Source organism: Dermacentor variabilis, chromosome 4, assembly GCF_050947875.1.
Source record: "Dermacentor variabilis isolate Ectoservices chromosome 4, ASM5094787v1, whole genome shotgun sequence".
In the NCBI taxonomy this organism is placed as follows: domain Eukaryota; kingdom Metazoa; phylum Arthropoda; class Arachnida; order Ixodida; family Ixodidae; genus Dermacentor; species Dermacentor variabilis.
In genome coordinates, this window is record NC_134571.1 from 112,275,627 (window position 1) to 112,347,715 (window position 72,089).

At 44.5% G+C, this 72,089-nt stretch overlaps 1 long non-coding RNA gene across 2 annotated transcripts; it reads right to left on the minus strand.

Annotated features, from left to right (window-relative positions):
- Positions 1 to 20,234: 20,234 nt before the first annotated feature.
- On the minus strand, positions 20,235 to 50,785 carry LOC142577880 (uncharacterized). Of its 2 annotated transcripts, none has more exons than XR_012827088.1 (4): positions 50,738 to 50,785; positions 50,566 to 50,669; positions 34,974 to 35,124; positions 20,235 to 20,316 (listed from the first exon to the last, which is right to left on the minus strand). It is a non-coding gene; the product is annotated as an uncharacterized LOC142577880 (long non-coding RNA). The 2 variants fall into 2 exon arrangements; XR_012827089.1 differs by lacking the exon at positions 20,235 to 20,316 and adding an exon at positions 24,690 to 24,909.
- Between the last annotated feature and the right edge of the window lie 21,304 nt (positions 50,786 to 72,089).

Here is a 72,089-nt window from a genome sequence, read left to right on the forward strand (position 1 = left end):
TGCTTCTTGTTGTAGTGTTTTGAGTATTGTTCGTGGATTGCGCTTTCGGTGCTTACAGCATTTACCGTGTAGTTCTGCCCGACGGTGTGGCAGGTTTAGTTACTAGCGGAAAACTCTTAGTGAATAATAGAGAAAGGCTGGTATTTTGGTATACCATTTTGTTCGATAGAGGAGTTAATTGGTAAGCGTGTCGTAAAGCCGCCTGAAGCGTCTTTCAATTTTCGGGAAAAAGGGGGCAAAAATTAGGAAAACGGCATGAAAATCTCTAAGCCTCTCTGTCTTTACTTTCCATTTCACGCTTACGATTACTATCGCTGCGATTTGGCCAAGAAGTAGGCCAGCATGCAGCATACGAGTGCATACAGGAAACTACTCTGCTTCCGCTCTGCCACACTCGCCCTTCACAACATTCCAACCCGTTTATTGGCGTTGGTTGACGAATGTGACCAAAACACTGTTCGTTGAAATGGAGGAGTTCAGTTGTTCAGTTATTACAGATAACCCCTTCGAAAGCTTTACCAACGCCACAATACACACGGAAGGTACTCGTGGTATACTGGTTGAAACACCGTGCATGCAGGACAATGCTAGAGAAAGAAGCCGCTAAGACAATAATACACTTCATATATTTTGCCATCCTGCGCATGAAATTTAGATTGTGTCTTTCTCATTTGGCCCTGGTGAACCCAAACAAACACGCTAAATTATATGCTTCCAGACATTTTAACTGTGCGCTAGAAGGTTAATGTGGTCCTACTTTGGGCCATTAGGCGATGCTTTATATTACTAAGCTTCTGCGGATGTTCACTTGTGATTAGCAGCTCCCCTGGCGTGAAACAGCAGAAACAATTACAATAAAAGATGCATGCGCTTTCATTGCGGTGCGCTTGCATAGGAACGCTTCCGTCTTACAACAAAATGCACCCCTGTGGCTCTCCGCTTGGAAGTACCCTTGGTGGAGCACGGTGTTATACCATGTGCTGATATATCGGTTTAATCAGCAAAGGAAAACTCAATGGCTCTAAAATATATTGGTGTCATCTACGAATTCCCAGCAATAACTCGTAATGTACTTCCGCTTTGGGACTTATTTCTCTTCAAACATGAGAGCTAGAATGATTTTTGAAAGAAATTCTGAGCATCATGCCCATACCCCTGGCCACGCCTGCTTGTATACGCTAACTCGGGTCAATTGCTTATCATCGCTCAGCCTTCACACGCTCTCGTCATCTCGTATGCGAGCGCGGCAACTCTGCTGCGCTTTACACCCCTCCTTTTCCCGCATATTGTCACTCTAAGGGCACCACTGGCGCACAACTCGCCATGTTCATCTAACACTGATCCTCATTGATGCCCGAAATAATCCCAGGCGGTCATTATCCCGCAAGCGACGATGATGACGTCACGCAGGCGACATTAACAAAGCAAATTTATCAGCTTCCACTCCCGATTCCACGCGCGGTGCCTTAAACACTACCCTCAGAAACACGACCACGCGCAGCGCCCGTGTATATAGCGCACTTCGCCTTCCGCGGTATAGCGGTGGTGTGAAAGCCGCGAAGGCTCCAATCAATTTCGCACAGAAACGTTCCTTAAAAAATATATGTATATATATTTCATAAAATTATAACTGACAAGTTCATGCACCTCTTGAAAAACAACTGTTCATTGTCGGTGTTTCGGCCGGAGACCGACCTTTCTACGTACTAGATATAAGCGATCATTCAAACGCTGATATGAATCTCACCATTTTTTAAAGAGAATTTTATCTATCTGTTTGAAGTGAAACATGTTTTTTATAAGGAATGCATTGCACATGTTTGCAGGGGGTTCATAGAAGATGACGATTCTTTTTTTTTTTGCCATTAAAATTTTCCTTGCTGAGTAGACCCACATAGCACCACAAGGTATGGCAGCATGCTCCGCCCACGGTGCTTCTGAGTGGAGGGCGACAGTGGTATGTTTCGTTGTAAGATATAAGCTTTCTCATGAAACACACCGCAATGAACGCGCAGGCATTTGTTATTACAATGCTTCCTGCTGCTTCACACATAGTAGCAGAAAGCCGCAACAGGAGATCCGAAGAAACTTATAAAAATTAACAAAGCACGCCTTAATGACTCAAAATAGGGGCTCATTAACTTTCTCGCAGACTGTTAAAATGTGCACAAATCTGTAGCTTAGCGTGTTGCTGAAGGCTCACCACGGCCAGTCTTGAGAAAGGTCACTCTCCGGCCTAAACGTCAACAAGCCGTTGTTTGTTCGGGACTGCATAAAATTTTCACCTATATAGTCTCAAAGCCGTTCATTGAAGAGCGGCCCAGGCCTACTGGCACGTACTCAGTGACCCAAGTTTGTCCTATGATAGGTTTTGAACACTACTGCGCACAGCAACCCGATGTGCTACCCATCCCACCACTGACTACCCAGTGACCCAGGTAGGTGGGGTAAACTTTTTGGTACAAGCATAGAGAAGTAGATACATAAATAGAAAGCACCAGAAAAGTTCGTGAAATGTCCTAAGAGTACACAGGCATTAAAAGCCTGCAGCACAAATACTGCTTCAATTTTTTCTGAGCTTTAAAAGAATTTCCTATTGACTGCGCACGTATGTGCACAACCACGGTGAAATAAGGGCTCGAGCAGGCTTGGCCATGTAACTGAAAACTATGCGAATACGGAAATCGGAAAGACTATAACGGCTAATCAGAAGGGGCGTTACAGGGGGTGAAGGGTCAAGGTTTTTTTTTTATTAGTTGGTGGACAAAATTAAAGCCGCACTGCTTTTTTCTGTGCTTCAAGTGAGGCAATTTTGTCATACTTCATTGTTTTCACTGAGAGCCAATTGTAAAGAATTAAGTGTACATATACACTCTATTATTCCCATATATATATATATATGTATATATATATATGCAAATCCATGTTATTGTCTACAGATATCGAACCAACATTTATAATATTATAATTATTAAATATATAATATAATTCGTTACACCCACACACAAACACACTCACACACACACACACATATATATATATATATATATATATATATATATATATATATATATATATATATATATATATATATATATATATATATATATATATATATATGCGGCGTACCACGCACTGATCCACACCTATTCATGGCGGCACTGGAATGGCATTTCCACTGCAATTAAAAACCCATCCCTCAAATAGTACCCCTACTGGGGTATTTGAGGTATAATAAATGAAATGAAATGTAGTAATACTTGCAAGAGGGGTACTTGCGCAATATTAAAGTATGCCGTGCAATTATTTAGGAATGTTTATTGGGGATGCAGAATATGTGAACATTGTATAGTAAGTTCATAGAATGTGATGACGCACTCGAAGGTATTATTACAAATGATCATAAAGGCAATCGAGTAAGATCAGACAGACAGGCAAGTTCCGATTGTGAAATGTTGAGCCCTAGCGAGTTATGCTCAGCTGCAGATCTGAGATCGCAGACCACCAGAGAACGGAACAAATATCGCCAAAATATCTCCAATACTTGAAAATGGGCTTCGCTTGTGTGTTCTAAACCAGGCCCACTGTGAACCGCATCTATAGTAATTGGAGGAATGGCCCTCCCAACTAAGCATATCTAACATGAAACGTACCTCAAGTGTAAATGCAAAGCAGATTCAGGAGGCATTTGCCAGTGACATTATAGCTGTCGTCGAAGAAAATAACGCCTCAACCCCACACAATCTGTCAATCGCTAAAAAAAGGTATTTCATCACCTCATTGTAAGCCAGGGACAAATAGGTAGACTAAATATAAATATAGCCTATGCCTAAGGACACATTACTGTCTTCTACAAACTAAGGCCCTTCAACGACGTCATTAAAATTTAAAGCAACGCATGTTTCTGGCCTGTATGCCTGCTTGTTGCTAGAACACCCAATCATTTATTTCTTACCTTAGCAGTAGTTGCCCTGCATAAGTATATCTGAAGAAAAACAAGAAAGTATTCAGCAGCTCATTCCTCTTAAGCTGCCCAAGTGAAAGATGGCGACAAATATTTCTCTCTTTTCTCGTCTCTAAGCAAGTGATTTAGCTACCTTCATTTTGAAGGTGCCGTGTCCAGCCAGAGGCCTGGAGACACAGCTGAAGAGGAGACCTACTGCACACATACGTGCACTGGCTCTGAACGGTAGCATTCGTCTTGTAAGACAATATACACAACCAAGGAGCAGGTTCTTTATGGGCTATGGCATTGCGCCCGCATACGCGCTTCGAAATACGGTGCAGTCGCGCCACCTCATTCGCAAAAGAGGAATGACTGCCACTATGGGGCAGAAAACAAGAAAGAGAGAACGACCTGTCTCGGCCTACGCTCAGCAACATGGAACGTGGAGATAGCATATGCACGGCGCGTGACTGCGACTAGAAAGAAAGGAACGACGTGGCGCCGGGATCACGAATGAATAAACGCCGCGCGGTTCACGTTGCCGTGCATAATGGCTCGTGTGCCATCAGAGACGCGAGGGGGAGCGTGCGCAGTTCGCCGATCATAAATATGCTGGCACCGGTGGGAAACGCCACGCATGTTCCGACTGGAGTGCGCGTCTCGTGAAAAATGGGGAGCTGCGTTAAAATTCCGCGCGCTTATTGCGCGAGCAGACCCGAGATCTCTGGCTTCACATTCCCGGCTTTCGAAGCCAAATTCCGCAGGATTTGTTTCGGGAGCCTCTTTTTTATGTTGTTTAGCGTTCCGCGCGTTTCACGATGAAAGCTTATAAATAACCAGCCGCGGTCGCCATCCATGAATCCGGTTAGCATGCATTGGGAGGTGGTTATTTGTGGAGCTGAATAGGTATGTTGCACTATGTTGAATATATAGCGTAGAAGCACAGTATAGGTGAACTATTTACACAGTGTATATACAAAGGGTAGCAAGCACCGGCCAGCATAGAAACCAGCCAGCAACAATCAAAGCACGTCGTTGTCATCAGGTCAGCGGTGACCACTTATGGGCACGTTCCACTAAATCCAAGCATCAACATCATCGTCTTCGAGCAGTGCGTAGCATGACTCCCGGTTGCAGAAGTGGCGGCCCGGCACCACTAAGGAAGAGTAGCAAAGTAGAAGTTTGATGCAAGGTGCAACATACGGCATTTATGCAATGGGGCGTAAAACACGCGTGTTAAATTGTTGTATAACGAAACAACGCAACGAAGCATCCGTTCCCCCCACGTGCCCATACAGAGACGCCGAATACACGCCTGCGTCACGTCGGTGTCGGAAATGGACACCACTGAGTAGCTCACAACGACAGCTTTAATGAGAATTGCCCGAACCATGGCAACACGCGTCTAGAAAGGATACATCAAATTTTAGAGCTTGGAGGACATACATGGACAGGCCAGTTTGGTGAGCTGCAGGAGTGCTGATGTAGATGTTAGCAGGTTGCCGAGAGACGCGCAAGCGACATCCTATAAATCCGTGATGAGATCGCACAATGCTTGCACTTCCTCTCACTCCTCTTTGACGTTTATTCGGGAAACAAATATTGCATATCAAGTCGACGAATCTGTAACTTGAGCTCACACAAGCATTTTCTGCCATCGTTAACACTTTGCGAAGACGACGTCCGCGAGAACTTGTGTTTGCTCCGAAGGAAGAATCGTGGGACGTTAAGAAGCAAAAGAAAGAGCAACGAAGACTCCTTGCCACAAATGTGCGATTGTCGCGACGCGATCCTCTTTCACACTGCTATTAAGAGCACCGAAACACATCCAGCATCCCTTCATTTGTTTCACTCACTGCCTAAGTGCCTACACGCTGAACAGATAACAAAACGTACTTCACCAGTTTGTCTCACATTTCGCCTCTCAAGCTTCTTGTCGATTGTTCCAGTCAATGCTGCTGTAGGGCCAAGTGTAACTCGAAGGCACTTACGCATTGTGAGCTAGATAAATAAACTTGTTCGCTCACATGCCGCAGAAGAAACTTTGTGCTGTCAATGTGACAACTGTAAAGGCCTTAATGAGGCGTGCGGAGAAATAGGCGTCCCATTTTGAAAGCGGAGCTTTCTTTGACACTTTCTTCAACTTTACCAGTACTACTGCTGCTGCAGCTACCGCCGCCATCGCCGCCTGGTTTGGACCTTTGCACCGTGTCGAATGTGCACAGCGCCCTCTGGAGCTCCCTTGGTGTCCCTACTGTAGCCTCTTCACAGTTGTAATTATGCGTGACCCCCTCAAAAGCAGTGCAGAAATTGCAGCGCATATTTTTCTACTAACGTGCAAGTTCAGAGGGAAGCTAAATATACTGGTAGATAGGAGGGGGGCACAGAATGGATAAAACTGACGCAGTCGCGAACTACTGAACAACAGCCTTGTCACTATTCGCTCCCGGTCCCCATAAAAGGCGGACGGGGGGTTAGGGCAAAGATGACGTCAGAAGGCAAGGAAATGCTACTGCTAAAGACAACACAGTGGTTGCGGGCGAACGGGATAAAATTAAGTTCTAGATACGGTACGAGATGTTTCTGCTGTTTCTGAAAAATAAATACCATGCAAACTTTTCAGCGGGAAACTGCATAAGCATACCTTGTAGGGTCTAGGCGACATTACGGAAGTGGTCACAGGTCAAGTGAGCACTTTATGTCGTCCGTGGTAGCTATGCGGCTATGGCATAATGCTCGAGGTCGTGGGTTTGATCCCAGCCTCGCTAGCCACATTTCAACAGGGACGAAATAAAAAACACCGCTGCTCTTAGATTTAGGGACAAGTTAAGGAACACCGCAGTGTCAAAATTCAAAGCAAAATAAATGAAAACAAATGAAGGATGAAATAGGTATGGATTCTTGGCCAGAAGAGGAAAGCAGCGCCACGCTCAGCCAACGTGCGTAATTTCATCTAATGTGCATATGGTTTCCATGTGACCGCTAACTTTTTGCGCATATGTAAGAGCGTGAACCGAGCAAGAAGCATTCCTCTCAAGTTCCATCATCGTATATGTCACGAACTAGCTGTCTGATTACGAATTTATGCACCTTTACGGCGCACTGACTACACTAGCAATCGCTTTTTAAGCACTCATAAACAAGCATGGAGCGATATGTTGTATGGTATTCACACGCGTAGTCCTCTTCAATCTCTTAACTTGTTCCCATGCCTAGCCGAAGAAGGAAGAGAAGGCTGTGCGGCATTCTTGGTACTCAAAGTGCCTTGCAGGGGCTCCCGCTCTGTCGAGCCCGTTCTGAGCCTGGGTACTTTCTTCATTAGGTCCACTTGGAGCGCTAATCGAAGAGGGACAGAGGGCCCCGAACCATTTCGAGATCGCTAACACTGGCCCTCTAGAATACCCTAGTGGTGAAGCTCTGTCAAACCATGCATCGCAGCGACCTGCCCTCTCTCTTTCTCTCTCTCTCTTAAAGGGAAGCTTTCTTTGCCTCTTCCTTCGACTTTCCCACTGCTGCTGCTGCTGCTGCTGCTGTCAACCACACGGCGTTCGGAGGGGGGGGGGGATGGTAACAGCGTGTGCATACATGACAGGAGCGAGTCCGAGTGGAAAGCCGACGCTAGAAACTCGTTTCCACCCCACGGCGTTGACTGTCCACAATGCAATCTGAAGCACCCTTCCCTTCGCCACTTTAGCCTTTTGCCAGCTGTAATTATCCGTGACTTCCCTCAGAAGCATTGCAGAAACTGCAGCGCTTCCCTTTCTATTAAGTTACGAGCCCAGAGGGGACGTAGATAGAGCAGTAGGGAAAAAAGAGGAGAAGGGGCAGTTTTCATACAAGAGAGAGGGAAGGGAGGGGAGGGGAGGTGATATAAACCCTACTACTATACGACGGCGGTTGCGGGGAAACGATATAAGCTTAAGTTCGAGGCACGGTACAGTACGATGCTGCTATTTATACACCGTGCAAGCATGTCGAGCGGACAAACTACGCAGGGCGGAGCCCCATTAATTAATGCACGCCGCAGGGTCAAGGCGACACTAGGGAAGTGGTCGACCATCAAATTAGCACCTCTGTGCGGGCCGCGGTAGCTTTGCGGTTATGACATTGCTAGAAGCCAAGGATTTGATCCCGATCGCGGAAGCCGCATTTCATGCAGGGCGGAATGAAAAATGCTTTTGCACTTAGAATTTGAGACACGTCATCAGACATCACGGTGTCAAAACTGATCCGGAGTCTGCCACTACGACCTGCCTCATAATCCGATTCTGGTTATGGCACGTGCACCCCCATAATGCAATTCAAGTTTACTACTTCTGCCACAATGCGACGTGCCATGTAAGGCAATGATTATGCTCAACCCTCTCATAGGTTAATAAATATGGCGCACAACACCACCACTAGCAAACACCTCTTCCTGTGTGTTCTGTGTACTACGCAGACAAACAGCAGTGGTGCCCGCAAGGTAACGTTTAACATCAACTCACTGCTTTCGTGTTAGACTAAACGTTGAAGAAATTAAGCATTAGTCATCAACATCACTGCTAATTTTCGCCAATCAAAGCATCCAGCATAGAAGGCTTCGCTTACATCAATTGCCACAGTGCGTCGGATCTGAATTTTTTTTTTTGTATCCATGCACTCCGCAAAGGCAGTCATGGAGGTTCGTCGTTTTTCTGCTGTGGCGCAGTTAGGGTTTTCTTACCTATCTATGCGTCACTGTTTGATCCAGATTCGCCAGATGCCTATCGAAAAAACTTCATTTCGCTAAGGTTTTCAGGCACCGAGGTAACGTAATTATATTATCGAAGGCATCCCGCATAAAGGTAATGCAAACCTTATTTTCTTATCTCGTCTGTTGTTTTTTATTTATTTCACTGATAGCTATGATATCGAGCTACATTGTTTTTCACGAAATTGCCTTCTTGCGTTTTCAATGATTGAAGAGAAGTAGGAGACCCATCATAAAGCGAATGAATTTTATGCTCCTAACCTGGGCGCTACACCTGTTACATAGTTTTCATTAAATATATTTAAGATTTTGGTGCCTGCAGGTGGCACCGTATTCTAAAATTTTCTGATCAGATAATTATGCTGAAAGCTATACTCATAATGGAAGCAGCAATTACAAAGAACGCAATATCATTAGTTTTAGAGTTCACATACTAAGGTGTTCGTAGAAATTCATAAATTAAACGTTTTCCTGAGCCGGTACTTTCTTTCGTTCTTGAAAACACCCCTTCTTGGATCGGTGCGTAGATAAACTGCATATATTGGAGAGACATATACATCTATTATAAGCAGCCCACGACGTTTATACTGCAACAAAGATCTGATGTACTGCTGAAAGCATGTGATTGTTTTACCATGTAAAGCTTGCGTAAATTAAACTTCGCCTTCAATAATGACGACCCTAATTACTGTAACTAGGCAAACAAGGATCCTAGCCAAATACTTATACAACTACCTTGATGCCATTACATTCCTTACATAACCTAGCTAATAGAAAACTTTTAGAAATGTTTCGCTTTCACTCCAAAGCTTCCTGATACTTTCTACGCATATATTATTCCAGTTTATTCTAACGATTATCTTCTTGAAGTCGATGAGGAAGTTAATTTCTATCATTATTTTATTGTCCTATGATCGTCTCGTAATGATAATCAAACCAGATTTGCCTTTGAGAAGGATTTCTCGCTTCCTTCAATTTACTCAAATTATCGAAAACGTTCCGCTTATATTACTGCGTTCTCATTCTGGAGTCGCCTCCCATCGTGCATTGTGGTAAACACTCTTTCGTAATAGTAATTTACAAAAGGAAATTGCTTACATATCTATACCTGCTACTGATCGTGCATTTGTCGCTTTGTATTGTGAGAAGTGATGTTCGAAATGTTTTATTAGTTTTTCTAATACATTACCTGTATTTTCTAGGGTACTGCTAATGTATACCCCATTTATTGTTTATATAACTTCCTCACAGGAGGTCCCCACACAGCCTGGTACTCTGGCACCTCCTTTTGTAAATTTGTCGATGTACTTCTTACGCTCATACACTTTAGTCACCCATAGAGCATTTTAAACGTCCATTCTTTTGTTTTGCTTAAAACAGTTTTGTGTTGCCTTTATTTTCACTGATGTGAAAGCAGATTACACATATTTAACAGTGGTATAATTTAGGACTACATAGTGTAAAAATTCATTTCGCTCTTTTCAATTCCCTTGTTAACACTTCCTCACTTACGTTCCCCAGTCTTGGCGATAGCGCAGACAGAGCACCACTTGGAAAAATGATGAATAGCCAAGTGGAAAATAAGAGCAGTACACTTGATGCACTACAGCGGCATATCGCTAAAAAGGAAAATATACTAACTGTTTTTACGTTTTAGCCGTCCGCAACGTACTTATCTCAACGACAACCAAATAGAAGGTAATACTATTCCCTCCTCGTGCTAAGCTTATGCAAATTCAACATAATTCATATGCTAAAGGTAACACAACTTTAAATCAGGAAGACAGCAATCAAAGCAAGTATGTAAGATGGGAAAAAAACAATTGAGTGACGTATACGTCATAGCTCTGCTCAATGTTTTGCGCTGTGCTCTGCTGTCAATAAGCGTCTTAGCGGATCTGTCAAAAAGTAAAACAAAAGGCTGCTGGTTCTCGCTTCTCATCACGTACTTCCAGGGCAGAAGCACACGGTACAACATTAGGCCATCTTGTAGAGCTGGTACATGAGCAATGCATACAACGTTCAAATAATCTTTTCTGCTCCCAGAAAACAGGACATAAGTACGTGGTGCTCTAACCTTTGCGGACACCAGTGTTTGTAAGATGTCTGCAGCTTTCATCGAGCAACGGTTCCTCATGAGCAATGGTCCTGCTGCTCCGCCTATGGCGAGATATTTCTATTTACCACGCCTTCTCCTTACCTCCTTTTCTCTTCCTTGTCACCGTTTTCTTCTGTGTTGGTCGGCTTTGGTCAGACAGGCTATGCCATGTCCTGGAAAGGAAGTGCTGAAGTCTGTCTCGCGGAAGCGATGCCGCCAACTCTCGTTTTCGGTCGCTGTCTCGCCATCTCGCAGTATTACTCTTTCATTCCGCAACGTTAATCACTGCCATGTCGGCTGCCGCCACATCGGTTGTGTCGCTCGTTAATGGTGGTCCTGGAATACGCAGCAGGATAGATGTATCCTACCCACCACCTGCCACTCACGCGCTGCCTACGTTCAGTACCTGCGTCTTCGGTGTGACTGGTAGCCACATTACTGTTGTGCTTCACGTTTTGTCTACTCGCTTGTAGTAATTAGAGCCGACAGCGATATTCCTCTACGCAAACTTGTATCGGCCAACTGTGGCAGTGAACACAGCTGGTACAAACGTGAAGTTTCCAAGTTCGCCTGTCAAGCCTACGCACCTTGCCCAATGAGCAGAATGGCTCCGTACACTAGAGTCAGCGCGCTACGCGTTTATGAGCACTAATACGTGCATGTTACCCCATACAAAAATAACACCTTGAAAGCAAGAGGAGGTAAACTTGTGTATAAATTTTCAATGCTTGTCGTAAGTAATCACACAGTATTCGGGATTAGAAATGCCGTCTTACTTTTAGCTTTTCCGCAGTAATAAAAGAATACACAAAAGGAAGCGGAATTTATTGAAACTACGACCAGTACAACACTTTCTTTGAAAGCATAGTGACGCTGTCAAATTGGTTTAAAGGCAAAAAAGAAATAAACAGAGCTACGGACACATTGCAATCTTTGCAAACAGTTTAATATTGTTTATACAGTCTGTGTTATGCTTTTATGAATTATTATGCGTTTTGGACCACGTGCGTCTCATTTTATTTCTCCTGCTTACAAGAATGTAAAAATGTATTTACGTCTATTTTTGTTATATGTAACCTTTCACATGTAATTATTAGCGTGTTATTCCACCTACTTACTTTTGTATGCCTTCTGAGGGGTTTTAGGTAAAGTAGGATGCGTAAGTGAATCTAAAGAGCCAATGGTTAATCTATGTGGTGGCAACATCCTCTGGAAAGGGAGTCACTGGAGAAGGAGAATTCAGACCGATCACTGTTGCTCCACTTCTGCTTCTTTTCTTTATCTTTTTTTCCCTCTGTGAGTGATACCAAACCCACGCATTTCGCGCACTCACTGTCCTACTGGTGATGGGATAACTTGGGCGTCATTCTGTAATTGTTCTCGAGAAGGATATTCTCCTAAGGCTTTCACAGTTAGCTCGCTTATGTCTGCAATTCTTAGCTTCTGTGTTTGATTCGTGCCACGTTCCCAATAAGAGATTTCACTGAGCTAAACACAGCCTTGCGAACCATTCCGGCCCACAGTTGCGCCAAGTGGAACTAGAAACTCGGGGCCACGGGATCAAGAAAGAAGACCTAGAGGAACGAGAGCCATCATCGTGCCGGAATTATCCCCCTTCCTGATGCCAATAACAGGCGTAAGGCGCAAACCGGAAGACCCAAGTCTAACAAATACAACGTAAACCAAGGAGACGCTGCATCATGTCCATTAACACAGACTTTTGTCCTGCACATGAAAGAAGTATATTGATTAAAGCAGTGAATAGTGATCCCAGAAAGTGATGATCTGAAAACTCCTGCCTCTACGCTCCGCTTCACTTCATAGCCCAGAGCACAATGTGAGTGGTTTGGCGCAGGATCGGGCTACGGCAACCAAACAGACAAGAGCTCGTTAGCTTGTGTGAGTCAAACCTGCCCACAACGGCAGTGAATCTGACAATTTGTTTTGCTTTCCTATGTCACATATTTCTTTTTCATCTGAAGCCTTCTTTCAATGGTAGCTAATGCACACAGTAAAGCGAGATAAAATTATTTTCGTTCGAGAAGTAACGTGATCAGTGTACATTGAGGTGCCGTGGACCGCGATACGGTATTGAAATCGGGGCATAGGTACTCAAGGGTGAGATCATAGCGAGCGAACCAAACTACGAAGTGCAAAAATAGAAAGAAATATGTGCAACAGCAAAAAGTTAACGCCAGAAAAGTGTATTTCCTGTCGACACGCACGATGAAGGGTTCATGCTAGTGAACTGAGGCTTCAGCTGCTATTTGCTTATACTGTGCCTGGATATATGGTGGCAGTCAAGGTTCTTTGGCTACTTCGATTTTCGCCCGTTGTTCGTTCTCTCTGAAAGGAATATTGTCTAGTTCTTACATGCGGAAGAGCTAAACAGCTTAGGTTAATAAACTGAACAGAATAAGGGTGAAGCATAGCATCCTTCCTGCGAATCACCGTAGTGTTTCTGACATTACTAACGCCGGCTTCGCTTTATCCCAGTCACTGTTGGCTAGGCCTTCGAATGCGAACACATCGCTCTCCATTTTGATTTCTTTAAAATAAATAGAAACGCTATTCTCGCACTTGCCTTTAGGAACAGCAACAAAGAGCAAGCAATCAAATACTCCTTACAGAAGTTACTTCGAGAGAAAACAAGAAAGAACCGTTTTTTTTTCGCAGCTTACCAGCACGCGAAAACATATAGATCTATATATATATATATATATATATATATATATATATATATATATATATATATATATATATATATATATATATCTTGAACTGGTGTGGTCACCAATAAAAAAAATGAGTACAGTGTATGAGATGCCTCTTTTCTTTCGGAGAATATGCGTTCAACGAACACTTGAATACTTCTGCCTCTTTGAATTCAATACTGGAAGTGGAAGTTACTCGCACGCTAAATGTGAGTGCATCCCCACAAGGTAAATAAAGCTTGTCTGTTAAACTTTCTTGCTGTCGCAAAAGCGCGTGTTGCTGTTACGGGTCCGGTCAGTGCTTACGTGTGTCCGTTTAGTTGTACTCCTTAGACTAGCCCAACCGAGAAGGTCATGTCCACCGCATGATGAAGTTCCTTCCCATCTACCTTCTTTGTAATAAGATTCTCTGTATCGCGCTGCCCGATTTCATTTCATTCGATAAATTTTTCTGGTCTGAACGCATTACGGCAAGTTCCTTTGTCTTATTTCCTTTTACTGTATGACGATGCACGCACAGCTGTGTGCGTTAGCCCTGTGTGCGTGCGTCATTTTTTTCTTGTGCCTCATTAATCATTTTAATTACATGTGATTCTTAGGAGCTTGCGTCTTTCTTTGGCACTAGCTGCTTTTTGTCACATAGAAATAAAGCTGCCATTTAAATTATTTTTTTATTTTTTATTAATAACTCAAGGGTCCCAATAGGACATTGCAAGAGGGATGGGCACGTAAGTAAAATACGGGAATAATGACGACGACGACGACGACGGCGATGATGATGATGATGATGATGATGATGATGATGATGATGATGATGATGATGATGATGATGATGATGATGATGATGATGACACTAGAAAGATTAGATGGAGCACTCAATGGCAGATGTAAAGCGCGCGTATCACAGATGAGTGCAGTTTGCAGTTTGTCTACGAAGGTCGTTCGGACGAAATATGACCGCAGGAACATAGTGGTACGGGCTCGTGGTGGGATTACCAAGTTTGGATGGCTTGTTCAACGAACACGATGAGCCAGCTGCATCAGCTGGCCGTCACGAGGTATGGAATAGAATAACTGTCATAGAGGCATAGGTGAGAAATGCGATGACGAGAGGCAAGAGGCGATAGTTCTAGTTCATATTTTATTCATGAAACGCTAGTGTGATATGAGCATTCTAAAAGAACAAATCTGGCAGCACCATTCTGAAGAAATTCAAGGGCTTTAGTGGGATTAGTTAGATAAGGATCAGAGATAGCACATTCATATTCAAGTTTTGGCCACACGAGCGTTTTATAGGCAACTTATTTCACTGGTAGTTGCGCATAAAGAGATTAGGGCGAACATAACCAAGGACAATGTTAGCTGAATTAATAATGTGGCTTACATTATTTGTCCAAGACAAATCTTTGGAGAGGTGCAATTCGAAGTATTTGAAAGAGTCCTGAACCAACTATGCCCAAATGAAGTTTTATTGAAAGAGTCGGCGGTAGATATATTACAGTTATTAATCGTGTAGGCAGAGGCATGTAGTTAGGTCAACGATGGAATGAAATGTGTACAGTCTTGCTAATGTTCAGGCAAATGAGCCATGCAGCCCACAAGTCTTGAATATGAAAAAGATCCTGCTGAAGGGAAGGTACGTCAGTGACATTATTGATAGGGTGGTACAGGGTACAACCATCAGAGAAAAGACGTAGTACAGACGTTACAGTGAATGGTAGGTCATTGATGTATGTTAAGAATAAGAGCGGCCCAAAAACAGGGCCCTGATGTACACCAGACAGAATGGAAGAAACGGAAGATCTAAGGTTGTTCGCATATACGAACTGTTTTTAGTTAGTTAAAAACACTGAATCCATTTAAGTGGGTGGATGTTTAGGCGTGATAATTTTAGCAAAAGACAAGATTGCGGAACATTACCGAAAGCCTTTTGGAAATCTAAAAACAGGGCGTCAGTTGGAATGTTACAGTGGAGGTTTAAACAAATATCATGAATAAATAAAGCTAACGGTGTTTCGCATGAGTGATCTTTGCCGAAGTCATGTTGATCAGGGTGAAAGAACTTCACTGAAGTTAGGAAGTTAACAACATGAGAGTAGATGACATGTCCCGTGATTTCAGAGCATACGCTGGTGACTGAAATAGGACGGCAGTTACCTGGGAAAGACCGATTACCTTTCTCAAAGACTGGAATGACCTTCCTTATTTTCCAGTCTCTCGGAGCAGTGCATCTGTCAAGTAATTGGTGAAAAATGATACAGAGGATCGTACTAAACACATCCTTCGTATTTTTTCACACTTTGGCATTAATACCGTCTATCGCGCAGGAATATGCGCACTTCAGGCCACCTATAACCTTAACGATGCCTTCTGGCCTAAAATCAATACTTTCCATTGGTGAAAAATCGAAAAATTGTAAATGTGGAAGTTCATTGGCAAATTCTTTTGTAAACATTGAACAAAATCAAAGGTTCAAGGCACCAGGAACATCTGAGTCACAAGTGCGCAAGTCAGAATCATTACACAGAGAAATACAGCTACTATTTTCAGGTTTTATTCTTTTCCAAAATAGCCGCGGGTTAGCGTGCAACATGTTTGGGATGGCAGTAAAAAATAAATCACGTTTCTCGTGTGCTTTTATTGATTTATATTGTTTAGTAACTTTTTTATATTTGTCCCTGACAGAAAGAGAACTTGAAGATTAGGCTACGCGAAATAATCATTTCTTTATTATTGTTTAAGCTCTTTAAAGTAGTGTTGCACCAGGCAGAGTGCGCTCTTTTCTTTATGGGGTAGTCAACGTAAAGACATGTTAAACACAGCATTTCTGTTTTGAAAAGCGCCCAGTTACTCTCGGTCGACCGCTGCTGATACGTAAGGGCAAGTTCCTCGTGAAACACAGAAAGTTCACGATTAATACTTTAAGAATCGCCTTTATCATATAGCGTTAGTACTTTCTCTGATATCTTACTTTTGAGTCCATTGCAAGCAAACGTGGCATGGATGACGGTGTGATCACTAAGACCACTGACGTGACGTATGTAAGAGGAGGCATCTTGTCGGGCTGCGACATCAAGACGAGGTCTAGGATATATAACGAGTGTTGAGTTGTTCGCGTAGCTTTAGTAACTGGCTATGATAGACTGTAGAGCAAGCAAGTGTTTATAAATTCGCTAATCGTGTTTTTTTTGTGTGTTAGACATGAGGCAACATTACTCCAATCTATAGTTGGAAAGTTGAAGTCCCCGTGTAACAAGGTGGGGGTGTTAGAATGAGCCGGCATTAGTTCAAACAATGCATCTTGAAAAAAAAAAGAACGAAAGAAAGGAGTTATCATTGCCGGGTGGACGATAGCAACAGCCGATGAACGTGCGCCTGTACTAGCGCGGCAGCACTTCCAAATAATTTCTAGAGGCGCTCTTACATTTACAGAAGAGCACTTAAGTCGGCGATGGGTAGAAACAGCCACACTGCCGCCACGGGTTTCATCGCACCTGTCTTTGCGAAAAATGTCAAACTCTGGTAGATCAGGAAGGATTTCACAATGAATTATTGTGGAATTTAACCACGTGTCAGTTCGTACTACAATGTTACTGGACGACGAGGAAATGAGGCTCCATAACGAATCCCGTTTGGGTATCAGGCTGCGCAGGTTAGTGTAGAGCAATGATAAATTGCGCTGAACACGCTGAGTCGAGCTCAGTGGCTGTTGCACTCGCTGCTAAGATTGGCGTTCGACAACCGACTGTTTAGCGTGATCGTAAACGTAGGTTTTTGGGCCAGAGATGAGTTTTTCTTAACGGATCTTAACCTAAGATTGTTGCGCTTTTCCGAATGCAATGAGACGTCCGATGTATAAAATATACTGCACAAACATACGGGCAAATCCTATGTGAACCTATGTAAATTAATGAAACAAACAGATAGTAAAATCAAAGTGTTCTGTAAACGCCTTGTCTGCACGGTACGTTAAAAATTACGCGCCTTGAAGTCGACGAAGCCTCCACCCTGTATAAGTAAACGCTTGAGAAAAAACATATGCACTTGAAACAAATGAACACTGTGCATTTGCTTGATAAAGCACGCGAATACATGCAAAGTTCCTCGAGCGGCCAGTCGCTCGGCAATTTGCGTGTACTCACGGGCTTCTTTCATGCTCGTAAAAGAACGCTTTTATGTAGCACGTACTGAGCAACAGAAAGCTGTATCGGAAGTTTTTCATGCTGCTCTACAATTTTCTCATTGACACGCTTCATCTAATTGTAGTATTTGAGAAGTTGATCGCTTAAGTCTAATTATGTAATTAGTCGGAATGAAAAAAAATAATCTGAGTATTTCCAAGCGTCAGCAAACAACATCACCTTGATTCTGACCAGCCACGTGGCATTTGGATATTTTTTAAATATCGGTACAGGGTAATTGGGACAACCTTTAAAAGTGTTTATTCATCTCACGACACTAAATTCCGTATTGCATGGACTGCTCACTACAAATTATGAAAAATTTAAGACAACAAAACAATCCAAATAACTACAGCCACGTAACAATAATTTTACCTAAAATAACGAAACTATATAGAAATAATTGCAGCAAAATATGAGTTACAAATTACGCTTTTCTATTAGAAGGAAATGGGAACAATGTTGCGCGGTTTGCACTAAATTATGCAAACAAGGTGTCTGCGAAAACGTTCGCGACTTTTAATTGGTTTTAAATGCACAGAGTTAAATTCTGTTAGGGAATTTCTCTGAGCAACAATATACTTCACGCGTTTTAAGTATAATCGGTCAATTCTGTGTAATATTTTCCTCCTCATTCGGACCTGTCTAGACAGAACAGTCACCATACAGACAACATACTGATACGTGTACAAGTACCCTAAATAAGTGGGCATAATCAGAAAGGCTCTGTGTGCAATTTAAAAGCTGTAATCTACCAAAGACATTATTCCTAGTCGAAGTTGTACTTGGTTCACAACGTGCTTCTCAGAAAGTGTGTTAAGGTAACCAAACAAAGAAAGAGAAGTGGCATTGACGGGAGAAAGAGAAAAACTTTATTTTAATGGGGCAAGGGGCGGCGCGAGTATCCGTGGTGGGTGGAGTCATTAGACCAGAGCCGCTGTGGTGGCGGCATAACTTTCTGCTCTGGCGATCAGCTTTCGCTATTCATTTAATGCCGAGCTAATCAAGCACCATCTCCCGCTGCTCGGGCGTTTAGTTCCGGCTGAGCGCGGGGGGAGTCAATAGGAACTTTTTAGCAGGCCCATGTGCTATAGTACAGGGTCGCTCGCTCAGTGCAGAAGGAACAAATGGGTTGATAAAGGGTGGGCTACATCGCATCGACGAGCGTGAGGTGAGGATAGGTATTGATCTCGAGTTGCCTCCTGGCCGCGGCTTCAGCTCAGGTGACGGATGGGTATGGGAGCGGCATCGTTCGTCTGGAAAAGTGGTAGTACTGAAGTTTATTTTAGTAAGTGCCTAGTGCTTATGGAATGGGGGGGGGGGGTGTTCTCTGCCACATTTTTTTTTTTTTTTTGCATATACAAATCTTGCGGTAACTATCGGTTTTTCCCATTCGGGAATAAATGTTTACTCGGTTCAGATTATTAGGCTTCGCTTCTCTTTCAACCAAGGTCTTTTCTACTAACTGCCCTATTCCTCATGAAAACCTCTGATTTTGCGTGTATCTCGGGCATCCTATCCTAAAACGTGCTCGGGACCTTCATGCAGCTACTAGCGAAAGGCACGGAATATGTTTTTTTTTTGCTTCTCTGTTTCATTTTCCTTTTTCTCTTGCCCTTTAGCTCTCTTTACCATTCTGTCCGTAACGTACATCATCAACGCTGGTAGTTGCCGTTGCATCGAGTCGGGCGCTCGTTAGCAACTTCCGTGGAGCGCGTACATGGGTGCACGCACGGCTTACTGACTCTCCTTCAGACGTTGTCTACGTTGCTTCCAGGTCTTGCCAGCACACCAGCTCCGTAATTTGTTATATCTTTTCTTTTTTTTTTGCCCTCGCGTCCGTAGACCCCCAAACACTAACCGAAGAACAGTGGGAGGCCAAGCTATTAGACCCGGACCCGAAGAGATAGCGCCGCCTAATCGAACGGGCACGGGAGATGGCCATGGCCCGCGGCTACGTGGGATAAGGAGGCCGGCCACTTAGCGCACAAACTGCACTTGCTCAGAATAAATGTTTATTTAATTCTTCCTCGCGATGTATAGTGTCGGGCATCTGTTTGCTTTTGCTGTTCATCTTTTATTGCTTATTTTATCTTACAGCTGCCCACATATTTTTGATACGGTGTGCTTCGCATCTGCTCTATGTAAGATAGACAAAGTTTTTGTTCTGCCAAACTGGAATACTCGACTCCGGTAATGAACATGTGTGTTAATCGTAGTGTCTTAGCTCTATAGGCAGCAGCGACATATCAGTAAAAAGGAAGCATGCAGGAACAGCGTAGACATTTTCTGAGATGGCAGTGGGCTAAATAAATGTCGCAATATGTGAGTTAATGTGAAGTTATGTTGAGCTATATGAAGTACAATTCAGCGCACATATTATGTCGTGTCCTATTACCTTAAAAAAACATCGTTCGAGTCCACGGATTGCATGTGTCTGAAAGAAGGGACACATTCTTTTCGAACGGACTAAGCCGATCGAGCCTAGAGAAACCTGCACCTGAGCTTTAATGAATATTTCGAAGATCATACTAGGAATGTGCAGAAGGGTGGTCAAGCTGATGTGTCACAAAAACTTCGTCTTGAGGTGTGGTCTGTATTTTGAGGAGACAGTGGCAGCGTTCCGTTACAGTTCGTCGAAGAAGCTGCAAAAGTGAATTATTATAAGCAGGCTTTAAAAAACTTTCTTTGTTAACAAGGCTACCGCGGTAACTTTTTTTTTTCATGCAAACGTTTTCGGTTATTTTCCTTGTTTGGACTATAGCGTACAGATTGAATTTCAGTTGCACACAGTGATTTAGGCGAAGAGACGCACCTGTTCTGCATAAAAGTTGTAAACTCATTTCATTTAACCCACATGGGCTCAAGTCAAATATTTGTTAGCGTATTTATGTACTTTGGCCGGAGGGTCCTATCGCATTAAAGCTTTAGCAGCCCGTGGGCACGTAGCAGTAGTAGTTGTTTATTATTAGAGGAATGCTGTATATGGCTAGCCGATTCGTCCGTCCCTTTGTCGGTCTCCTGTACGCCGAAAACATCTCCGGCGCAGCCCCATGCGCATGCTCACAAAAAAAGAGAAACAGGCGCCCGATTAGCCAACACCACCTAGATAACGCAAGGCCTGTTTTCTCCGCTCCATGACGTCACGCTACCTGGCCCGAAATTTCCATTGACAAGGCTGCAGTGATGCTAGCAATGACGTCAAAATCACTGTTGCCTACTCTGGAGCATCCCCATTAGATTCAACGGCAGTCGCGCCAGCTAACATGACATCTCGATCGGAGTGAAAAGGCGTGGTGATGGTGATGATGGATGGTGATGGATTACCTGCGCTAGTAGTGACGTTCTTGCTCTCCGTCGCAGCTGGGTGCGCGCGAAGCAGTTTCTCTCCGGCTTCGAAATGGGTAAGCAACGCGTCATACGTACTCCTTAGGAGCAGGCAGCCTTCGATCAGGGATGCCGCGAGCAGAACCGGGAACAAGCTCGTCTACGCCGTGCCGAAGATACATCCTGGGCCCAAGAACAGGCTCGTGCAGCCGAGCGCAAGCAGAAACTGCGTACCGAGACTCCGGCAGCCTACCGTGGCGTCATGTATAGAACCATCGGGATTCACCGAGTGATAAACACAGGGGCCACACGTTTCAGCTTCGCCGGCTGACCCTCTGTATGGAGTGCTTGGGCAGTGATCTTTTTAAATAAACATAAATAGAAAAAAGGAAGCGAATGATGTATTGCATATCGCAGCAACTGTATATCGCCGGCTACTTACTCCTCAACAGCGGGTACGCGAAGGCGGCACGGGTGTAGACGGGCGAGACACGGTCAGCGCGGCTCCTCCAAACAGAGCAACCTGCCACTATTTCTGTCAACGATAAATTACGGTTGAAATGAAACCAAGGGGTCTCGATACGTGACCGCATCATGAATGACGGTTTTCTTTGATGCAGCAGAGCTTGTGTAAGAACAGCCGGGTATGGGCCTTAAATGCACCTGTGTTAGAGGAAAGCGCTTTCTACGTACAGGAAAACGCGATGTCGTGCAACTTACTGCTTTATACGTAAAATCAACAGCAACGTAACATCATGGTCCTCGCAGTGGAATACGAAAGTAGATACCCTCTCCACCCGGTTTCCTGTTCTAGAGGCTTTCAACGTTCGCAACAATGGACACGTGAATGTGAACGCGACGACGAGATAAAAACAAGAACCCGGAGATGCCTGCGAAGACATGTGACTAAGTAATGTCGCTTTAATAGCGAAAAAGCTTTAGCTAGGAGGGCGGAGAAAATGCGCTGAATGAATAGCAAAACAGGCAATACAAGTCTTCGAGGTAGCATCACGAACTCTTCGAAACGACGGTGAGCCACGGCCCGAAGTTCCTTCGAATTGCGGAAGCGTTTAATATGCTGTCGTGAATACTGTAATAAGCTACAATGAGAGCGTTAAAATTTATTCCACTAAAATGTTGTTCAGATTGGAAGTAGTTCTACCATAGAAAAAAACGCCACTGTGTGTGAAGTATTCAGCACCGACGGTTATGGCCATATTCGTTGTTCTTGCATATGCACAACCTTCTTCAACTTGCACAACCATGTAGTTACGCGATGTTTTGGTTAGCTCGATTCTATATTCGCTATAGGGCAATAGGGGCACAAATTGCATAATTCATCACTCCTTGGTTGTTCGGTCCCTGATAGAATTTGTGACATCGTGCGACACGCTGTGCGAGCGCATGAAGACTGCATATTGAACAGAGGCTCCTCGAGGGGACTACTAACTTATGCTGGATCTTCGCCTGGTCGGCCGTGTGTCTCCTCCATATGCAATGTCGGTGTGCCGTTTCTTAATTCGCATACAGTGGTTTCTGCGTGATGCACAATGATGCACAAGCTCGAATGCGTTATGCATAAAACATGCGTTTAAAATTCCGGGCTATACGTTGTCGCTCGCCGGTACTTCTGACAATATGTTTTAATTCCTTATCATAGTGCTCACAGTTGTCGATCTTACTTGTCGTGGTCTCTGCACAGCTTGTTCACGGAATCCCTGAACGCATTATAGAAATTATTCCATAACGAAACTGTAGTGTAAACGTAGCTTCTTAGTGCTTCGTTGTGGTGCAAACTCGCGTATGCTGCCTTTTTGCACGTCTCACTGGTCCTTGTTGGTTTTCAATTAGTCGCATTGTGTCTTGAAGAACGTGTGCTTACTGGGAATTATCTTTGGGAATGAGGAACTCCGCGACTGCGTGCACCAATTCATTTTGCACAGTTTCAAGATAAACATGTAGAAATGTGTGCACCACTCATTCCTTTTTGTTTTAATAAAAGAACGTGTACTTATGAGTTGATTGTCGCAAGTACTTGTGTTAGCTTCATTGGTTGGAGACCCCTTTTCAGTGCACAAATTATGAAGCCATTAGGCACCCACAGCTGTACAGTATACTTGAAATATACCGTCAGGTTAGTCATTATTCAACGCTGCATAAACGTTGATTTAAAATAGTTATGTTGTCTTTATTATTCAAGAACATGCCTAACATGGGCTGACTCTAAAAACATTTTCGTTGTAAGGGCTATTTTCCACTGGCCAACCAACATGGCTATTGTTACATAGGTAATTACAGTTGGACTTAGGTAAATTTCTAGAGTAAGATTTATTTCATGAATACAGGCACAATTTTCTAAATAGCGCTATCTTCTGCAAAATGGTTCATTCAGTATTCACGCTAAATTAATCTATAATAAACTTCTAAACGAAACCATTCTAGCTACTTCTAATGTAAACCATCACGACAGCATCTTAGAATGAAAACCACTATCGTATAAAGTGCGGTGTTTACAATGGCGCTGTTTCAAGGACATGTTTATATCTTCTCCTAAATCCAGAAATACGCTCTAATTTATTTTATTTCAGCTTTTTTGTTTCTTCTCGTATTGTTGTTATTGTCCTCATCGTTTCAATGATAGGCAAATTGTAATGTAAGCCTTTCGAGAGGCCCTATCACAAAGTTTAACATACACAGCTCAGGCAGTAATAAACAATGAAAAGTAAACAAAGCTGAAAAATTGTAAATGTCGTTTTAGTCACGTAAAAGCATCACTGCATGACCGAACGCCAGACTAAGCGTCATGGCGTCTCGAAGCACTACTGTATACGATGGTAGGCGCAGCAGGTTTCTAAGCATTGTAAAGGTTTCACACTCGAACCATCAGTGGAAGACCAAAAACGACGCAAGTATGCGAGGAATACGAAGCATGGGAAAATATCGTGTTCTCATATCGACCAATCACACCACCTTCCGCTACCCGTTGAAATCTGCGCCCCTTGTACGCGTTTTTATACATACTAAGGAGAATCCTTTTCGAATGTCAATAGTACAGTTGCTCGCCAAACAGTGTATAGTCGACAAGTATGGCAGTCATGTTGCTTTTCGCACTTGGTGTCACTCACTGTGTACACGGAAGTGTTCCAAAAAATTTGGTCCCGAATGAAAGAGGGAGCTCTCTGGGCACATATTTATGCGTAATTTACGCTTCGTCACTTTTTTCTTACGTGTGTATATCATTTTGCTCAATCGCTCAAGCCAAGTGACACTGTGCTGCCCCTAGGCGCGTGGTACGAGTAGCAGAGGCACATAGAAACATACTTTAAACATGACCGTCGTCTAGAACGAAGCTGTCCAATATTTGAAGAGCGACTGAAAAGGGGAGGGAGTTAGGTGTTTGCATGGTCGCAGGAAGCACGAGTGCGCACTGATCAATGAGACAGGCAAATCTAGAGCAAATATAGCACTGAGAAGTGTGCTTAATGAACTTTTGTTTGCCGTCGTTTTAGCCAAGAAATGGAGTGCGTCTGCTCTTAAAAGCGACAGTTTTATGTGCATTCGTTATTGGCAGAAGAGAGTGTATGCATACGCTCTGGTAAAGAGAGGCGCTGTCTTGCCATAAAAGGCTTTAGCGGACTGGTCAATAATTTGAACTCGATATCGCCTCGCCATTCTTGAGTGCTATAATTTTTATTTTAAACACATGGCATAAGGTGAACAGCCCTTGCAAATATCTGTATATACTTTGATGGGACCATGCAATCTCACGGTTGAGGGCCTTGGCAGCACGAAGATGTGAATTCCAAACTCAACAGTAAATGCAGGACCGGTCATCCGATCCAGCATTTTATGACTTTCGGGGGTAAACACCTTGGAGTAGTGCCTTCGTTAGTCTTGCGGCCGTCGACTTGCTGCTGGAACAAATAATATTTGCCGCTATACTCATAGGCAAGTTTCAGTGCGCTGTATTCTCACGAGGCATCCGTAACACTTGACGAAATATGGTATCACTAAAGTGTCCAGACAACGCAGTTGACTAGCACCTGGCCACAGTGCGGCCCTATAATGTGACAGTCTCAAAGCGAAATGTAAGTTTCCCTGGCTCTAATTGAATGAGAGTCGTGCAGATGATGACCGAATGCAAAGAGTGTGCCTCGGAGCAACAGCGCATAGTTTCTCAGTGGTATTACTCAGAGATGAGGGGATGAAATGAGGAAAGTGTTTAAAGCGAAACTTTGTGGACCAGAGTTCTGGGAAGCAGGCTTCGAGAAAAAGGTGTCCGTTCTGTCCAGCTTGGTCCTTGTTACTGAGTTGGAACACTTTCCCAGCAGTGAGACATTTCCGGTTTCTTTGAAACTTTTTTGAAGCCTGCATATAAGACGTAACCTAGCCCGGGTATGACGTAGGCTTGGGGGCCTAGATGATCTGTCCCTACGCCATGAGCGAACGCCGAGTGTTGGCCAGGTGATGTAGAGTATCGAAGTGATGGAGAGCGTAACTAGCCCCGCGAAAGAATCGGTGACTGGTAGCTCACCAACTACTTGGCCCGCTACCAGTCCAACTCTCGGGGATGTTCTTAGATGTTCTTAGAGCACTCGCTAACTACTTGGCGAGCACTCGGAGATGTTCACCAGCCTGGGCGAAGCCCAGGAAAACCCGTCTGCCAGTATGTGCACTCTCGGTATAGGAGACCTGCTTCACCACAATGGTAGCACAATGGCAAATTGCCGGGACCGCGCCAAATACTGAATTTCCGCCTGTTTAGGCTTGCGGAAGGCAGAGTGCTCGAGAAGTAATGTGTCGTCTGTTACGTGGATGGACGGGACCAGCATAGCAGCTCTTGAGGCTTCGGCATACGACACGAGAGGGGCTGCGGCTCGCGTAACGACAAGCGGTTGTACCAGCTGCGTCACCCCTTCGCGAAATACATGATTATATGAGACACGTGGGGTCGAGGATACACTGCATAAACTTTTTGCAGAGGGTCGTGAAACCAGGGGTTGCCATGAGCGAAGAGAGGGATGTAAAGTTGCTCGGGCGCTCGTACTGCGACGACCACAGCCGTAGCTTACGCTCCATTTTTGTTGCTTCAATTAGGAATTCGGCTGTGGTACCTGGTGGTTCACGCACTGGACCTACGAACAACTGTTCCTTCATGCCCCGCAACGACAAGCGTACTTTATTGGCTTCTGTCACCACGGGATCCGCTCGCCGGAACACGCGCGACATGTCCGCAACGAAAATAGAGACTCTTATTTGGTCTCTGATTCCTGGAATTGAGGGCACGTTCTGCTTGCTGTTTCCGGTCTGAACTTGCGTAGGTATTTCGCAGCTGGCTATAATATTCTTGCCAGGTCGCCAAGCTAGCTTCATGCTTTTCAAACCAGATGCGCTCCGATTCCTCGAGGGCGAAGCAGACATACCGCAGCTTCTGGTGGTCTTCCCATTTGTTAACGCTGGCAACTCGATTGTAGTGGTCCAGCCAGTCCTCAACATCCTCTAGAGCGTCTTGGTGAACGATCTTGGGGTTCGCGGTGCGTTCAAAATCCACTAAGCAGGTGTAGTGGTTGTCTGTCCAGTCTGGATAGCCGTTGAATTCATTGTCATGTTTCTTTACTGAACTGAGAGGGTCCAGTTATGATGGTAGTCCTAGTTGTCGCCGGCTGTGCCCGAGGTCAGCGTCGAAGGTTTCGCGATACATGTTGGGAGTTTCCGGTTCGTCACAGTGCATGGGCCAGTTTACCCACAGCCGCCACCAGTCACGTTACTATATATGGCAAGAACTAATAAGTTTACTCTAATGGAAGAACACAGTTTCCCTCCGAAACCTTCACTGAGAGTGCACCTTGGTCGTCATCGACACCCAGTTCACTTCGCCGTCCTCAGCTTACGCAGAAGCGGGAAAACCACGACAGCCAACTGTTATGCACATGCCAACATTAACAGGATGCTTCCAGTGTGCTGGAGGAGGTACCTATTTGTCGTTGAATGAAATCAAAACTGCGAGGCGGGACCACGTTTAGTGCATCACGCTGACAAAATCAAACAGAACAACTGAATATCTATTCCATAAAACGAAAACAAAAGAGATATGACGTCACGAAGGTACTCACAGGATCATTAAAAAAAGTGTCACGTACCTTTAGTCTTTATGAGAAACAACGAAACAGACACTCCCCTTCCATCTCAAATTTGTGCTTGGGCAAAATTCATAAAAACCACCCTCCGGCAGATCACTCTAAATAGTTTGAGTTTAAGAGCATCTGTGTTTTCTGACCAAGTTACAAATACATTACGGCTGACTCAGTTTTCTGCACCTAAGCTGAGTACCTAAGTACTACGCGACACCTGCGATCAAATTGATGTTTCACATATGCCACCAGGCCTTGAGTGACGCTAGCTAATACTTCCAAGGCTAATCTTGTACGCGTACGCAAATGCACAACAAACTGAACGCGAGCATTGTCGGCCTGGTCATTGGCAAAAGCTCCTAACGTGTAATGCGGCAGATGTGCGGTCGGCTTTAAAGCAGCCTAAGTTATCTTTTAGTTCACTTTCATTTCCCCTTTACCTTGTTGTTTGTACGTTCGAATTAAGCATAACTACTTTCCTTATTCTTTTTCTGGCTGTGTTGCCTGTCTCTTCATGAGGTTGGGGGCAACAAAACAATCTAACCACTTGGATCTCCTTATACTTCTTGCTTCAGAGAACGTACGTCATGATCATTTTTTAAAGCAAAACAGGGAGAGCAGGGTAGCGAACGGCAGCAAAGGCACCAGTGTCAACCAGATGTGCATCCGGTTTGCTGAATTATACAGAAGGAAGAAGCTTGATGGATGGCAACAAAGAAAGGAGGCTTTATCTGTAGGTCCACAGAGAAAAGTCTACAGTCGGTCACTGTGTTCCTGCAGCTTGAATGAATGAATGTGTGTTGTTTAGTGGCGCAATGGCAAGGTATGGCCAAAGAGCACCATCCAGCTGTTTATAATTAGTCAGTGGAGTGATGAGTTCTATGACGTTGAGGTGATGTGGCTGTAAAGGGTCCCAAAAATAGTCGCTGTAGATTGCGTAAAACCTTCGTGTAATAAGATTAGGGCAATTACTAATGACGTGTATTATGAGCATTAATATGCATTGTGAAAGAGTGATACGATATACAAAATATGTCCGGTGCTAAAATTGGCTAGAGCACTACTGCATCACCAAAGCTCTTGAAACGCAAGGGCCTGGAGGCACGTGCTATACAAAACAAGTATCATAGCGGCGTCCTCTGGAAAGAGGATGCGCTACGAGTTTATTGGGCTTATAATATGTAGGACAACGTCATGCAAGAAAGCGAGGACTGCTTTGGTGTTAAAAAGTGGCTCTTTACCAAGAAACATAGCAGGATGAAACGGGACAGAACAACGGTATGCGAGAGGAAAATGTTTCTACCCGTCTCTTTCGGCTTCCCAGCACTCCAGCAAGATGTGGACGACGGTCAGCCTATCACCACATCTACCACTGGCTGGAGGCTCGTTACCAGTCAACAGAAAGTTATGAGTGCCATATTTGTGTCCTATTATGAGATGATGCAACGGGATATCTGTTCGTGTTTTCATTGTTGTGGGCAAGAAATCTAACTTCGGCTAAATCACGTGAATCCTATTGCTCACTTCGGAATCCCACAACCATTGGCAGCGGCTTCAGATCTGTGGCAGGGTCAGCGGCAGAACGACTAATACCTTGCGATGCTATTGATTTGGCGATTTCATCGGCAAGCACATTACCACAGATTCCTCCATGGTCAGGAACCCACTGTATTGCCAAATGTCTATGAGATAAATAAATGTTGCACGGGAGCAAGTAAAGTTAAATAAAAACGGGATTTGTAAGCTTTTATAAAGATATTTGCCCTTTACAATACTTAACGGGTGTGTGAATATTATTTTGTTTTTCAAGTTTGAGTTTCTCTACACGTTGTACAGCAGATAGTACCGCATAGGCTTCTGCAGTGAAGATACTTGTTAGAGGGTTCAGAACGTCAGATTTCGAAAAAGACGGACCAACAGCAGCGTGAGATACGCCAGCATGTGAGCTTGACGCGCCGGTGTAGACTTCGGAGCAGGAGTACTTCGATTGAAGTTCACGGAAATACATTGTGATTTCTAGGTCATCGGCGCGATTTGTGACCTGCAGAAAGGATACATCACATTCTATCCCATGCCACTCCCAGGGTAGTAGCAGTTTAGCTGGGGGGATTAGGCAATGTTGGAAAAGTGGGACATCCATTTCTTCGCTAAGTTATTTCACACGCAGTGAGAAAGGTCGTATTATAGGGGGTCAATTGCAAAAAAGTGTCACACATGTCAAGTTGGTAACCGTTGTAGAGCACGGACATTCCTCCTTAAAGTGCACTTTGAGAAAATAAGTGAAGTTGATATATGTTCTCTGCAAGTGGAGTGACCACTCATTTGATTCTACGTGTAAACTTTTGACAGGGCTTGTTCTGAATGCGCCAGTGGCCAGGCAGATACCTAGATGGTGGGCGGGATCTTCACCAAATTACCAAATTAGCAAATTCAAAATCAATTTCAATTTCAAGTTTAGAGTCAAATATGATGCCTTAAATTATTGCTTTTTGTTCACAAGTATTTGTCGCCCATACATCTCCATAGTGGTATCTGCAGAAAGCCCTTTCTTGCTGGAGAAAAGAACACAATAACTTTTGTTGGGGTTCACTTTGAACCCGTTTTCGTATGCCCACTTAGAAATTTTGTTCAAGCACTGTTGTACTTGTCTCTTACACACTCTAAGGTTGCAGGATTTGATAAAAAATTAGGTCGTCTACGTAGACGGAATAAAAAACAGCTGCTCGTAATCACCTATGAAGCCTGTTCATTTTAGCAAAAAAGAGCGTGCAACTGAGTATGCCTCCCTGGGGTACCCCAGTTTCTTGTATGACTGCTCGCGACAGCGCATTACCTATTTTCACCCGGTATGTACGATTGTGTAAGTAGCTCTCTATAATGTTTAACATATTGCCACTGATGCCCCGTGCAGACTAGTTGGACAGAATTTCGTAACGCTAAACTGTATCTTAAGACTTTTCCGTATCGAGAAACATGAATGAGAGGGTTTGTTTATATACGAAGGCGTCGGGAATATTTTCTTCGATGAGCCCGAGATGGTCGGTTATAGATCATACTTCTCTAAAACCGCGCTAATATGAATCAAGGATATTGTTTTACTCAAGAAAGGGGAAAATGCGATTGTTTATCATTTTTATCAAAACGTTTGCAAATACAACTTCTGAGCGTTACTGGGTGGTAACTTGTTGCTAATGTAGGGCCATTGCGTTGCTCCAGAATCGCAACGACAAGGGCTTCGTTCCATGCGGCAGAGAGGTACCCCGTAGCCCATATAGCGTTAAAAAGTGCTGGTAGCGTTATTTGTGTATCACTGGGGAGATGTTTAATCATGTCTTATATGATTATGTCAGGTCCAGGTGCAGAGCTCTGACATGCAGTCAAGGCGGCTCTGAACTCGGCAATAATGAAAGGCAGGTTATAAGATTCGTTCTGTCTGCACTTGCGATCGATGGCCTTGCGTTCTGCCATTTGTTTGTGCTTAAGGAATGCCTAGGAAGTATGATTACAACTGAAAATGCGATCAAAGTGTTCGCTAAGAGCATCAGCTTGGCCTTACAAGCTGTTTGCTTCATCGTCACTAGGGGCAATGGATGAATTTCTTGTCCCTTTAACCTTCTTAGCCAGTCCCATACCTTATACTATTGAGTATACCAATGTATACGTGAGAGAAACCAGCTTGTCCTCTATGCCTGCCGTCGCGTCCTTCTTCCCTCGGATATACATGCTTAAATTCTATTATATTTTCGGCCATAGGACTTTCACACAGCTTGCCCTAAGCTTTATCTGGTCTCCTTCGTGCCAGACTGCAATCGTCATTCCACCAGGAGGCACCAGGACGCTCTTGAATGAAGTGCCACTTGTTTGAGGAAGGAACTTTTAAGCGGCGTCTGTGCTAGAAACGCTAAAGTACGATACAGCATGATCTATACTAAAATTATTTATAAAATATGTATATATGATAAGTAGGTGGATTCCATAAAACATTCGAAGCAAGCTGAGGTCAGTCTCCAGCGAGCGACATGCGGATAGGAGCCATGTTGGGTTAGTGGGAAGTGATCACTCTCGAATGGATTTTTAATTACCCGCCACTCTGAATCAGGGATGATAGAAGCTATTGCCGAGTACGGTAGGTCTATTAACAATACCTATTGACAATTGACAACCTATTGACAATGACCTATTGACAATAGGTCTATTGACGAGTACGAATTATAAGGAGGATTGGAATACGCTGGTTCCTTCTTATTGAACAGGCCGACACCGAAGTTTAAAAGGAAATTTTCAATGAGTCGACCTCTCGCGTCGCATTATGAGTCTCGTCATAGGGTGTTATAAGCGTTAAAATCTCCCACGAGTATCTAAGGCCCCGGGATCTGGTCAATGAGTTTATAAAGGTCAGTTTTTTTCCAGATGGCGTCTGAAGGGCGACGTGTCAGCAAGCTAAAGACTTGTCGGCTACTATTGCTACACCACCGGAGACGTTAACCTTGTCGTGGTCTTTTCGAAAGATGGTGTAATTACGAAGAAAATAAGTGTTTGTATATTTCAGATGTGTCTCTTGAACACATGACAACTTTGTATTATGTTTGCATAGGAGTTCTCTAATGTCATCACCGTTGCGAATGAGTTCTCTAACATTCCATTTTAGTATTTGTTTCGCATAATGAGAAAAGAGTTTGTGTTGTTTGCTTAAGAGACGAAGATTAGCTCACGGGGCCGTTTGCAGGCGCCGTGACACGAGGTATGCCTTCTTTGGAGCGATGGCGAGAATCTCGCCGCTCCTTAGGCGCTGGTGGCGCCATCTGTCTATCACGTCTTGTGAGGTCCTGCACACACTCTCTAGCGAGTGCTACGTTGGACATGAATGCATTATCACCAGGTCGATGGCCCCTTCAGCTGGGGTGGTGGAGCAGGGCCAGCTGCAGCCGCCGAAGGGGCAGATAGCGTCATTGCCGGCTCACTGCGTGTGGGCCGGACGGCCGCCGGGAGCCACTGTGGTACCACCCCATGACGCACCACTTCAGCAAAGCCGTTCGTTGGCAGATATGACACCTGCCTGCGAGCCCCTTTAAACGTTGCATTTCACTTTGCTTTGATTGTGACAATTTTTTTGCAAGACGGGGAGGCCCGCAAGGATGCTCGCCATGACAGTTGACACAGTGTGGTGTGTTCTGGCAGGTTTCAAAAGAATGTTCGTTGTCAGTACAGTTGGCACAAGTCAGACGGCCTCGACAGTTATTTGAACTGTGGCCGAACCTTTGGCACTTGAATCAACGGAGCTAATTCGGCACATATGGCTTAAAACGAATCTTGAGGTACCTAGCCACGATGGACTCGGGCAAAACACTCCAGCGGAATATCAATATTAGGTGTTAGGTCTGGATTTATTTGCTACCCCGCATCATCTTAATTTGTTTGACACTGATAACATTCTGATAACTCCAGACCTCCAGGAGTTCAGCTTCAGATAGCTCCAACAAATCGACATTGGAGACGATGCCGCGGGTGGTATTCATGGTGCGGCGCGGGGTTACTGAACATGTAGAACATCCCCAAAGGACACTGGATGAGGTAGCTTTTCATGCTGTTTCTGATGGCGAAGCTCCCGTAGCCAATCACCGCTTGCCATTTTCGATGCTTTGTAACCTGTTCTGAAGCCAGAGATCTTCAGACGAGAAAGGGTGAAATCATTCTCACCGTCTTTTCAGGTTGATTAAAGTGGATGGCGTGAATGCGGGGAATGTTGGGTGCTCTGTTGCCCGAAAATTGAAAGACTGCGGTATGTCCTCGTTTAAGACGGCGATCAGAAAGGGAGGGGGAAAGAAGCTGCCACACATACATATAATAGATTTCGGCAGCGCCGCCAGCCACCCATGGTGGAGCTCAGCGAAGGGATGCTGCAAGGCCTTCAAATAATAAGGTTTGCATAGGCCAGCTGTGCGACACTACCATAGCTAAATATTGTGTACCCAAGGTTGGCTGCTTACACACGGCTAACCATTGCTGCCCAGCAAATTGGAAGCAAAACAAAATAAGGAGAGGAGAGGAAAGATTGAAATTGAAGGAGAAACACAAAGACTGCAGAGAAGAGGAGGAAAAGGCAACTACCAATTTCCTCCAGGTAGGTCAGTCCATGAGTGTGGTCTAGGTGAAGCGGAGGCCAAAGAGGAGTACTGCCGCCGTCGAGGGGCCTAAAGATCGAAACACCCGGCATTAGCTCAACCCCCCGCATCCACTTTTCGCCGGACACGGCTAAACCGCGCACGGTTAGACGTGGGAGGGCTCAACCCTCGTGTCGTCGGGTACGTGGTGACGTCACACACCAAACGCCTGCAGACGCTGACGCCCCTGCAGCGGTTCCGGCAGCTTCGGGCACGGCACGAATACATGTGTCGCTTTCGGACTATGTTACTCTTGTGGCCATGGCCGAAGGGCCTTTACCATAAATTCCTTAAAAGAAGCATTAGGCTGATTACACTAGTTTTGTTGCTATAAGACCGCAAATTACTGCTTGCAATAAAAAAAACAACTTCTCCGAACGAGTTGTTTGCCTCAGCGGTCGCTATTTAACATAAATGCAATCTGAATTTAGTACCACTTAGCTATACGGCATATCTGATGCGTTGTGCGCAAGCACGCCTGCTACCTGTTTCAACTTTCTTAACAGTAGCAGTATAGCCTATGCAACCGTTGACGTGTACGTCCAAGCTGTAGTACAGAGACCCAAGGAGAAAACATATTGACGAGGTAGACATTTTTGATGGCGAGATGTGCTGCATGTTTCTGCTTCTTACTAGGATGCTGTCTGGTTTTATTTCCATATATTTTCTGTTTCATTTTTTCTTGGTTCCTCCTTGCCGCCTTTATCGGTTCAGTTGCCGTATTCAGCATTCCTCATTGAGATGCAAATAGGACTAGAGAAATGCCTGCGCTCTTCTTTGGGCTGCAACATTTTCCAGCGGCACAAAGAGGAAGCGCGAGATTATATACTAGGAGGGTGAACAGAGAAAACATGGACAATAAGGAGCACTTCGTGAGCATTCATATGCGCGCTTGTCCAGAGAAAAGAGTCCTGCTTTCTAACAAAAATGCAGGATCTAAAAGAAGTACTGCTGCGAGGCGAAACGTTTTGAAAAGATAAATAGGGCATCTCACACGAATGTAGATCATGGAGATATACGACGCTACAAAAGTTCGAATAAGAGTACGGGTTAAACAAGAGAAACAGAGCAAATAAATGGAAACAGACAACGCCGAATTTCGCCATATGGGCACATAAATAAAAAAGGAAGCTCCGGAACGAGTTTTGAAAGAGAATGTTTACTTCTTCACTGCCTCTCCAAGTAACAATACAATGCAAAGCTCAAAAAATTATGGCTCTCCTGTAATCGAGAGTAGATGTAAGCATGAAATACCTACTGGCATATCAGATTGGTAGATTTGCAGCTTATATTTTATATTAAAATTAATTGGTTTTGTGTTCAATTTCCTATTTCATCAAAATTATATGCTTTTTGCTTGATGAACCTATTGACCTGATATTGGCTGATTGTATATTTTATTTTTCTCAAGGTTGTTTAACACGTCCGAATAGCCATTGTAAGAAAAAATAAATTTTGGAGGGATTCGAACTAGCCTAAGGCTATAGGTGCACTCAGTGCGTGCAAACTTCATCTTGTGAAAAAAGGAAATAAAGTAATTGAATCAATCAATAAATCAAAGTCTGCTCTTTAACACCAGCGGGATTGATTGAATCTAGGTTGAAATTCTTTTTAACAGCACTCGCAGCTTTTTCACGAAAGTGCGCGTCGGGCAAGACCACAAAGTAACCTTATTTGACTTACTTTCAGAGTCTAAGGTTTTGCTGCCCAACATAGTCCACCAGAGCGTCTCAAACAGCCACGCGAGCATGGCCTTCCTGGACGGTGGGTCGAGGTTGAAACAAGTGACTTTTGGCATGAAGGGTGCTCCTGGCCGGGGACTCGGCGCGAGATGCTGCGAGACAGGGCCAGCTTATTCATCACTGCATGTGCAATATACTTTCCTGTGTGAAAAAAAAATCAGCCGCAGTTGTTACTACAGCGTCTGTGCTGTATACTTCTCTGTCGGTGCTGCCGTTATTTTCGCGCTGCTTTTTTACTATGATGCGTATGGATATTCGGAGCAATGGATGCTGAACCACAGTGCCTGTTGACCAATGTTGCTTGCCATAAACTTCTTTCTTTTAATAAGACGCCTTCCAATGTTCAACTAATTAGGAAGATCAAGTCGCTTCAGAGGCCATTTAAGAACACATCGGACGGCGTCGTCAATTATCTAACTGCAAGGCTCCCAAAATGATCAAGAAACATGATCTTGATCGTGCAGCTTTCTCATTGTGAGAGAGTCGACTTAGTAAAGAACACAGTGTAATGCCTAGGAAAAAGAATGAGTTCACTGCCGCAGACAAGGCCCTTGCAAATGAACTCGAGGTCCCAAGCAAAAAGTGGCACACCTCGATCAGTATACCAAGATAAAGAATGTTTAAATAAAGAGTCTCGCGGGAACTCAAGGAGAACTTTGCGCTGCCATTCTGAATGAGGTTCGGCGGGCAATTAGCTATGCCGCTTCTGTGTTCACCACGTTGCTGCAATATCTGGTGAAAATGATATTATCGCTCGTGTCTTTTTTTGGGAAAAATACTTGATTAGGTTGTTAAAAAGGCGCGCACTGCGTGAATTCAGGCATCTCAGGTCGGTTTCGTTGGCGCAACTGATTGGGGGTTTACTAACGACAACTTCACACTTGCAAAGCAAAAGGTGCTTTATAAGGGCCTTGCATTCAAAAAGGAAAAAGAAGGACCCTGGACGAAAATATGTCAAATCAAGGGATGAAAAAAAGACATGGCAGCAGGGTGTGACGCATAATTGCGCAATCCGATTTGCGAACCTTCACTTAGCTTTTTTTTTTCTTTCTCTTGTCGGCGTGACATACGGCGCTCACAAAAATCATGGCTTCGCTGTCACCTACCGATGTCCTTCATATCAAATACTAATTGCTGTATCCACAACACAACGCAAGAAGCCTTCTACGCAATCATGATAGTACAAGTAGCTTTCTTACTTCTTTTCCTGGTTTATTTTCTTTGATATGCATCAACAAAAGGTTGATCTGAGAAGATGATAATACGACGTTTCGACTTCCGTCTTTTAACTCGGAATACTGCTTACCTTCAAGAGGTTATGATGGAGGGTCGGCTACATGCATTCTTATTTATATCACTTATACTTATATATATTATATAGCTGTGACACTTCTATACCTATTACGCAGTGTGAATTGGCGTGCATTGAACTTGGTCATTTGTTTCTGTCTTTGACTCTAACGATATTGTGTTAGGATTCGTATACCGCTCGCCATTATCTTCCTCGGTTTAATTTATGGTTCATCGCGGCAGCAGTTTTAACAAATTATCTTCGAAAAATAAGCACGTTCTCATATTGGGTGACATTGCCATCAATATGTTAGATATCGATAGCAGTTTTTCAGTAGACTACACAAACTGTTTTATTCGAATTAGGTGTGAGCAACTCATAATATCGCCAGTAAGGTTTTGTGCTCATGTCACATAAATGCTTTTAAATCCCGCGTTAACATAACCGCTACACGAAACTCAGGTGTCATTGGTGGTGACAATAGGGGTCACTACTCTATTTTCGTCTTTTTTGACTGTTGATCAAGTCGTATATTTCCCAGTACATCGCGAATCTCTTCGATGAAAACCAATTTATGATGTCGTGAACAACATTGATTAGCCAAAACTACTTTGAAGCAGAGAATGCACTTGAAATGTTTTGCGAGCTGTTTGGCGTATCCGTGTCTCAAAACACAATCAAGGTTAATTGTTAATGGCTATACAACTCACCTGAATGTCTATGAGTAACCAAATGGCACCTTGCGAGTATGCATAGAAAAGATCAGTTATATAAATAAAGAAAGATACAAATTAAATAAATAAACATAATTAATTAAATAAATGAACCAAGAAACAACATTCTGAATCTTCCTTTGTCTATTAAGGTATAAAAATACAAAACTTCAATTTGTTTACTGAAAACAAAGGATAACAGAAGCTATTCTGAAGGGGAGTATTTGAAATGTGAGAACAACTCCATATGAAGGAGCTGTTGCTCAACGGGTTCCTAAGCTATACATCGTGTCAAGCTGCCGCCTAGAAAATTAGCTATAAGGACCCACTACGAATTTCTAGTGTTTCAGTGACTTTTTTTTTACTTTACAACCAGCAAACCACACGCATTGAAGACTATATGGATGGACTTAACATTCTTTTTTTTTCTGTAAGGCCAGCAGTTTTCGTGGTGATTCCTCACCTTTAGAATACCTCCCCCAGCTAACATGTCTTTCAAGCACGCCACTAAAAAAAGGCGCGCTATTTTACCTAGGTGGCACTGGCCAACATAGTTACCGTCTCCTTTGGGGCCCGAATATTTCCTTCCATCTATTGGATTGATGAAGTCATACCAAATTTTAAGAATGCTGATGAATCCGTTATCTTTAATTACCGTTCGATTTTTCTCTTATCTACCAATAGCGAAACATTCAAGGAACTGTTTATCAGTCACTTTAAAAGTTACTTGACTAAGTGCATTATTTTGAGTGAAGTAATTCTTCGATTTTACTTGCCCAAAGCACGATTGTATTATGAGCATGCTGCAGTGAGGGACTCCGGAATAATTTTGACCAGAAGGGGATCTTTAGCGCGCTCCCAATGTACTGGACACAGGCGTTCTTGCATTTCACCCCCATCGAAGTGCGGTCGCCCTGGCCGATATTCGATCCCACAAGCTCGTGCTTAGCAGCGCAACATGAAAGCCGCTAAGCCATAATGGCAGTTTCTTTTTTTATTTCTCTCAGTTTGGTTTTTCTTGAGGTAGGTCGACTAACTTTGGCGGTAATCTCATTGCCAAATTACATTAGGTATTTTGATGAGAACCGGTTTGTTGTCAGATCCTTTTTTTTACTTATCTAAAGCTTTGGGAATTAATATTCGCCATATTTTGTTAAAAAATTTGAAGCCTATGAAATAACTGCTCCTGCGCTTTCATTTTTAAGAGCCTAATATCTAACGGAACACTCCAACTTTATTTATTGGTCCAGTTTTGAGACCCTAAAACAATTATTCAGGGGCTCATGTTGAGCCTAAAAGTTCCATCTTGCGACTACTGTTATCCATCCTGTATATGAATGACTTTTCGAAACGCATTTCCCCATCACAATACGTGCAATACGCGGACGACACATCCATTTATGACTCAAATATATGTTTAGATCGCTAATTTCTAAATTAAATTGTACATTATTTTACGTTAATACTTAGCGTCGAAGCAATCACTTCATTTTAAATTAAAGCAAAACTAAATGCATTGTAAGGAAGCCAGACGTTTTTTTATCAGAGGTTTACATTTAGTCACACTGCATTTTCGCCAGGGAATGTGTTGGACTTCTTGGTGTTGTTTACCTCCATCATTAGCTAAAATTTGATAAACACATTTACCCACGTAGATCACTGGTAAAAGTAAGATACCCAAGAGATAAGGATAAGGAGTAGCCGGCGCCTTAAATTGCGCGCCATCATCTGCTTATATCATATCAATAAAAAAAAAAGACGTTTTCTATTTTCTGCTCCCACTCCTGTGGCTCTATTAGGAAACCATTCCCAGACATATGAATTATGCCACAGCTGCTTACAGAAACACCTAGCAGTTGCCATATGTGACTTATTCAAGAAAAACAAAAACAAACTCTACGTAACATTTCAAACAGTAATCGATATAACTATGTTAATCTCAGAAGCACGAAGTACAAAGAGCTCATAATTATTTGTTTATTTGCAATCAACTTATTTACCGTGATTTTCCGGTCACCTAAAGCACCGATAACAAACCTCATCAGATATTCATTCGCTTATGGTACTTCTTTTAACTGTGTTTTCACAACTTCTTAGATAATACTGCACGTTAGTTTTTGTGTAACTTCTATATTTTCATTGTTATTCTGAGTTTCTATTTCTGATGAAATTTTAGATTTGCCGATAAAGCAACTTTATTTCAATACCACTGTTACCGCAGGCTTCCATGTCTTGTCTGAATTGATTTGTGTTTGTTTCTTTAGCTATTTCTACTATTGACTTGGTTTATTGTGTCGTGGTAGAATTTTTTTTCTTCTTGTTTGTATTTTGCGTCTATATATTATGCGCTGGAGCTCCCAGTATGGTCACCTTACCTTGGGACCCTTTTCAGCGTATTCTGTTCTTGTAATTGAATTGAATTATCGGGTTTTACATGACAGACCCACGATCTGATTATGAGGCAAGCCATATTGGGGGACTCTGGATTAATTTTTACAACTTGGAGTTACTTAAGGTGCACTTAAATCTGAGTACACGGGCGTTTTGCATTCCAATTCATCGAAATGGAGGTTCCATGACTGTGTCCTTGTAATCATGTTTAGTTAAATAAAATAAACTTGTGCTTCGACATGAACCTAACAAATTTAGTACTATCTGAGTTCGCTCTTACATGCCGTGATCTCTTCTTGTGAACTTCCACAAAACGCTTTTCTAGTTGCCATGTTGCGCTCCAACAACCAGCCCTGGCCCAAATAAGTCAAGAAAAACTTCTCACCTTACTGAAAGCGTAGTTCCAAGTATTTAGTAAATAGACTAGCTGGGCATATTGAATTCAGAGGTCTTCTGTCCAATCACGCTAACGACGTTTCGTCGTTTATTAAAAAGGTGAACTACAATTACTTTCAGTCTTCTGTCTGCACTGGCGTAATAGACGCAACCTTGCTTGTATGTCCGCACCAGTGAATTATCGAGTGCACGCTTGCTGGAAGCGAATATTGCGGTGAAAAAGCAAATAATTTGAGGAGCGAGGGAGCATCCGCACCTGTAATCTATTACCTTTGAGAATACAATCGTTTGTCCTTTCTAGAGAATATTACTTGCGCTAGTTTTCACTGGCGAATTGGAATGCTGGCACTAGTCACTTAATAGCGAAGTAGGTCACTAGTCAAGGCATAATTATTCCTTGTCATTCGTATATGGTTACAGTGTAGCAAAAGCATCAGGTATCATAAGATCTAGCCCGGAGCAGTTCATCCTCAGTATCTACCCAGCGGCATCACAACGACGCATTAAGCCGACTGGACATCAAAGCGTTAACAGAAGACAAATAAGTGGACTGCTGCAATTTGTTAAAGATGTATAGGCTATGCGGCTGTCTTTGATTGCGTGCTGAATGATTTTCTGTTTGTTCGCTCATCACTGATTTATTTCTTTTTCTTTTCTGTATAATTTCACCACACCTAGTGTAAGGTATCAGACCAGGTCCAACATGGTCAAAGTCGCCGCTTTTCCTTCCCTTGCACTCCCTATTCCTAGTGTTACAGACTGTTGCAACAAATTATGCGATGATAGCGCCACCCGTTTCGCCATAAGGATTTGAGTCGAAGCTAAATATCAAGTAAGGAGTATGTCCTATACGTCTGGATAAATTCGATCGATGCCGGGTGAACGTGAAAAAGATGCCTCAGTAACCTTACTAAAGCAAAGGGAACAAGGGTATGAATTCGTTTTTCTAGGCCATCGCTTCCACATCGAAAACGAACTAGGGAGGGGGGGGGACTGAAATACCAAAGGCGATTGCGGCACGATTAGAAGGAAAGAAAAATAACGGGCGAGTGATGATAAAAGTACTTAAAAGATCTATCGGCCTGCACTAACCACTCATCTCAGTTCTTGCTGCGGATATCACGGCTTTGCGAATGCCATCCAGTGCAACACAAAAACAACGCCGAAATCAATAAGACTGAAGAATTCAACAGCAATACTAATTACGCTAGGCCTTCGCAAATACCCTCACTTTAGGAGATGTACCTGATAACAAAGAAACGGGTTTCGCCCAGGGAGGATTGCACTAGGACCACTGCTAAGGCTTTGCAAAAGGTGCGCCTTAGAGGGCAAGAAAAGTATAATGAGCACTTCGTGCTGCTGTGATTAGCAATCCCAAGTACCATAATAAAGACAAAAGAATGTTGTTCAAGGATTCCTTAGGGGACCGGGGAATCACTCTTCGAGTCTGGAGTGCCACGCTAATACATATTGGGGATGAGAGAACCAAACGCTGAAAAACTCGAGGGTTGAGGAACCCTGTGCCGTAGCCCTCGAGCTCCCGCTTGCTGTAATGGTCGCCCTTAAAAGTAAAATAGCTGCGGCAGTTGGAGCTGTACTTTCTCGTATTTCAAAGCAATGTCGGTGTATACGCAGTATCCAAGCGTGGTAGGCATGGGGGAAAAGGAGAATAGGACACTAAGCAGCGCACAACGCACACGTAAGCCTGCACGAAGTGGAAATTTCCGAACCGATGTAAACATAGCATGTAATTTGCTGCTGGTGCAATGGTCGTAATTGCTGTTAAGGTGATTTCATTGTATGAGTCCAGGACTTGAAGAAGCAGTTTGACAGAAAGAAGGCGACCACGTTCTTACTTTAAAGTATAGTCGCTGTTCACTTTTTTGAATAAGTATTCATGCTTCTTAATTTTGATAATTTGTTTAAGACAGTGCCACAGACAATGGATTGCAGAACGTTATATGTTCGCTAAAAAACACTCCTGGACACGCTCCTGGAGGATCTTCTTGGGGCATCCTGGCGGAAACGTGGAGCAAGCGGCGTCCTGAACGAAGCTCCATGAAAACTCGAAGGCGTAGAGGACCAAGGGAAAGAAAGCAGCTTCCACCACTTGCGAGACAGCTGTTAAGCCTCTATGGTTTATTGCACAGGTCGCGTGCTGAAGACGATGACGCTGGCCATGATGATGAATATATACAGATGAAGAAGATGAAGGGGTAATATAATGCTCTCACAATATTTACTTATTTATCGGCCTCATGCAGCTTACAATACTACACTTCTGGCAGAGCAGCAGTGCTAGCAGGTATTGTAGAAGGTACACAGAAATTACCTCCAACTACTGCAAGTCCTGAATTAAAAACAAGCACTTGTAGTAACACATGCCAGGGAAAGGCGAATACGATACAGAACGCTTTTTAGTGCCAGGTAGAAAAAAAGTCTTTTTCTGTCGTTGTGATGGCAGCATTCGTAACATTTTTCACGAAGCAAGTGTAACATGCGCGAGTGCTATCACATGACATCAATGCCAATTCTGAAAAATAAAAAAGAAAATGAGCACCCCAAAACATTTTTTTTTCAATTCTAATCGGAGGCATTCAAGATTTGTAGAGAATGGTTGTATGGGCGATGTCTGCGTTCAGTATCGAAGAGTTATGAAGAGATTATGTGCTGTAGCGTTATATTTGTATTAAGACCGAATGTTTCTCATGGCAAGAATTATATATTGGAAGCAAACTAATACCACGTGGCACATACTGAACATACTGCCAGGGGCACATACCGAGTTGTACACACCCAGTGGTTCCAGCGTGCATGCAGTGGCCGTGCAGAGTCTCCCCGGTTGTACATAATTTCAGACGGCACTATCACAGGGCTCGGACCACGAAAACAGCGATAGGCTGGATTACCATCGGGATCGGCCCACCAAAACAGCGAGATACGCTACCCGCCTACCCGCACGAAAGCGTATACGCTTCGAGAAGAATGATTTTCACTATAATAGCATCTAAAAAGTCGTGAAGTCTTTATCCGCACCTCGAAGAATGTCATGTTAGGGTAACCTTGGTGCAGAAAGTGTTCAACGGACAAGAAATCAACGACTGACTTATATTTGAGGTATTTTTGTCAATCCCATAATGAAGCGCGAATAAAGGGCACTTAGACGCTGTGAGTCACCATGTTAAATATTCTAAGGTGTTCACCGAGCATGTTTATCCTCTAAAGATGAACCGAACTCATATACTCAATATATATATATATATATATATATATATATATATATATATATATATATATATATATATATATATTATATACTTTATTTCTCATTGATTATTTCGAATATTCATCTTAGTTGTCTTGTTGAACAATCCACAACAATAACAAAATTTTTACGTTGTGTGGCAATGTGAGTCGCAACTTCTAATTTCAATAATTATGTGATTCCAACCCAGGCAAATTGCTAGAAATTGTATTACGAATGCCGCTAGAAGCACAGGAACGGCAAACCATGCTCAAATGCGTCTGTAAGTGCTGTAAAACTGAGAACAATTATTTCTCAGAGAGATGCGTTGACGCGAAAGCCTTAGTAATGTTGTCGCTAAACAAAGTTGAGCAGATTCAATGCCGGGTTGTCATGAAATAACGAGTGAAGTACAAGAGAAAATACGTTCAACATAGTGGAAACATACGCTGCCGTAGGTGTACAAGGGATTAAGAGAAGCACGCAAAATAAAATAAAAGTGGTGGGAGGGGCTGCTCAGCAAGAAGTGGCAGGCCAGCGATGGCCACATAGCGTTGTGGACGAAATGCAAAAATGTCCTGTCCTGGGCTTTAGGTCCACCTCAAAGAGCCTCAGGTGTTCAGATTCCACTCTCGTACTCAAATTTAACTACGAAAGTATCCCAACGCCATTGGTATGTAGAAACTTCTGCTTCCGTTCCTGCAAACTATGTTTCTTCAATTTACACGTTTCCTCTCTGTATATTCTATTGTGTGCCGAATCCAAACAAGTATGCGAGTCTCGAAAGAGATAACGCCGCAGGAGGATATGTCTCTGAAGTGTTGACTGCTGCTCCTGACATCGCCGCCGCAAATATTTTTACAAATGCGGAGAATGTGGTGGGTAAAGAAAGATAGCAAAGGGTTAGGTGTGAGTGTAAAGAACCTGCACTGTTATTCCATATATACATCATCATAAGAGTGAGGTCATCCCCGGTCGAGCGTCTGCCATTGTTTTTATGCGTTCATTCTGTAGTGTTGTCTTCTCAGCTGTTTTTTATAGCATAGCCAAGCTCATCGTATCTTCTCTCCGGCCCCACTCAAGAACTTCGGTCCATCACACTCGCGCACCAATGTGAAATACACATCTAGCTAATGAAATGCTTGCTCCAGGCCACACACAATACGACAACATTGCTGTAGGCTGGCAGCTTGAGTACGCGACTCAACCAAGAGCAGTAAAAGGAAGCCAGGCACACGTGGGATGCATGGATGCCACTGCGCTCTGGCTTATTGATTTCTTCGGGACTTATGCCATCCTGATTTCTCTGCTATGCGCTTCTCGAGACTTCGGTGATATTCTCAGTTGCTGCAGCAATCTAAACATTGTTTGCGCAGGAGAGTCAAGACAGGCCGTGGCGGTGTTTATCCGCGTGCTCAATTCCTTCCTGCAAATAACGGCCTAGTGGCTAGAAGCAGCGGTGTTAGAGTGCCTAGTCAACTTCGCTAGTCTGTTGGTTGTAAGGAAAACAGGTTTGGCTAACCAGCTGTGGGAAGCGCCAGTTTTGTTTTAGTGAGTGATACATATGACCATGATACCACCCCTTTCCCGAGCATTGAGGAGCCCACTGCTTCCAGTTGTTCTTCATCCACTGTATACACACATGGCTGCCAGCGTAGATCCAGATGGCGCAGCAGGTTTGTTCATGTTACAATGTTATTTTAAGAAGTTGCAAGTAACGGAAGTAAAGAAGCGATCGCTAAGCTGAAGTGCAGAAATGTACGTTTCTCGTAGCTTGTCATATGTATGATCCAGTTGAAGAGATAGCGTAACGAATTTTCGTAAAGGAGCGTAAAGAAAAAGTCCACCAACGATTACGATACTCCCTCATGCAAAATTTGAGAGCCGCTCTATACTTGTTTTCATTTCATGATATATTGCGGCAAAGAAATTTGGAGACACGTGTAGCACAGTCGGCAGTCGTCGAAAATCCTATCTGCGGTTCAAGCGCGTCGGCTTTTATACATGGCTCATCGAATGTTCCAGTGTAATCGCTGGGGCCGCATGGCTTCCTGAAAGTAGTACTCAACTAGCATCACTCATACAATCAGATTACAAAACAATCGCAAACCATGAATATTGAAACAAGCGCGAAAGAGACGAAACTAAGCAAACCAAACAAGCTCGAGCGAGAGCTGACGCGCGCAGATGGTAGTAAGAAACGAGTGGTCCGGCGTAGACGAGATACGAATACGCATCGAGTGGTCAAGCGTGTCCGCATGACACCAGTTTCCCGCGCGCACATCGCTGAAGTGGCCGCTCTCATTGGTCTCCGCTATTCGTAGATCCCGTCTTTCATCTCACGCTCCGTGTTCGCTCTTTCATCTTTCGCCGTGCTCGTGCACTCGGTTACGCCGCTGACGCTTGCCGCAGGAACGGGCGCCTAAGAGTTTCGATCTAAAATTGAGAAAGCTAACAATGATGTCATCGTTCAAAACCACACAGCAAAGCAGATAATGAGAAGCCGCAGGTAGCACACTTGATGCAGTCTATAAAGGATGCTCGTATCTGAATGATGTTAGTGTGTGCTTTGCTGGACCCGAAAGCTTTCAATAACGTTACCGTGCACATGTTCTATTCAGGGAGAAAGCCTTCTGCCAAAACCCTTATCGGAAGACTGATTTTTTGAAAATAAGGAGTCACGATGGAGGGACCCTAAAGCATGTTTTCCTGCTAGAAATTCCCGCATTTGCGTGTGCGACGCTGCGCCTAATTGTCAGCGCGTGTGAAACTGCTCTGAATTACAGCTACAGCATCATCTTTGCTATTCCTTTCCTCTGCATCATTCCCTTCTCACAATGAGTAATAAATGGTGAAAGCATCTTATTATTTCAGGAAAAAAACATTTATTTTGTATGCCTGCGCTTCAGCTTTCTGCTTCAAATACAATAAACGTAGTCTGTGGCGCTTTTACAATATTCCGATATTCATTTTACGGCGAAGCTGTTAAGGACTGCTTTCCCCACTATCATGTCCGCGTGTAGAAAAAAATGCGGAAGATAGTGGACAAGTGGCTCTCCGCTATCAAGAGCCCCGATGCCGGGGCGCAACTATGGGCTGTCCAGAGGGCCCACGATGCGGCGGTCGGGCAAGGCCTGACTGTCCCAACGTGGGAGCGGCCCGCAGCGCGCTGAGTCGCGTACCTCAGGACCTTATTAATGTTTTGCATCCATCCATCCAGTGCAATGCCGGGCCGACCCGTGGCGGAGGTGACGCAGGCGTTAAGCATTCCCCATACGTGGGCTGATCCCGAAGATAGTGCAGCGTTCTATCTTAACGGGAAAGTGCACGAAAAAGACGTCGACGAGAAAGAGAGCAACTATCAGTTTATTTTCAAAGAAACAGAATGAGCAGGAAACTGCGCCGAAAGAAGAACAACCGCCCTCTGAATCGTGCACGAGAAAACTAAAATAACATACACGTGGCCACATCAAAGCTGGCTAATCAAGAACTGATTTGCGCAAAATCACGAAGGTATAACACTTCTGCCTCCGACAAAGCTATCGACGGTTGACTAATGCATCTGTCACCCTCCAAAAACATATAAAAGGCTTCCATTATTTCCCATGTTTTGTGCACACTATGCCTGTACAAAATCTCAGTTTTATCAAAAACGGGTTGGCACAATCTTCTACGGCAATGAACCGCCAAATGAGAACCAGTCTCATTCTTTGCATTGATCGCATGTTCCTGGATATTGATATTTAACATCGATTTGTTTGCCTATGTAAACATTTCCAGAAGAGCAAGGTATCTTATAAACAACTTGAATTTTGCGATCCACGTACTTTTTATTATGATTGACAGAACATCCGGCAGGTTTGTCACTCGCCACTCCATTCATCTTTTTGTGGACAGCTGGACAAACCTGACCAAGCTTAACACCAATCTTTTACCGCCTTGCTATGTTTTTTAACCCATGTACTAGCTTCTGCACATAAGGAAATGAAACTGCATTCCTTCTACTCTTAGGAAGATCGTCAACTGTTGCTTGGTCAGTTCTCTCTTTCTTGTCTACGTCTTTCTCGCACACTTTTTCGTTGGGATGGAACCACACCAATCCACCCAGCTATCAGTTTTGATGGATAATGCAATGCCGGACCGACTGGCGGCGGAGGTGCAGTTCGCCATTAAGGAGCCCTCATACACAGCTTCGCTGATCATCCTTCGTTTCAGATTGGAAGGGCACTGAGTTTCTTTTTTTTCATTTGCTAATTAAGAGAGCAACTGAGGAGAAAAAGTATACCATCAGGATTCACAACAGCATACGACATTTCTGATCACTTTAAAGATAAACGATATGAAAATCACGGAGCCTAAACGGAGCGCAAGTGTGAAAAGTCGTGGCTGCCCGAGCGGCAAGAAGGGACACGGGCTTTGGAACTCAAGAATATCGGGTACGTCAGCGCTCCCTTATATCAAAATTGACAAATCCTTGTCGTCTTGGTCTGGCGCCAACCTGGCACCGCCAAAGTCGTTTCGCCCATAGCCATGGCTTGGTGAGGCACCGCCATTGAAAGCCAGGGCCAGTGTGCGGCTCTCCGTCTAGCCGCGTCAGCGTCGTGCAAGAACTAAGTACCAGGAGTGTTAGTAGCCAGTGTACGCTAGAGAAAGTTTAGAGCTGCTGAAAATAGTGGGATGCAAGTGTGGGGAGGGTAGTTGAAATGCTGCTCTTTCGGATGCCGGTTAACTCAGCCTGCCAACATAGTGTCTGTAGGTGCTAGTGGTTGCTGCCTAAGGTAAGTGTTGAAGGGCAGTCAAGCTTAATGGCGAGTGTGAGGTGGATTGGTGTCTCAAAGGCGAGTGGTGGGTTGCGGTAACATCTCAAATGCGAATGCGTGTTCCGGCTTATGTGAACACAATGACTGTGAGGTCGTATCTTTAGGGTGGCGATTGCTTGTAGGGCAGTAATGTTCAGAACTGTGTCGTCAAGAGTCTGCTAATATAAATCAAAGTATGACACAACGAGTACGGAAGAAAACGTCAGCATTGATTAGGCTGCTTGAACAGCATCCTCTGCCACTGTTGATCAGTGGTTACAAGTCATCAATAGAAGAACACCGAGTGAGGAATTGCTGTAGTGGTACTGCAATCTCCACCATTGAAAAGCATGTCCTCCTTCAGTAAACGAAAAGCCAATTTCAGGCTCTCCAAAGATGCGCAAAAGGTGTGTAAGAGGAACCTTTAAGAGGAAGCTTTAGCTCGGGCCCAACTCCGACGCGGCCTATTCAAATACATGTAAAACGCAAAAACGTTTTTATGAGATAACCCCTGGACCGATTTTGATGAAATTTGTTGCATTTGAAAGAGAAAGTTAAATTCTAGTGACTGTTGGAAGCGGAATTTCGATTTAGGGCTTAAATTTTCTTAAAACGATTTTCAAATATTTGACCGTTCGAAAAAAATAGAAGCACGAAGTTTACAAATTCATAGCTCTGCATCAAAAACTGATATCGCGGTTCTGTAAACGGCATCCATTCGATCATTCAAAGCGGACAAAATCAATGTGTCATTTTGCATCTTACGTGAATTTGTTACGATGGTTACAACGATTTTGCAAAAGTTGTATTTCCCTATGATTAAATTTTTTTATTTTCATGTGTCACATATCAATTTTGTCCGCTTTAGATGTACTATTAGATGCAATTCACAGAATTGTATTATCATTTTTAGTTGTTTAGTTACGGAGTTGTAAACTTGATATTTTCGTTTCTTGAAAATTTTCGATTTTTGCCAATTTTTAATAAAAAATTGACGACCTAACTAAAAAATTCGAAACCAACAGTCACTAGATTTTAAGTTTGTCTTTTAAATGCAACAAACATCGTCAAATTTGGTGCAGTGGTTGCCGAGAAAAACGAATTCTCCTTTTACATGTATTTAGATAGGGGCACTCGAGCTAAAGCTTCCTCTTAAGCGAAAGTCATTTATGAGGATACCGCAGTCAGCCAGTCTTCATAACTACTGCCAGCTTTACGAACAACACTGCTTTTCTAAGACGAAAACATACAACAACTGAACGAAATCGCAAGCGTAAAGGCGAAGAACAACTGGAGGCCGAATCAGAAAGTATGTGCCACTATTTTTTTGTATTAGCCATATAAGTTACACAAAGGCAATTGCAAATATACGTCCTATTCTACGTACCTTACACTGTTTTTCAACATAATTCCCACGCCTGTTCAGACATATGTCGCATCGCAGCACTACACTTGAGATGCCCCTGTCGCAGTAATCGTCCGGCTGACTGTGCAACCACCATCCGACTGCTGTCTTGGCTTCATCATTGCGCGCGAATCACTGTCCTACGAGGAACTTCCTCAGTGGACTGAAAGCGTAGAAATCACTAGGGGCGAAGTCCGGACTGTATGGTGAGTGGTTGAGACTCTCCTAGTTGTCAGTCAGCGGCGCATGTGGCCTCCCCGAACGCTAATTGTCATGCAAACCTTCACGGCCTTTTGCGAACTCACAACACCACCAACTCACACTTCTCAAAGCGAGACAGCATTCCACATACGAGGGTTGCCTTTCCCTGTGGATTTCGATGGGAATTCGTCTTTTGCTCCATAGCAAATGAATCACACTTCGCTGCTCGTACGCCGTGGACGTGTGAAGCACAACCGGCATCTTCAACAACTGACAGCAGCGCCGTGCCGTAGAGCTACCGGCCGATAAGACTGGGCCGGTCAAAGAAAGGTCCGCCGCTGGGAATGGATATGTGATTTCGCATTTACAGCCGTAATTTGTCTAAAAAAGAATAGGGGCAAATGCTTTCTGATTAGCCCTCGTAGTTGGACAAAAGCAACAGGGAATGCATCACTGTGTGGACAACTCCAAATGGAAACAGGGGAGCAGTTGAGTCACAATTCTCTATCCAACCGGAATAAACTGTCGCTGATTGTTAAGCGAAACGGACGTACCCGCCACAAAATGAACTTGCGTCAACTGGCGTGGGGAAAGTAGAATTTCATTCCCGTTTAGCGAAAATTGCAACACGGACGAGCGAATCTAGGCGATTTTTGCATTTCTCTTCAAAAAGCAGAAGCGCAAAAGAAACAAAACTGCTTTGTGCCCGGATTTTCAGTAAGACGGCAGCTCAGAACGAGTAGAAACAATTAATAATGCTCAGAAAAAACTTGAACATTTTTCTGACGACATTCATTGCAGAAATTTCAAGCAGGACCATTTCTTTTACTTGTATTTAGGAGAGAGAGGCGAAATAGTAGATAATAATATGATGAAATATTCACAGCGAAAAATCTATGGTGAAGAAAAGCTAGAAAAATATGCACACGACCGGTTGGGGAGACACGGTACATGCCGCTAGGTTAATTAAACATGCAGTGAAGAAATGTGGCGAAACTATCTAGATTGTACATATTCGATATTATTCGAAAAAGATCAGAAAAAGACAGCGTGCGGTATACACTCAGCACGTGGACACTGATTCCATGCCCACCTGTGTCCTGTGTGTTTGCGTGTCCTTGTGGTATCCGCATAATTAATTTTTTTGTTCCGCTTGCTTTTGCATTCTGTATTTCTTCGTCGCAATCAAAGTTCATCCTGAAACAGGAAGAGAAAGCATATATCATTACGATGTTTCGTGCTGAATTCAATGAAATTGTTCTTACTTTTCCGAATTTTAGGAAGACCCCAGCTGAACGTCAACGATTGTTCGGAGTGCGGTGCCTGGCAAAAAAAAATTTACTTGGCAATTTGAAACGAATAAACAGCACGTTCAGAAACAGTGACGTATATGGAGAGATGTGAGAAATGGGTGCAATGACTAAAGACTGCTAGAATACATAAACAGATATGTAAGGCACGGATTTTAGGGGATGATGCGATGGTAGTAGGCCATTTTCTTCGAATGCATTGCTTTATATTCGTGCGAGTGCAACTGTTCTAGAGAGGGGGCGACATTATGATTAGGACCTTACCCGAGAAAGTGTAAGAACAGGTTTGAAGATTAATATGCAGAAGACAAAGTTGATGTTCAATAGCCTGGCAAGGGAGCAAGAATTCATGATCGCCCGTCAGCCTCTATACAATATATGCAAGAGTGCGTTTATCTAGGTCAGTTACTCACAGAGGAACCTCATCATCAGGAGGAAGTTTACGGAAGAATAAAAAGACGAAGAAATTCACCGAGAATTGCGACACTCCCTAATGCGAAATCTGAGCGCAGCTATATACCTCTTTTCATTTCGCGACATATCGGTTGGCGCTGACAATCTGTCTCGTTGGGGCACGTAGCAAACGGAGCGAAGTGTGACGCAACTGCCTCGCTAATCTGGAGATTGCGAGAACCGATGCGTGGGTGACGAGCGGGCACTATTCACGGCACCGGCTGCAGACAGATCTTCCAGACGACGCAGGGCTTTTCTGGCGCCATCACGTAGGCATCGTCGCCGCACTACGCTTTTATTCTCAGGCTTTCGCCATACCAACCTACCAACCTCCGCTTTCGTCGTCGCGCTTGTCATCCCCCACTGCGCTCCGTTCGCTTTCATCCTTCGATGTGCTCTTTCTCTAGGTTATGCCGCAGCCGCTGACGACGCTTGCCACATTAACGGGCCCCTAAGAGCTGTGCGCTAAAGGTAGCTTGGAGTGTATATGGCAAGCGTCGCCAAATCCTCACCAATTTCACTTGCCACATTCATTGAAAAGGAAAGTTTACTATCATTGCGTTCTACCGGTGCTCACATATGGACCAGAAACATTGAGTTAGCGAAGAACTTCATGAACTAGGTAAAGACTGCGCTAAGACCGAAGGAACAAGAATTATTAGGCGCAGCGTTAAGCCACAGGAAGAGAGCGGTGTGAATCAGAGAGCGAATGGGTATATCCTACATTCTAACTGATATTAGCGAGAAACAAATTAAGCTTGGCAGGCCATGTATAATGCGTAGGGCGGATGACCAATGGATCGTTAGAGTTATACAATGCGCCCAAAGGCAAGCGAAGGGCAGTCGAGGAAGGCAGAAAATTAGGTGGGTTGATGAGATTTGGAAATGTGCAGGCGGAAGTTGAAATCAGCTAGAACAAGGTAGGCGTAATTGGAGATTCACTGGGAGAAGCCATCGTTCTGCACTGTGCAAAAAAAATTGCCTGATAGTGATTATGCTGATGATGAACACTACGATAGGTTCGAGTGTCTCCTGATAAAACCTGGGTGCGGTGCATTGGGTTCGCAGCGAACATGTATAGGATGCCACTATTCAGCTGTTGAGTAACAGTGTTGTACATCCACTGGTATTATTTCAGAAGTTAGAGATTAATTATGGGCTTTCACACGCCAAAACCACAATCTGATTATGAGGCACGCTGTAGTTGGGGAGTCTGGAGATTTGGACCACCTTCGATTGTTTTAACGTGCTCCTAAATCTAAGTACACGGCTGTTTTCGCATTTCGCCTCCATCGAAATGCGGCCGCCGTGGCCGGGATTCGATCCAGCGACCTCCTGTTTAGTAGCCCAGCACCATAGCCACTAAGCAACAACGGCTGGTTAATTAAGAAGTTTTGCGCAAATACAGATTTTACTCGCCATTGTAAGCCAGCTTCCCCAATTGGTAAACAGTGAGCAGGATGAAAGTGGGTAGTGAGAAATTATTCGTGTTATCGAGAGAGGGAGAGAAAAGGAGAGAGAGGGGGAGGGAGGGAGAGAGAGGGACGAAAGGAAACAGGAAGGGAGCTTACACAGAACATTTGGTTTGCTACCCTATACTTGTGAGTGGATGTGGATGGGGTAGAAGTATAGAGTAGGATAGCAAGAGAGACAGATATAAAGCACAGGGGCATAGTCACTGCTCCTCAGAGCACAGGATAGCACTTAACACTTTTCAATGCTAAAATCGCCTGTGTAGGTTCGTGGCCCCTACTAATTGTCCCAATGTATTCGTATCTTTACGCTGCGACGACTTTTGAGGTGGGTATTCCAAAATTATTACTTCTGTCTATGTTAGGTTGTGTGCGCGAGCTAGCGTCAGCGCAAGTATTGGTCAGTGCAAGCTGTATCGAGGACAGTCGCACAAAACCTGTTGAAATCTCTGAAGTCATCACGAGCAGCGTTGTCAGCCATACCAATATTGAAGACGGTATATTTTTCTAAATACTACGGCTTGCCATATCGCACAAAGCAGCGTGGCATATCATCGGCGGAGTCCTGGTGAAAGAGAAACGTGGAGCGTAGAGCCCAATTTATTCAGTTGGTTGTTTTGAAAACTTCGCATGTTACAAAAATAGAGCACGTTGTCACACGCGAGCACGCGAAGTATTCTAGCTGCATGTCGCCTTGACAACACAATCAATTCTTGTGTGCCGTCTTTCACAGCTGGCAGAAAAGCGTCATCAGTGTGTTAGTTATCCATGATGCTGCAGCAACTTGAAGCCCACTTAACCGCGATATGGCGCCCCTGCTCAAAATATGAATCAGTTATCTGATCTCGAACACCACTTCTTTGTGCGGTACACGCCAAAGGCCGTTAGTATAAAGAATGCAGCTTCACTTTAGAATCGATGAATAAAAACCGTCATTGAGGTTCCCGGCTGAGCAGACGAAGTGTGGTGTGAAGATCTGCAAGTTCCGTAGCAGCGTATGTAGTCGTGTGGCACGTCTTAGAAGTCAATGTAGTGACGCTGACTGGTAAAACAACGGCTCGTAGGTATGTTCCACGTATAAAAAGAATCAGCGTCTATATCACAAACCCTAAGGTTGGTCACTCAATTGGAATAATGCTCCCATTTTTTTGACCAGTCCCCTATAGTGAGTACGAGCAACTTGTTCGCTGCACGATTACGATGTCAAGAACTACAAAAACAGCGCTGCATTCCCTAATTGCGCCGTTGTATGCACGTTTCTTTTCTTTATCTGCGTGTATCTGAACTCGTGATGACGTCTGCTCTATTTAACACCCAATACGCAAATTGACTTTAGATATAGCAATTTAAGGGCGCATATCTGCGGCAAAGAATGCTCAAGAGCATAGTTCGTCAATTTAAAAGCACATTATATAAGGCTAATCATCTCTTAGCATATACAGCGTGAGAAAGTTTATTCAAATGACAGCAAGAACAGCAAAGAGAAATGAAACAAAAGCAAGTTTTATAAAAGTACAAGAACAAGACGAGGAAAGAAAGGCGTGAATAGTTTCAGGTACGTTAGTGCTGCCTGGCTTCAACGGGAATTCTATGTGGCGCATCATCCGAATGACTGGTTAACTCTTAAGGCCGATTGCCCGTTCAGACAATAATGCTTGCCCTTGCTTTACACAAGAGCCATCCACGAAGCCTCTTTGTTTGCTAGTGCATACTTCTGCGTCACCATTAATCTGCCACAGCAGAGCAACGGAAGTCAAAAGTCAAGCAAAAGTCAAGTCATTTACATCTAACAGTGGTAGCTTCACGGCAAAGCACGTCTGGAAGGTGCGAGGGCATGTTGAAACCACGGCGCCTTCCCCCATATATCCTCTCAGACGCGCCATATATTTGCCGGACTTTCTGAGATAAGAAAATTGAGCGCATGGAGTCGGAGAAATCAGCCTCAAGTTCGTAAAGTATGCAGGTCGTTAGTCCGCGAATAAGTCTGGAGCTTTCCAAATTAAAAGCTTTTGCAGAAATAAAAGGAAGAAAGCAGTAAGTACAAATAGTGGGAAACTTAGGCACCTCGTGTGGCCTTTTTTTAATCCCTTGTCCCCATCGGTGGCTGTTCCCCTTACCGTCGTTCACCGCCACGGGTTAGCCGCTCAATTGAATCTCCAAGGAGCTGCTTTGCGGCGCAGTTATTCGCACCAATATAGGGCGGAGTAGAAGCCTTTCATTTAGGGCGACGACTTTGTCTCGAAATTCATTCTTAGCGACATCACTGACCCGCCAATGTTCAGTAGCAGCTACGAGCCCGGCATTACGCATGTGCTTCTCGCAATATGACTGCCTTTATTCCGCAAGACTTCGTTTCCTTCGATCGAGGTTCGCTGTGTTAGCAGCACTCAGGCACAGCGCGAATATGGAGAGCAGAAACAAGAAAAAGAGGCTTGGCGTCCCAAGTCTCCCGTAATGGGAAATGCGGCTGACCCCAAATAAACTGGTGCTTTTCGCGATGGTTTCGCTTGATGAGGCGGCAAATCTCGGCAAAATTGCTGGGGGCAGTGCGGCTAGAGATCAAAAGACACGTTTATGCCGGCGGATAGCGGTAGACTAGTAAGCCAAAGAGAGATCGCGTACATGGGGGATCGTAAAATCACCCTCTATATGCGCCGGCTCCCTTTCTCTGGGTGTTTGGCTTGGAGTGATATAAACTGCGCTAGAAGATGTCTGTAAGGAGGAGGAGGAACTATACCTCACATTGACAGCACGTGCTTAGGACTATGTTTCGGACACATGGAAATGGCGTTAACACAGACAACCAGCTTATCAACGAAATCCACTCTTTGCCCATGGAACCCTGTGGGATGCCACACAACGCTGCTTTGCAGTGGCTTCCCTGTCCCTGGGGAGTAGCAGGCATTGTGAGTGCAGATTCCACTGCTGGTGCAGCGCATAACACTGCTGGTGTTGTGCACCAGCAGTGTTGCTGGTGCTGGTGGTGCAGCGGACAAGAGCGCCCCTGATCGCTCTTGCGTCTTCTTTTTCTTGGACCTCGCATTCTTCTTTAGCGGTCGATGGCGGTTGGTCGAGAGAGTTTTATGCTCCACAGTAACATAGCTCAGCGTACGATATGCCGTAGCGCATGCACTTTACTGTCCTGCAAAGGGGATGGAGAAGGAGAGTCCATACGTACTGTAGAAGACACAGCGTATCGTCATGGTAAATACGAGACAACGAACACAGAAATTTACCGTACACAAAGCCTGGGGAGGGGCAGAATAGTTTGATTACGATAGCAGAACATTTCCACTTTTACTGTTTGTTGACCGTTTGTTGAGTGCCGCGATAGAACGAAAGAGATATAGTAAGCACAAAGATAGCACAACTAGATACACTCTTAAACAAAATTACACCGTTTGGGTTGCATTTTGCCACACAACAATAATCGTCATCTGTCTTGTCAGCATTTCCTTTCTTTAACGCTTTAAATACCTAAACTATTCTTCGTCGTCTCCAAGGCCACCATCAGCGTCCTCTTCTTTCCACATCACAGACTGCGACAATATATAGCGTGTGTTGCAGGTCTGAAGAAGGTGAGCTAATGGCGTTTTATAATGACAAATGATCGATGAAAATATTATTTCAACTCAGTAGGCATGAAAGAGCGCCACAAATTGTCAGGAGTGGCTTTGCAGGGCCTTTCTTTTTTATTGCGACAGTTGCAGTCTGACTTTATTTTTTGTAGTAGCAGGTAAAATTTCATTTGATGTATTCGGTGAAACATTGCTCATTTGCTGTTTTCTCCAATACTGGTTTGTAACCACATCCAATGGACAGGCTATTGTCGATTTTCCAAGGTTTTACGCAGCATCCCAAGCGTTCTCGATAGGAAATTTGAGAAAAAGAGAATTAATGCTAGGGGACGTTATCAATTAGCCATACAAATAAAAGCACAGAAAGTACAAAAGAATGCGAAAGGCGTAAAAAGTAGTCTGGTTTTATGAGTAGGCGAAGGCACTCATAAAACCATTTTCGTGTGCTATTTCTAAACCTTTGCAATGTCTTCGAAGCACAGTTACATGTTCAAATTATTTGACACCTCTAAAGGGTCGCGCAGCCTTGTTGCTATATAATGTCGATAACATGCTCAGATTGCTTTATGTAGATCGTAGTTCTTTATTCAATTTCTTTTTTCCCGGCTTTCAACTGGCCGAGAGAAAACGAATTGGAAAATAAGTGATATTATATTTCTGCGCAGCACCGTTGTGCAATTTCGCCAAAACATCATTCATCGCTGGTTTTCCTTCTTAAAACTTCCACTGGCTACATGATGTTGCATCAAAGTATACTTATTTCTCAGCACGCCTCTGACACGCTCAAAGAGAGAGAGAAAGAGAGAGATAGAGAGGCAAAGGAAAGACAAGGAGGTTAACCAGAGTTTATCTCCAGTTGGCTACCCTGTACTGGGGGAGGGGCACAGGGATGTGATAGGTGAGTGAGAGAAAAGGATAAAAAATGAAAAAAAAACTACACACACATACGTACACACGAACTCTATCTGTGTGCGCTATCACGCAGCCCGCAATGGGATTCCTAGTGTTACGCAGTGTTACCGTACAATCCTACGTCACACAGTGTACAGTCACAATTTGTCAGAAAGTCCAGTGTCTTTTAAGTACCGGAGCAACGCCTTCATAGCGGATCGCGATGAAGTTCGCGTAGGCTAGTTTCCAAGGATGTTGTTTTCTCACATTGAGCACTTGTCCAGTTTGTCTAGGGTGGCTGAGAGGACTGCTCTTTGTGGGTTGAAACGAGGGCACTCACAAAGAAGATGCACGATTGTTTCATTGCACCCGCAGAAATAACAAAGTGGGCTGTAGGCCATGCCGATAAAAAGGAGTACGCATTTGAAAATGTTACTCCCAGCCATAGACGGACTAGAAGGGTGCAGTTACGTCGTGGAAGCTCGGGCGGAATACGGAGCTGCAAATCAGGGTCCAGGATATGAAGGCGTGCACTTGTGAACTCGGATGAATTCTATTGAGCTAATGTCAGGTCACACGCAGGTGCGGAAAGTTTTTTCGCTACGTCGGCTCTCGAAAGAGGAATGGCAACGCAGTTGACGCCGTCATGGGCAGATCGGGCAGCTGCGTCTGCTCGATCATTGCAATGTATTCCACAGGGACTAGGCAACCACTGGTATATTATATTGTGTCCTTCGTCAACTATCTGATGGTGGACTTCTCTGATCTCTGCGACGAGCTTCTCATGTGATCCATGGCGCAGTACTGAGAGTACACTCTGTAGAGCTGCCTTGGAATCACAGAAGACTGACCATGCATAGGGACACGCTCAATATGAATGGAAACATTAGGCAAGTTTTCTGTTTGAAGTGATCGGATGGCTAGTGTGACACAAAACAAGTTGAACCTGTCGCCAATTAGGAAGCCCCTGTCAGCAAAGAAGACATCGCCTGCGTTTAGGAGACGCCCGAATTGCCTTCTTTTTATTTCCAAAACTAGCCTTCCGTTTTGAAACGTGTGAAGCATGCATGTTATATTTACATGCACATTTTATTGTGTTCCATGAAGTTCAAGCGACGTCGTTGAAACTTGCGCATCAGCAGTATATACTGAAAGCTCTCGCGCGTGCACCAACTTCTTTGTATTCTCGCAAAGAGTTTTTTTTTATCCCTGCGATGGGTGTCGGCGCTCATCGGTAGTCACCACAGTAGCTAGGTAGCTATGGTAGCTGTTTTGCTGTCTTCCTGACAAACTGCGCATAAAATGTACTTAGGAAAACATCGCAAATGCTAGCGCGAAATCCAGCTTGAGGACACATATGCACATTAGTTACGTTCAATATTTTGTGTACAATTTGCCCGTATCGATAAAGCCTGTTACCAGTCGGACTTCATTTCAAGCATTTGTGAAGGCATGGTTTAAAAGAAAGGAAACATTCATCAACCTTGCTTGGTGATGAAGCAAGCAAGAACGAGAGGGCCAGACACGAAGGACGTGGACTAGCTTTATATTCTCCATGCCGTGCTCGTCCATAAGTTTCTTGACCGATGCCACTAGCAGCCCTGCACGGGTCTGAGCTGGTAGGGGCACAAAGCTGGAGCGGAAGGGAGACACTGGCCGTAAAGCAGCTATCGACTTTCTATGCTTCGCTGCACTCCTGCCCACTCAGCGAGCGTTACCTTACGCTTTGCTGTCTACTTTCGCAGGGCTGTTTCATTCCTTGAATCTATTCCCGGGGCCGATTTATCATTTTTCCTTCTGCTATTTCCTGTGTGGTTACCAAGTAATTATGTACGCTACGCTGCGGATCGTTCTTGTTTTGCTTTTGCCCTTTGCCCCTCTGTAGGCTAGGTCTGTAGCAGCCGTGGTCAAAGCAGGGAACGGCGGCTATCTTCAAGGCCCGCTGACCCCACCATCTGGTGTCGCGGAAGTACGCGGAGCTATTAAGGTTCCAAGTCCGACAGGGGCTCTTGTCGATACCATAAATGCGTTGGGGCCACCCTATGCTGCTGCACCTCGCTCTTCATATTTTCGCTTTATATCATGGGCCGAAGTGATCCGCTTGGAACACGGTGGCGTCGTGTCTTTGCGCTAAAGGAAGAAAATTACCTGCTTGTCCTTTACCGCAGGTGCTATAGGGTGCCTCGAATGGCCGTGTTGGCGCCGGTAAGGAGTGCGACAGTGTTGTGACAGCTAATCGAAAGTAGAGAAATGCCTTTTTTGCGTAGCAGGACAAAGTACGTTGCTCCCGCTAGCACATATTATTGTAAAGGATGACGTATGGCCCGAAGATAAGGCCAGGCGCATATGACGTCCACGTGAAGTAATCGATTTCTGTGCTGCCTGATTTTCTTCCTCTCTCGTGCGGTCGTTCGCACGCTTTCATACAACACTGCAACTACCACAACTACTACTGCCACTACTTTCTAGAACTATCACCTATAATACTAACAACCCCAGGATATTAATATTACTGATAACATTCTTACTAATATTATCAGTTATGATCATATGCTAATCTAATCGCAGAAAATTTCCTTCGAGGTTAAGCTCAAAGATAGTGGCTACTCAGTGTCTCAAGTGCTCTAGGCGGCTTGCTAACGCCGAAGCTAAACCATCAAAAAAAGGAAGACACTCATATCAGACGAAATTTTTCGAGCGAGACTTGCATTGGCTCACATGGGTCGGTGGCGATATGGTCATGTCGAAACCCAGTGGCTCCCAGAGCAGAGCAGCTGCGGGAAAGTGCGGTTTGATGAGTTGACCGCTGCGCCGGAGCGTGAGCCATTAGCAAGGATTCCAGCTGCACAGGCGCGCATTCATGCCACGCACCAGTCAGAGCCGTTTCGCTTCAGCCGGGTAGGGAAAGGGCAGGAAAGGGTTTCGCACGCTCTGCCCGCCGGCTTTGTTTTCGTTCACTTCACTCTCGGAAAAGGGATGGGATGGCCACGTGTTGTTTGTTCCCCTGAGGAAAGAGCAGCGTTCGACGAGCGGCGACGAGAACTCGCCCGTGAAAGGGCTCGTCGTTGGCGGCCCGATCCAGCCGTTAAAGCCGCCCGAGCCCAGGCAATCCGACAGCAACGAGAAAAAGGTCCCGAGCAGAGGGAGCGGGAGGCCGAAGCAATCCGGAACCGTTACTTGTACCTACCCATGACGAAGGTCAGGTGCACGCAGGATAAGCTTCGCTTACCCCAATTTTTCAGTAGAGGAAGGGGTGATCATTTTTTGTCTAACTGTCCTTCACACTGTCGAATGCATAGGTGTCGTCGTGTCAGGAAGGTATCTCCGGGTCGCATAAATTCATATTTTGCCATTTAGCATATCGTATTTAAAGGAAAATTACTTTGGATGCTTGCGGAATCAGTTTACGTCGTAAGCCTGGCATCTTGATAAGACAAGTTCTTTCATAACACAAATATTGCCGGGACAAGGTGTCGGCCCGATGACAAAATTTTATTGACCGTTCTTAAAACCATCAGCATCGCCAAATGGCATCATCTCCTAAAAATGTCATTACAAAACTCATTTGCTATATACGCAAAAGCGTAACATTTTCATAATATTGGCTTAACAGTCAAGGAGTGTTAGGTGTTTTCACGTTCAAAAAAGCATTTCCAGATGAATTTTCACTTCAGTAACAAACTATATGCACAAACAAGCTACATAAGAAATTCCATTGGTCTAGGTCACAGGTACCAGCGGGTAGAACGCAATAAATGAGCTCGTTCGTTTGCTAGTTGTCCCGCAACACCTAGGAACTTCATGAAAGGGACATTGGTCTGGTGCGCCAAAGGTGTTAGAGCCGAACTTCGAAAACAAAACTTAAATCCGCTCAAGGAATAGAAAAACCAACAACAGCCTTCCCTATAATATTCATCACACTAACACACTAAATATGTCGCTGTACCGATACGCCAGCCGCAAACGCAAGCACTATCGAACGTTGGTACCCAACACCATATTGCATAAATACCAGCAGAACCAGCGCGACGGTAATCTGGCAAACATACACGCACTACATACAACTTCATTTCTGAGATTGCTCAGGAGCCGCTCTTTCTCCACACAATTTACCTCATTCTGGCATCCTACCATCTATTTCATAAATGTTGGAGAATTGGATATCTCCAAGCAAAGATATAGGGCCCATGCAAGGGCGACTGCTGGTGCCCACATAAAACACGTAACGGTGGTCCGTACAACTGAATATAACACGAAGGCCCGAGTCTCAGCTGGATTAGGACAGCGACAGCTCGGACTTGGTATAGTACAGAGATAAAATTAATCAGCCTGTCTGTGGAGCTCTTCAAAGCAGGTTATTGTTCAGCGTATGGAGTGGCCGAATGATTGATTTGGTAGGTGCGATGCTGTGAGACTATAGTAGTAACCAATTTACCAACTCGAATTACAACGAGACTTCGAGAAACAGTCACGCCTCTTAATCAACATAGTAAAATTTTGAGCTACACGCTCGGTAAATTACCTTTAATGCTAATTAATTATTCTTATCTACCGTTTCATAACAGAGGGTGCGCTAGATCATTCAATAATAACGCGAGTTGCTTACGTACAAAGAAAAAAAAACATGTAGTCAGGCGTTCATTAACGAATCAATGCAACGGCAACGCGCGCTTTCTAATGCAAACCACGCGGCCTAGCAACATCGCTTGGCATGATTAATTCTCTCTTAATGCAACCAAACGAGAGCACACAAGCAAAAATGCAATGTTCAAGTTACTTTAACGAGTATTCGCGCTCTCAGCATCTCATGGCAGCTAAAGATAGAAAACGAACTGCCGCAGGCAAGAACCACTTAACTCCTATTAATGCATATTTTTCTTTCTTATCATGCTTGCACTTACGTTAATTCACATCTGCGTTCCGGTTCAGTCCCGCGAACTCGGCTGTAAACTTGCTTAATGTTTGTTGTGCACAATGGTTTACGCGAAATGTCTTCTGTACTACAAGATAATTATATCGACGGCATGGGAGGAAGTGTGTTGGGTGTGTTGTGCATGTTTCTGAACGCGAAGCGTGCATTCCGATACCATGCATGTTTTTTTTTCTTTTGCTTGATCCGGTGAAATCAGCACGAACTATTAACATGAACAATGAAGTCGCGGCGCCATGCAAGGCCGCCTTGACATCAAAAGTCTGTTGCTATGTTCAATTGCTACGTTATGGAAACGCGAAGCTTACTCTCTGGCTAAAGGCAGCATAACATTTTTACCTTCCAGCAACATCTTACGCCCCACATTGGACACCTAATTACTTCCTTATTGGTAGCGCCTTGCTCAATTAGCAGTCAAGACCTGTAATTATACCACCTGCATGACACCACACTCGAAGCCCTAATTATTCCACTGCCTTTTCTTGCATCCATTTGGCCACGTAGGAGAATCGCGTAAGAGACATCTTTGTCTTGTTCCACTGACAAACCTATACATTTTCTATTTAATTACTGAAGCTATGCGCTCAGACGCAATCAATCTGCTCAAGAACTATCTGCTTTCTTCAGCACTAAGAGAGCAATCGGCCTGCGAAAGCGAAGCTCTGCGAGCCTGGTTCAGTCCCCAAATCTTGCCTGCAATGCGACTCGTAATTTGAGATTTACATCTGTGTACGTGCGAAAGGGACAGCAACTTGTTGCATGCGTCAAGAAATCACCTCCCACAGGTGTGACGAAATGCTAGCGCATTTCGTTGTGATTCGCCTCTAGACTGCCACTGAATTGTTTCTTTTTTAGCATTCTGTGACTACGGGCTTTGTGAAGCGTTCAACGTCGTGCATAAATATTTGTTAAAGAAAGCCTCGCAACAACTAAAGGTGTGCATCTTTCGTCGTCTAAGCACCGCTTACGCAAGCGGGTTGCAGCGCACTCCCACAGTGCTTCCGCGAGTTACCTCTGACAAGTGTCCAGGAAAAGTCTAAACTTTTATTTGAAAACCTATAGCCCCTATTCCTAACGACGGGGAGGCAGGGCAAAGGGAAAAAAAAACATTAGGAAAGAAAATCACCTCTAAATTAATTTTAAATACCAGTAAAACAAGGCGGCTGACCTGTTTGCAAACTCATTCTTCTTTTTTCTTGCTTCAAAACGTCGCGATGTTGTTTGGAGTGTTTTGTTTTGAAATTTCTTGTAATTATCTGCACTCTTTCAGGTAGCCCCTCTTTGTCATTCATTTAAAAATGCGTCATGACGGAAAATTGCACGGTGCCGTAGCAATATTTCCAGTTGTGCAGTAGGTAATTTGCCTCTAAATAGATACCTACATTTAAGATCTCGTTAGTGTGCGTGTTTTCAATGAGTGAAACTAGTACAAGACCTCTTGAAAATAAACAATGCCGGCGGCACGTCAAGAATGCGAAGAGGTGAGCTCTGGAATGCGTATCGGCGGCAAACTTAAGACAGGGTAATAATGATACGTCTTGATCGTCATCCGATGTGGTGTAGTAATAATTATGAACCTGTTATGCTGATATGTCAAGTTCATCCGCTACCATACACTTTTGATTGAACCGAACAGCTGCATTGAATACCTTAGCTGGGTAAAAGGACCTGTAAGATAGGCCATGCGGTGCGATGGTTCTTCGAAATAAAAGTGAGAAGCGTAGTCAAAATCATACATTACTTCATCTCTTGAACGTACGGATTGCCGTGACTGGGAACGTGGTGTTCCTACTGCGAATATAAATGTTTTCGTTTTTAACGAAGCAAGACTAAATATCAAAAGCAGTAGTAGCGTTTATAAATAGTAGTACAGATGTTCCAACCTAACTGTAGCAGGATTAAATGACTGGGCGTTTCTTTTTATCACCGGTATACCAAGCTCCTGAAGGAAGAAAAACAAAGTCAAAAAGCAAACTTACAAAATGCGACGTGTTGTGCGGACGTTTCCCCAGTTCTCGCGATTCGTATATATATATATATATATATATATATTGCCGCCAGCATTGCGAGAAGAAAAAGACGCTCGACACATCCCAACTGGGTTTCAAAGAGCCGCCACACCGCAAGCGTGAAGCAAAGCACCGCAAGGCAACGCTGGGCCGGTGCTGACAGACCGGCGGCTCATGCGCGAGTAACGGATGATTGGCACGCGACAGGAGATGACGAAGAGGAGAACGACTTTCAAAGAAGCGAAGCTCGAGGGACGTTTTTGTTGTTGTTGTTGAGTATTCAGTCGGTTTTTGTTGACGGGCACAGATTCGCCCAGAATAAATTAGTTCTCGGAGAAACGCTTGTTGTAACTGTTGGTTACTATATATATATATATATATATATATATATATATATATATATATATATATATATATATATATATATATATATATATATATGTGTGTGTGTGTGTGTAGACGACCGGACAGAAGGGTAGCAGTGGGGCCATATACAGGGCGCCCCACGTAAGTTTAGACAAACTTTACAGACATACACAAGATAGTCAGAGAATTTTTTTTTCATTCTGACTAATGATCTGATTAGTCCTAATCAAATATTCAACTTCTCTAATAATGAAATTCAATGAAAAGGGTCAATGAGAAAATTATAGAGCAACATGTAAAATGTCCGAAACAGATTACTGCTGCTCCATGGGTGCTACATAAAAACGTTTTTCCGGGCTTGAAGGAAGCCCGCGAGCGCACGCAAAGTGCCGAATGCACGCGAAGTCGCGCGGTAATTTTGCGTGTACTCGCACACTTTTGTCATGCTCAGAAAAACACCTTTACGTAGCGCGTATTGAGCGACAGGAAGTTGTATTGTAAGTTTTTAGTCTTGCTCTACAATTTTCTCATTGACACTTTTCATCTCATTATAATATTTTAGAAGCTGATTATTAGTCAGTACAAATTATGTAAGTAGGTGGAACGCAAAGAAAAAATCTCCAAGCGATGGCTGACATCACCTTGGCTCTGTCCAGGTACACGGCATTTGCACATTATTAATGTTTGGATAAATTCGGGTGGGACACCCTGTATATAGGACGACGACTAACAAATTCTTTGCCCTTATTTTTATTACCCAAAGTAAGGTACATAGATGTTATTTAAAACATACGTACTATTCTACGCACCTTACGCTATCTTTTCACATAGTCGCATCACCGGTTCAGACATTTCTCTTATCACAGCACTAAATTTTAGATGGCCGTGTGATGGCATTCGTCCGGCTGACTGTGGAACCACTGTAGGACTGCTGTCTTGGCTTCATCGTTGCATGTGAATCGCTGTCCTGCCACGAACTTTTTCATCGTGCGAAAAACGTCGAAATCCCTAGGGGCGAGGTCCCGACTGCATGGTGGGTGGTCCAGACTCTCCCAGTGAAATAGCCGGAGCTTGTCGGCGGTCAGCTACGCACGCGCGAAGCACCCGCTGCCCCCCATCCGAGCGCTAATTGTCATGCAAATCTGCACGGCCTTTTGCGAACTTACCACACCACCGTGTCACACTTATCAAAGCGAGACCCCTTTCCCCATACATTGGCTGCATTTACCTATACATTTCGACGGGCGTTCGTCCCTTGCGCCATAGAAAACGATTCACGCTTCGTTGCTCGTACGTCGTGGACGTATGAAGCACAACCGTCATCTTCAACAACTGACAGTAGCTTCGTGCCGCAGTGTTACGGGCGGGTAATTCCGGGCAGATTCAACAAAGACCCACCGCTGGGAATGGACATGTTTACTTCCCATTTATAGCAGTAGTTTGGTTAAAGAAATAGGGGCAAAGACTTTCTGACTCGCCATCGTATGTTGGAACTGAAGGTGCTCTGCTCTGGACCACCGTCAGTTGCACTTCACTCTTCAAAGAGGCAGAACGTGTACCTAGTGAGCTTCTGAAAGGCGCTTTGCAATCCGGTGTACGAGTATAAAACCACGGATCGGGTACCTCACACAGGTGTGACGCAATGCGAGCACATTTCTTTCTCATTTAGCGCTAAATTGACACTGAATGGCTTCTATTTCAGCATTCTGCGGCTAAGTGCACCGTGAAGCGTTCAGCGTCATCTATAAATCTGAGGTAAAGAAAGCTTCGCGACAACTAAAGCGGTATAATAAGAAGTCGCTGATATTTTGCCATCGCATGGACAGAATGCGTTTGAACTAATATAGAGAAGTGTCGCTTTTGAACGCGCAGACGTCCTCAACAGATCGTCAATGTGATCTGTTACGTAACCTAGCGCCAACCATCGAACGTGATGCCTGGACAGTACTTCGTGCATGCCATACCCATAGCATTCCACAAATTTTACGTCCGCGCAAAATAATTCATTGAGCTGTCTGCAGGTTTCCAACATTTTGCGAAGGTAGCAAATGGCCCAACATTTGCGAAACGGGTCGCGAATGTTTCTTTCCACGAAGTTCGAAGAAGTTGTTCAACTCTTTTCATGAAATAATCGTCCTGTTTTTGTGTTACGCAGCAACATCTCCTTCATTTGTCTTGGCCACGCCATTCCAATTCGTAAAGTCTTTCCGGCACGCTGGGCCCTACAACGACCTGCGGTGGGAGACCACTAGATGTGTCTCCGTAATATCGAAATCAATAAGTTTCTGACTTCAGGGTTCGCTTTGTTGGTTTCATTGGGAGGACCCAAATGCGTTTTCATTGTTTCCTTCTCACTGATTCATTCAGTGTTGGGCATCACTGAACCATATGTTAGCGATGTCATCATTATTTCGACAAATCGAAGTTCATAATATCCGCAAGAAGAAGCTTGTTAATGGAAAAGGAAATGTTAATCATATCTTAATCATATCTGCGTAAACAGCGACGGTATGCAGATGGCCTCCATGGTCAGGTCCACGGTCAGGAAGGCGCAGTGAGAAATGTTTGAACTGAATGGACAGGGGAGAGTCGTGCCAGGTAGAAGCAGTAGAATAGAACCCCAGCTTTCAATTAGGGAAGTTATCCGGATGAACACAGACAGCCCAAGTTTTGCGAGAATCTTAAGTATCTATCGTATTTCAGGTGTGTATCCCTCCTCGCTTAAGCTTGGTTTACCCAAGCGGGTTGCAACGCACTTTCACAGTGCTTCCTCAAGGTTCCTTTCACAAACGTTCAGAAAAAGTCTAAACTTCGATTTGAGAACCTCTGGCCTCTTTTCCTAACCAACGAGAGACAGAGCCAAGAAAGAAAAAACATTAGGAAAGAAAATCACGCATAAATTCTTAAAAGAAATGGTTAAATGAGGCGGCTGACCTGTTGGCAAAGTCGTTATTCTTTCTTTTTGCTTCAAAATGTCACTGTGCTGCATGGAGTGTTGTTATTACTACGAAGCCAATTTATTACTACGCCTCAAGGCAGTGCTCTCTTGGGGACGCCTCGAGAACGGCAAGTGAAGTGGCTGACCAAACTGCAAACATGGCTTGTGAATAGCGATAGCGCCGGAAGGCGTAGCTCAACAAGTATACTGGCGCAACTCAAAGTCGTGTAGGCGGACTTCCTTTGGCATCGTCTTTCTTGCGTATTATTAGTGTGTGCCCGATAAACGAGATTCCTTGTCCCGTAGAGAAGCAAACGAGGGCCATGCGTGTGGTGAGAGAAGACGGCAGTCATTTGTCATTGTCAGCTGCTCGAGCGCCGTATCATGCCTAGTGGCGAGAAAAAAAAACACTGCTTGGTTGACTGTCGCAGGACCATCAGAAAGAAAGTTTTTATATTATGTAATGTTCAAACATGGCAATAAAGAACACTCAGCCAGGGAAGCTAGCCGTGCGTTTGGAACTTTTAGTACGTTATCGAAAAACAAATAATGTTCGTAGACGTCATAATAAGGAAACTGAAGAAAGTCTCACTACACTTTCCATCACCAATAGCAAGTTGCCTTACGGATGCAGCTACACAATTGTCCACCTCTACAATAAAACAATGACAGAAGTTTGCGCGTTGCGTGTGACCAAAGGCAAAATCCATCTCATCAATGAGGTGAGAATAATTTAAAGCTAAACTCGGAGACGTTTCGTAACAAGCCGAAACGAATAGCACTAAGTGGGAAAACGGTAACATTTGTGGCAGATCTGGATATAACTACACTGATGAATGTCGTTCCAAAATATCTCTGTACGAGAGATCAATTCATTGATAAAAAGGTAAAGCATTACCAAAATGTGCCAAGATGCTTTACGGTGTATTGATTTGTCTTGTCGGATGGTGTGTTCGCGGACGATGGGCTTGTAAGCAGGGCGTTGATGTGGAAGTCAACGAAAAATCAAAAAGAAAAACACTATTTGCGCCCAAACTAGAATTGAACCGGAAGGTTGCGGTTTTACACTACGGAACCCCCCCCCCCCCCCCCCAAGGCCAAGAAGAACAAATAAAGACGTTCGGGTTAAGTTGGGCACCTTCTCTGGAGATTTTCATCCCCACTGGTAGATCAACCAAGCTACTTTGTCGATGCAAAGGAGACTGCTGTCATTTAAAATGTGACAGCAGCGTTACTGCGCTTTTGAACCTATCGCCCGTCTGCAGGTAGCTGTATTATTGACATGTACACTCGCGGGCGGTTAAAATTGTTGAGTGTCCGAAAGTTGTTGAGTTTTGCGGAAGTGGGATACTTATATGCAATAGCTGAAAGGATGAAGTATTCCTAGGTGGGATGTCACTTTTGACCGCACCAATTTGTAAAGTGAAGTAGGCGTAATAGGAATCTCCTATCGGCTTATATTCTACTTCTTAATGGATGAACTCCCAGAATGCCACTTTTACTGGCACTAACTGTGGCGGGGCAACGACACACGTGCTTTCAAAAGTACTTGTTGGCTGCACAAGCCCATCGTCAAGTTTTTGTAAAAAGGAAATTGATGCTGTTTCCCTGTAATTATGCTTAGATTATGCAACTGAACATTAGGATAGGATAGGGATAACTTTAATAAAGTGCCGGCAACCGACGGTTTAACGCGTCGTGACGCTGGCCAAGCGCCGACCCAGGGTTATACCCTACTCTGCACTACCTCAGTTGGGGCCATTTCTAGTGGGATATGAGGCTTGTGCTTTTCGACCGCACCCCGGGCCTGCTGGGCGGCCCATAGTTGTGTCTCCTTGTCTGCAGACTGCAGTGCACCTTGAAGTTTGGGCGGGTAAGTCCTGGAGGTAGCTGCCGTCGGGAAACTGGCACAGTCCCACAAGATGTGACATTGGTCCACCGGACCCGCTGCACAAACACCGCAGAGCCCATTCGGTTAGAGCTCTGGGTGAAGAACGTGCAGCATTGCGGGGGCGAGGAGTGACGCGGTCTGTGTTTGCCTTAGGATTACGGCCTCCTCCCGACTGAGTGCCGGGTGGGGAGGCGGCATTATCCGTCGAGCAAAGCGGTAACACTTGGTTACTTCGGCATAACTGGTCAATCTGTCCTTGGTTTCGAACCACCACACGGAACGGTCACTCTCACGGGCACGGAAAGTAAGCGTTCGCGCCGCCGAATGGGCCCTTTCGTTGTGGTTCGGTGAGGATGCACACTCGCCGGCATGCGCCGGGAACCACTTGATACGGATTGTGCTGCCACGGTCTTGAAGTTGGAGCTTGCCGATGATGGCGGCCGCCGGCGCGCATATTCGCCCCTTGGCAAAGTTGCGCACGGCATTCCTCGAGTCACTGAGCACGGTGCGACACTCGGCCTCGGTGATCGCCAGAGCGATGGCAACCTCCTCGGCGTCTGTGGCGTTCGTGCACCGCACGCTCGCTGCCGTTGTCTTGGTGCCGTTAGCCGCCGCAACGACCACTGCCACGAAGCCTTCCCGCTTGTATTCCGCGGCGTCCACGTACCGGGCGTGCGGGTCTTGGGCGTGTTGTTCGGGGAGGGCCTTGGCCCGCGCCTGCCGCCGTTCTTGGTTGTGTTCTAGGTGCATGTTCTTCGGGATGGGGTCCACGTAAATGTGGGCCCGCGCCTCCTCTGTGGTCTCGCACGGTTGCCGGCTGGGAGCTTGGGAGTTGTAACCCAGGGAAGTCAGGATACTGCGGCCCGTCTTGGTGGTAGAGAGGCGCTCCATTTGCGCGGTGAACTGCGCCGCGGCTGTTTCTTCTAGGGTGTTATGGACGCCGAGCTGCTGGAGCCGAGCCATACTCCTGGGCCCGCTTGCACAAAACTCTTTAGTCCGGTATTATTCTGATATTCAGGCTCATTCGAATCTTATTGGAGGCTTAATCTTCCCTAGCCGATAAGTCGGTTGCACGAAAGAGACTAGACGGAAACAAGACACCAAATTAAGATTGAAATGGAGACCGGAATCTAGGCTGCTTCGAGCTGGCTTATCCAAAACTTATTCAGTATTTTCCAACATGGCTGCCCTGCGGTTGGCCCGCCTCGAGATGCTCTCCGAGCACTTGCTGCGCCGCGAACGTGTGTTTCGCGACAGGACAAATCCGCTGGACGCCTTCAGCGAGGAGGAGCTGCAGCGGCGCGTACGCTTCGGGCGGGACGGCATAGTATTTCTTGTCGAGTTCCTTCGCTCCGAGATCGAGCACCCGACGTGTCGGAGTGGTGCTTTGAGCGCCGAGCTGCAGGGGATGCTGGCACTGAAATTTTTTGCCTCCGGATGCTTCTTGATTACTGCCGGAGATGTGATCGGCGCCCACGAATCGACCGCAAGCCGCACGGTACGCCGGGTTGCCTCATCAGGTAAGCCTCTCTCCAACCATTTATTTTCTACTGCCTGTTTTAGTAGACAGCTTTAGTACTGCGTCATAACGATAAATACGCTGCACGCAAGTGCTTTGCGGAACGTAGGAGCGCGTGTCGCGTTAGGAATTTAGTGCTGCGAAATGCCTACGTGCGTAGAGGGCGAGCATTAGACGTCGGGCGCGTCGGAGCCCATTGGCCGCGTCCGCCAGTACGTCGAATCATCGGTGGAACTAGGCTCTGTTGATCTCGCTAATGTGATGTAACGTGTGGCCACGTTCCCGCTTCGTCGAACTTTAAATTTGAACAAGCTGCGCTGCCAGAACATCAGCTGACGATGTCTCGAATGTTTGCACCTACTCGACTGCAACGAAGCTAACTGATTGCACGTACCGCGAAGGTGTCGCTCTCCGTGAATAACGTTTCCAGCCTCAAGTGAGCAGTTCGTCATTTTGTTCTTTCAAGCCGACGTCGTGCGTAGCTGTGTGATGGTCAGCACGAGATTAACACTATATACGTGTGCCTCCCTGAATATGTGCGCGTGTCATTGTGTGCAAGACCGCGCATGACATCGGTGTGAATATAAAGGTGACCACCCTCGCTTTCTTTCCAGTTGGCCGTCGCCTAGACAGGTGCGGGGAGTCCAAGGCTGCTTCTACGCTGTCCCTGGCTTTCCGCACGTCGTGGGTGCAATTGACGGTACGCATGTGGGATACAGGCTCCTGGAGAGCATGAGGAAGCCTACGTCAACCACCACTTTTATCGCTCCATAAACGTTGAACTTACTAAATAAGGCAGTGGTTTTCTCGCTTATGATACGGACCAAATCTATTTTTTCTTCTTCGCTCCAGTGATGGCTCTTGAGTCGCTGGGCGGGCGGTTGCGACGACATGCTTGAAAACACGCGCGTACCGTCAACGTTTGGAGCTGGTTCGGCTGCTTCTGCAGGGGTGACAAGCGCGGGAGTGCGGCCGGATGTTTACATCGAATCGCGGTCAACTATTGGACAGCGCGAACGCCTGTCGCCGCCGCAACCAACTTCCGGCCCATTCCCCATCTCATTCCCTGTCAACGGCGAAATTTCCCACCTAGGTACTAAAAGTACCTAACGTCTTCAATAAGTCCGGACTATAGTTCAGTCTTATCGGTTCGTGCAAGCGAAACATGATGGCCGGAAAGTTCAGTCTTATTTTAGCTTACAATAAGACAAGATTCGGATTTAAGTCTAGACTTAGAGGCTGGCGTTTGTGCAAGCGGGC